Genomic DNA, 54,010 nt, shown 5'->3' with positions numbered 1-54,010 from the left:
ATTTTCAAATGTGAATAAATTGATCTATATTTCAGTAGACCCATGTTGGTTTCTGGATATGTTACAGCTAACACTAAGGGCTGAGCCCTTAGTCTTTAAATGTGAAACTTGCACCAACGACAAGAGATCCAAAATTCTTATTTATTCGGATGCCAGCCAAGTCGTTTGTGTCAAGAACTTTTTTTATGGTCTCACTCACTTCTCTATTATATCAAAAGAAGCGGGATTTCTTTGGACTAAGGCCATGATTATGTGTATTATGGACTGTTGTTAACCACATCTTCCCCTCAACTTTTAATGCATTAATGTTTGCCTTACAGTCCGTCTTTCCGGTCGGAAGTGGGTTGGCAACATTTAAACTCCTATTTCGAGCCTTCCCTCCGCAGGCACATCCAAGGGTGATATATCTGATACTTTGATCCTCTCCCCTCTCACTCCTTTGTGTCATCACGCCAAACCCACATTTCTTAGCATAATCCTTATAATAGCTTTGTAAATCTTCAAATGATTTGAATTCCATCCCCGACTTTGGCTCCTCTATTATATCACCACCATCCAGTTGCACTAACTGTGGTGACCCAGTTGTGCCATCGTTGGTTTCCCGGCAATTTGGTATATCCTCTTTACTTCCTTCATCAATTCTAGAGGAAGGACTTGGTGTTTCAATTTCCTTACGATTTTGTGTAGTTTCTTCACTAACTCTTGCACTCGTTACAGAGCTTGTAGAGCCGATGGGAGTCGACGGTCTCATCCCATATTGAAATGGGTAACCAGCATTCTACATAAAAAAATTAGAGCAATTAAACTCCACAAAAACCAAACTTATACATTAAAAGACAAGAACTAAGTTAACCACCTGCTCAATGTTGCTTGTATATTAGTTGCCATCTGCATATGGCAAAAAGGTTGGTGTCCATGAAAACTGTGGTCCATAATAGCCGTGCATGTAATTTGGCAAGTTCATTGTACTAGTTTGAGGGATGTCCTAAATTTGTATAATAATGATAATTAGGATGATAAACATTGAGCAGACCCATTTCAATAAGTTTAATAAATTTTACAATAGCATACTGAGGTTGGGAGATTTGAGGTAGATGCTGGTAGCGGAGATGGGTGTTCTTCCCCGTTTCCAATGCCCTGTAGTAATTGTTCAATATCCAAGGTAAATCTTTGGGAATAATATCAATGACCATGGATTCATGCACATGCAAATGTCCATGGGATTGTCTACACATTTAACAAATGTTATAAACATCATCTATTATTTGATCTTTTGCCTCAAACATGCTTATAAATTGTGAAATGAATGCAGCATCGATATATTGCCAAAAAAATCCATGTTATAAAAGGAAATTAGGACTCTAATTCTAGGTCTTCAAAACTTTTGGCCGGGAAGGGTTTACATGTTGCTTATAATATCATATCCTTCTCTATATAATATTCTGTTTTTTATCTGATACCATTGTGACATCACAAGCTATTGATTATGATTGAAATAGATAGAATTGAATACAATTAATTGTCCAATCAAGTCATTTTACCTGGTAAAACTATTTTGTTAGCTACAAAGAGCTTTGGAGTAGAACTTGGCACTACTTGATTAGTAGTACTCCTTAGACTTCTATAAATTTAGCCTAGTAGGCTTACAGCAAAGGAATTAGTGCTCTGAAAATTCCATAGTGGAAGCCCACTTCAAATATCCATGCACACGGAAACATCTCTCAAAGAAATTATCTGGACCATTGATTTCTTTTAATTGAATCTTCTTTCGTGGTGTGACTTCAATAAAATCTGCTGGGGGACATGTTATTAAAATCACCAGAGCCACAAAGTTTTGGTAAAGTTAAAATCTTCATAAACATCCTCATTTGTTGGTCACTTTCAGCCTAATACCATCACTATAACTAATAATGAGTTTCCGTTTATCAGAAGCACAAAATCTTTATATTTCTGAGCAATTAACTCTACCTGAAAGCAATTTTGTTCCAAACCAACAGATTTGGTCAATATTGTTCCTAGCAAAACCACAACCAAGAAATCAATAAACATGAGCAACGCAAAATACGTTCTTTACCATTGTATAGTTGCTGAACTGTTTTACAGTTCAGTGACGACTAGCTCGATGGTAGTGGCTACGGCCTCTTGAAGATGACCCACAAGAGGAAGATAACCCACATGACGACGATGAGCCACACGAGGGAGAAGACCCACACAAATATCCACACATATCACTTCAAAATTTGAAGACCACGAAGCCGCATAACCCAACTCACCAACTCCACGGTCTGAAACTTCTCTAGAAGCATGTATGAAAATAACCGAGCTGCTAGTTTCTAATACTTCTACACCTGGACACTGTTGCTCTAATGAAGACGAGCTTGGAAGAGGATCTTCAAAAGAGGAGCTTGAAGACGACCTTGAGAAATGGAGCTGAAGACCACACCTGTGCAACGCAAGAAGGGGGAAAACACATTTCATTCCGAAAATGGTAACCCTATTTCGGCTCTATACTAACCTTTTTTTTTTTTAATTTTTAATTGCCACGTCAGCCGACTCTACGCCGACTGTATGCGGCGACTGTACATAGCACTTCTGATCGGATTATATCAGTGATACAACAAATCATGATTATCTTTTTCTTTAAAATAAAAAAATTATTGCTAGAAGCTCTATCGCAAGTTGGGACGACCCAATCTGGAATGGACTAAAAAGCAAGTCGTGTACTGCCTCCGGCCCAGATCCAAAATAATATGCTTAAACGATTCAATGTACATCCCTTAGTCCTAAGATGTGAAAATTTTACTCTTTTTTATTTTTATTTTTAAAAAAGGGTAAATTTAGGTCACATATGAAAAATTATTTTTTAATAAAAAAATGATATACACCATATTACCATCCTACTTGCATTCTACTAAGTAAAATGTGATAATTTATTAAATGCTTATTTATCATCAAATGGTAATAAATGCATCACATCATATATAATGAGACAATGATGTGGTGTATAGATTTCTCTTATTTTTAATAAGAGTGTACCAAACTTACACACCTTAAAACTATATCAATATTAGTCTAATTATAAAAATAATTAAAAAAAAAAACAATTTGTTTTCTACAACATTTAACCTGAAATGAGTTCTATGACTATTACATTGACTTGCATGTTGTCAAGTAAGGAGTTTGACTACGTTTGGATACTAATATGATTTCAGATGATTTGAATTGATTTATAAATAGTAGTATTTTATAGGTCCTATTGAGATATATTTAAATTTAAATATTTTGAGATATGCGTTTAAATATATGGTGTATATTCAGAATGATTTAATTTATTTTTTAAAAAAATTAAAAATAATAAGTCCCATCAATAATTAGTTTGATACGAATTGAGGCCGTGAGTCTGCCTTAAATAGAACTCATGATACAGAAGAGAGTAGAAAATGTTAATCCTGGCGTGAGATCTGATCATAAGAACTGAAATTCATGTCATCGGGATCTCAAAACCTGGTTGCCATGAAGGTTGATGTTAACCTTGAATTATGGTTTTCCTTTTAGTTATTATAAGTAGTAAAAAATATAATATAATAAAAATAAAATTATAAAAGATGGATTCGTAATTTCCTAACCCCACCAATAATATTGTCTTCTTCCCATTTCTTTTATCTCTCTTGTTTGGAAAGTAAAATAGCAAAAACTATTAATAATGGTGTTACAACACGTGGTTATAATTTATATTATAAGGTGATTATTTAATCTTTCACTATTAATTGAATATGGCATTCTATCTCCAAAAGTCATGACTTTAGGCAGAAGCTTTTAATACATTCCAATTAGCTATTGATAAATGGGAAAATTCAGTTCACAGGGTGGCCACAGCAATGCTAAAGTAGTAATTGGATGTGTCATTTCAAGTAATATGAAGTGCATTAAGCTAAAAACAAAAGAGAGGGAATCGAATCACGTTGACAATACCTAGAAAAAAAAAATCAGAAATAAATACGGATTTTAATGATAATGTGGGTGTGGTGTAAAATTCTTCATATAGAATTATTCATTTTAAAGTGACGAGTGTTCATCCAATAAAGAGTTTGCTATTAGCTACGCTATAGATAATTTACCTCCAAATTAAAAAAAAAAGTATATCACCAATTTCATACCACAATTCTAAAGTTTATTATTCAAAATGAAAAATGATTTATATTTGAGGATCTGTAAATTTTGTACTCACTGTTTTTTTTTTTTTGATAAAATATATAAGTTTGAGATGTAAATGAAAAAAAATTATTTTTTATGATAGGCTTTATTTTATTTTTAAAAAACTATACGCAATAATTGCATATCTCAAAATTGTATATACTCATTTAAAATTCATCTTTCGACCGTTTTACAAAAGGAAGATGATAGGAATCCCGCTGGGGGATCCCACTAACTTGTCCCGCTCCCCCTTTTTTTTTGAATTTTTTTTACAGAAAGATTAAGAAAATTATATTTAATTATATTGTGAATTTTATTTATTTTTTTAAAATATTTAAAAGTGTTAAAAAAATGATATTTAAAAATGTTTTTTTTTTTACTTTTTTCATATCATTTTTTTAACACTTTTAAATATTTTTAAAAAATGAATAAAATTCACAATATAATTAAATATAATTTTCTTAATCTTTCTATAAAAAAAAATTCAAAAAAAAAAAAGAGGTTAACGGGACAAGTCAGCGGGATCCCTAGCATTGTCTTTTACAAAAATGGGTCCAGAATGAAGGTTGATGGTGGATGGTGATTTTGTAATTAGCATTAGTACCAAAGGGCATTTTTGTAGTTGAGTGATTTTGAAACTCAAAGTCCCGGTTTTTCAAAATTTTACCTACTCCACAACTACCACTTTGGTACTGTACAATATTGACGTTTCAGAGAGATTTTAAATGGAAATTCCAAATAAAAAAGGCAACCGATTCTCTCTCTCTTTAACTTAATGAATAAGAAAGTATTTTTAAATAATAATAATAATAATAATAATAATAACCCATTCAATGGCCACTATTAGTAACTTTTGCATGCGGTTGTAGCAAGATTCATTTTAAATTTTTACCTATGTACAACTCCCATCTTAGTATTTTAAGTATACGATGTTGACTTTTCAAGAGATCTCACTACTCCATATGCGAAAAGAAAATGCTATAGCCACCGCTTTTCTTGCTTGACGCGGGAATGCATTGTGGCTTCTCTTTACTTACTTTTCTCCTGAGATACCCCCATTTCAGATTCCCTCCAAACTCTCAACCTGCATCTTGACACCTTCCTCTTTTCTCCCCAGCAGACAAGTGTGGCATTAGCATGGGAAAGGAATGTTAAAAAAAAAAAAAAATCGAAACTGGAAACACATGCTAGAGAGAAGAATCTTAATAAACAAAAGATTATAAAATATAGATATCATACCTGCGGAAGCCATCTTGAAAGCAAAATTGGAATCCCACGAAAAATATTAGTGGTCAACTCTTCCCCTCCTTCTCCTCACAAAAGTATTAGCTATCAATGGGGCAAGCCAAAAAACACAAAACCTGGAGAGGAGAGGGGACCTAGCCATATATATAGAAGTCTTATGTGGAGTTATCCCATTAAAAACTCCAAAACCCAATGGGTCTAGAAAAACAGAATAAGACTCTTGAATTTCTAGGCCTACATACAATTAACCACATTTTAAATAGGATATAATCCTATTTTACTAAGGTGCAATAAACCCCAAAATGATCGCATAACTTATTGGGTTTAACCAAAATACTATTATGAGCTATTTATATCTAACACGTTTTTATAAAGCAGCAATCAATAGCAGCCCACATTTAAAATATTCTAACATTCTCCCACTTGGGCAATTTTGATTGCTGTAAAATAAAACTTATTTTGAAAAAGACTCACGGGTTAGACAACATAGGTGGCCACATAAAACAGCTCAAATGATAGCACCTTATAAAACACGATCCGGTCCAACAAGAATATCAACATCGAACATGGAAGTCGTTACACCACTTAAAAGATGTAAGACCACTCCACAATTACAAATGCTAATATCCCCATCGACATGGATCCCCATCCTCCGACCAAATGTGGTAGAATGTAGTATGATCTTAGCACCAATGTGATCAAAAGCTGTGCTAATTCATATCAGTCCTCATAATGCTTCAAAATGAAGCCACATGTCTCTAAAAGAGACTCATCTTATGTCTTTATCCATAGTATCTCGAGATTTTAATAAAATCATAATAAAAGACATAAGCCATATGCATGCTCAAAACATAGTTTATGGATATGGGAGATATATATTATTATTGAAAGAAGCTGTACCCAAATAACATATGGGTTGCCTACGTACCCTGTAAAGGGATCAAGCCAAAACGTAGTTCTTTTTACATAAGTAACTCCCACTAACCAAAAACATCAAATGTTTCCACAATACCCATATTAGCAACATGAGTTTTAAAAACTTTAGGAGCAAGTCCCTTAGTCAAAGGATCTGCAAACATCGTCTCTGTATTTATATGCTCTATCTTTGTCTGTCCTTCCTTAACTCTGTCTCTGACCACCAAATACTTGATGTCAATGTGCTTGGACCCACTAGAGCTCTTATTATTCTTTGAGAAGAACACTGCTACACTGTTATCACAATAAATAGTAATAGGCTTCAAGATGGAATCAACAACATTCAGTCCAGAAATAAAATTTCTTAACCAAACAGCTTGGATAGTAGCTCCATAACATGCTACAAATTCAGCTTGCATAGTAGAAGACGCCACCAAAGTTTGCTTAACACTTTTCCAAAAAATAGCACCTCCAGCTAACATAAAAACATAACCAGAGGTTGATTTCAAATCATCTTGACATCCAGCAAAATCAGAATCTGAGTAGCCTACCACCTCAAGGTGATTTGAACGCTGGAAAGTGAGCATATAACATTCAGTCTTCTTCAAGTATCTCATAACTTTCTTAGCTGCTTTCCAATGCTCTTGCCCTGGATTTGATTGAAACCTACTAAGAACATTGACTGCATAGGCAATATCTGGTCTAGTGCAAACTTAAGCATACATCAAACTCCCTACAGTACTAGCATACAGAATATTCTTCATAGATTCCCTCTCGAACTCATTTCTAGGACATTGAGTTTTGTTAAACTTATCTCCTTTTATAATGGGTACATCACCAGGTGCACAGTTTTGCATTTCAAATCTCTGTAGTATACGCCGTATATAAGCTTTCTGAGAAAGTCCCAATAAACCACGAGCTCTATCACGACAAATTTCAATGCCAAGCACAAAAGAAACTTCTCCAAGATCTTTCATTTCAAAATTAGCAGATAACATTTTCTTTGTTTCATGAAGTAATCCCAAGTTACTGCTAGCAAGCAAAATATCATCAACATATAGAATGAGAAAAATAAAATTTCTCCCACTAGTCCTTCGATATATGCACTGGTCAACTTTAATTTCAACAAAACCGAGAGAAGTTACAATCTCATCAAATTTCAAATACCACTGTCGAGATGCTTGTTTCAGGCTATATAAGGACTTATTTAACTTACATACCAAGTTTTCTTTTCCCTTCTCAATAAAACCTTCAAGTTGTCTCATATAAACCTCTTCACCAAGATCTCCATTTAAAAACGCTGTCTTCACATCCATCTGATGAAGCTCCAAATTATAATGTGCTACAAGTGCCATGATAATTCTAAAAGAATCTTTTGATGAAACTGGTGAAAATGTTTCAGTATAGTCAACGCCCTCTCGCTGAGTAAATCCTTTTGCAACTAATCTTGCCTTCTTTCGTTCAACATTTCCTTTTGAGTCCAGTTTACTTTTGAAAATCCACTTGTTGTCTATAGCCTTAGCATTTTGAGGAATTTCAACAAGTTCCCAGACTCTATTCTTCTCCATAGAATTCATTTCATCTTCCATAGCACTTAACCATTTATCTGACTCAGGACATGTCAAGGCTTGCTTAAAAGTAATAGGATTAACTATGTGCCCAATATTAAAATCACTTTCTGACAAATATACAATGTAATCATTAGGCAATGCAGACCTTCTTTCCCTTTGTGATCTTCTCACTTGTGGCTCAGAAACTGATTCAATCACTGTTGGAAGTTCTTCTTGTTGCCCAGATTCTTCACTAATAATTTCAATTGGTTGAGAAACAACTCTTTCTTGTATAACAGGGATCGAAACAACAACTGGATCTGGTTCAACAAAAAATTCTTTCAATACAGAACTCCCACTGTCACCAACATCATTCTCCAAAAATTTAGTAGTAATGGACTCAACTATTCTGGTACCACGATTAGGACAATAGAATTTATATCCTTTTGATCTATCAGGATACCCAACAAAATAACCAAAGGTAGATTTTGGGTCTAATTTCTTTTCAAGAGGATTATAAATTCTAACCTCAGCTGGACATCCCAAAACTTTGAGATGAGCTAAACTTGGCTTACGGCCTGTCCACAATTCAAAAGGAGTTTTTGAAACAGCTTTACTAGGAACCCTGTTTAAAATGTACATGGCAGTTTTCAAATCTTCACCCCATAGATATTCTGGTAAATTTGTTCTGCTCATCATACTCCTAACCATATCCTTCAGAGTCCGATTACGTCTTTCAGAAACACCATTTTGCTCGGGTGTTCTAGGCATAGTGTATTGAGGCACTATTCCACATCCTTGTAAAAATTTTGCAAAATCACCCATATTTTGACCAGATTCATCATACTTCCCATAATATTCACCACCACGGTCAGATCTTACAACTTTAATGCTTTTTCCACATTGTTTCTCTACTTCTATTTTGAAAATCTTAAATTTCTCAAGAGCAATAGATTTATCATTAATCAGATAAACATATCCATATCGAGAGAAATCATCAATAAAAGTTATGAAGTACTTATTTCCACATATGGTAGAAGGTAAAGGTCCACTGATATCAGTATGTATTAAGTCCAAAATACTGTCACTCCTAGTAGAACCCTTCCTTGTGGATTTAGTCAACTTTCCTCTTATACAGTCCACACAAGTGTTAAAATCTGAAAAATCTAGAGAGGGAAGTATCTCAGCTTTTATCAATCTCTCCATTCTATCATTTGAAATGTGCCCTAATCTCTTGTGCCAGAACATAGAAGATGATTCACGGATTAAAGGCCTTTTCTTCGCTACATTGGTAACGCAAGAGACTTCACCAAAAGAATTCAAAGACATTCTATATAAACCATCACATAAGAGATCATTTCCAACCAGACGATAATCATAAAACAATTCAACTTTTCCATTACCAAACTTAAATGAAAAACCAGAATTATCAAGTTTTGATATAGAAATCAAATTCCGTCTCATTGTGGGTACAAAAACTGTGTTCTCCAAAACAAGAGAAAAACCAGAATCCAAATATAACTTTACTACTCCTATAAACTCGACATTCACATGAACTCCATTCCCAACACACAAGCTCACTTCATTCTCACTTGGCCTCCTTTTGCTTACGAACCCCTGCAACGAATTCGCAATATGAATACTTGCACCAGAGTCTATCCACCAAGAATTTAAAGGTACATCAACCAAAGAAGACTCAAAACAAACTAAGGCCAAGGAGATACCTGTCGAGTTCTTCTTCTTCTTTTTCTCTAGCCATGTCTTAAACTTAAAACAATCTTTTTGCCAATGACCTTTCTTTTTACAAAACTTACACTGATCACTATTCATTATAATTTCTTTAAAACCACCAGAAGTCTGACCTCCAAATCTTTTATTGTGCTCATTTTGGTGTGACTTATTACCTTTTTGAAACTTCGGCTTATGATTATGAGAAGACCCCTTGTTTTGTTGTGGCTGAAAAGCTAATTGCACAGTTTCAACAGTCTCACGACGCATCCTATACTCCTCTTGGGCACATACCACAATTAAATCATTTAGATCCCATTTATCCCGCTGAGCATTGTAAGCAACATTTAACTGATTAAACTGGCTAGGAAGGCTATTGAGAACATGATATACCAGAAAAGGCTCTGCAATGGGAATTTTAAGGGCTTCTAGTTTAGAGGATATATGAATCATCTTCATAATGTATTCCCTAACTCCATTTGAACCATCATATTTCATACTCATCAGTCTATCCATCAGGTCTCCAGTTTCAGCTTTATCAGATTCAATAAACATTTGTCCTATGGCACCCAAAAAGTTCTTAGCATTGTCATTGTCCGGAATAGCTCCCATAATGGAATCAGATATAGAACGTTTGATGATTTTTAAACAAAGCCTGTTAGCTCTTTCCCACTTTTGATACTCAACCACATATTCAGCAGTGCTCTTATCAGTAGGTTTTGAAGACTGCTCTTCCAAGGCAAAATCCAAACCCAAAAGACCAAGTGCAATTTCTACATCTCTTTTCCATCTCACATAATTATTTCCAGTCAAAGTTTCAATAGCAGATAATTGACTTGAAATAGAGGAGGCACTCAAAACTGTGGAAACATGAAATAATACATATTATTCAAATATCATCCAAAACTAAAGCATGCAATCAATGGATGATAACAAATCTGTCTAATTAATATGGGCTATTAATTAGACAGCTCGGAAATAATCTCGGAACCATATGAGCTTCTTTACGATAAGAGCCTTGGTGTATCATTGTAAAGTCACCTTTGGGCTGACTAAACAACATACTATAATGTACTCTTAAAACATATCAGTAAGAGCCTCGGTGCATCATTGTAAAGTTACCTTTGGACTAACTGAACAACATGCTATAAGGTACTCTTAAAACATATAAAGAAACAAATTAATAAACTCAAATCAGTTTTCAAAATACCATCACCTTTAGGCAGAAGGAAATTTCTAAACTAATGCAATCTTATTAACTACTTCTCACAATTTTCTAAAATATCACACACAATAACACCTTTGGGCAAGATATTATGTGCAATTTTTTTTTTTTTTAATTCAATCACAAAAAAAGATAATCATAATCATCAACTTGACATAATCAAAGTCAGAATACAAATGTGATTGATAGACAAAAATAATATAAACAGATCAAGCATGTATTTACAAAAGAATGTTTATAATAAGTTACAAAAAAAAAAAAAAAAAAAAAAACATGCATCCACATTCATGCTTAGAGAGAGTACACATATCCATACATCTTATAAGGCATTGAACATTCACAAGAAAATGTATCACAATTTTCAGTATACTGTAACTCCAAAAAAAAAATGTAAATAATGCTCTAAATTATAAAACAGTGTCTTATGGTCGTACAAAATTTTTTCAAATAATATAGAAAAAATTAATAGGGCGAGTGAATGAATACTGGAAAAAGAAACGAGCAAAAAACACTCTCTATATGTCGTCACGCGCCGCACGCGCCACTTGGTGCAAGTGGGCATTGACAAGGCTGGAGGAGAATTCATCTTCTACCTCCAGCCGGGTCATAATCGGGTCGCGGGTCTGAAATTCGGGTCAAAGGGTTTTCAAACGGATTTTTCTCAATTTCTTGCAATTCTTGGATCAAAAAATAAAATTAATTTAGGGAAAACAATATAAAATACCCGAAAAACACATATACAGTGTTTTAAAATAATGGGTATCAACTTAAAAGAAAATTACAAATTAAATGTAATCCGTATAATCTTTAACAAGGAAAAACAACAATAACGACAGGAGTAATAAGAAAAAGAAGAATATGAAGATATCATCTGACTTTTCAACCAAATATGGAATTAGAAAACCCACGGAGAAGCAAAGAAATATACAAATAACATTGCTTTCGGAACAAACGAAACAACAAATGATACCAAGTTATATGAAAGATTCTAATCCTAGCATGACCGGCTCTGATACCAAGTGTTAAAAAAAAAAATCGAAACTGGAAACACATGCTAGAGAGAAGAATCTTAATAAACAAAAGATTATAAAATATAGATATCATACCTGCGGAAGCCACCTTGAAAGCAAAATTGGAATCCCACGAAAAATATTAGTGGCCAACTCTTCCCCTCCTTCTCCTCACAAAAGTATTAGCTATCAATGGGGCAAGCCAAAAGACACAAAACCTGGAGAGGAGAGGGGACCTAGCCATATATATAGAAGTCTTATGTGGAGTCCTCCCATTAAAAACTCCAAAACCCAATGGGTCTAGAAAAACAGAATAAGACCCTTGAACTTCTAGGCCTACATACAATTAACCACATTTTAAATAAGATATAATCCTATTTTACTAAGGTGCAATAAACCCCAAAATGATCGCATAACTTATTGGGTTTAACCAAAATATCATTATGAGCTATTTATATCTAACACGTTTTTATAAAGCAGCAATCAATAGCAGCCCACATTTAAAATATTCTAACAGGGAAGGGAAGGTCTAACTCATTGACCAGTCAGATTCAAAGATGTAAATGAATTGGAAATTTCCATATTCCAAACTTCCAAATTTGAAATTTTTTGTTTTAAATTCAGCTTTTAAACTCGTCAAAAGAAAGGCCCTTGGGAACTCCCAATTTTGTTTTCACAGCGGGAAGGATTGTATTCTCTTCTTCCCTCAAATGCAACCCCTTTTCTTTTCTCTGGAAATACATTCCCACTTTTTCTCTTTGTTTTTTTAAGGAAAGTTGTGAAATTGTTAGGCAAATATAAATAATTTGTAAGTAGGCTACTCGTGTTATATTCAAAACTATCATGTAAATTAGCGATGTTAATGCATCTTTCATATTTCTTTCTATCTCCAATTCTTCAGTAGAATTTCTAAGTCGGGAAAATATTTATAATCGCAAATGTTACAGATATGCTACCTGACGTGAGATAGAAGACTCATAACTCAGTAAATGGAGAATGGCCATTTAACAATGGTTACCTACTGGGCCTGCATGCCCCGTTGTTATGGGTTACTGTACTTGCACTCTCGATCAAGAGTCTTCGGTCCAATGCAACCATGGCGTTACTTGTTTCCCCTTTTAATTTTTTTCCCACATATGCTTTGCCGACTCTACTTAACAAGGGACAACGTGATAAGGCTGAACAAATGGAGTAAAAATCACAACAGAAAATGCTACAACCACCGTTATGGAGATCGGGGGAGAGGGAATCTGTTGAGGAGAAGAAGGCAGCATGTCGAGAAGCAAGTCGGGGGTTTGGAGGGAATCTAAAATAGGGACATCCCAAGAAAGAAGTAAATAAATGAGTTTAAAAAAAGAATAAAAAAATCTAAATGCCACAGTAGCATTTCCACGTCAAGCAGGAAGCAAAAATAGGACAATATAACGGTGGCTGTATCATTACTCTACGTGAGAACATGGGATTTATATTTTTGTTGTTTAGTTATCTTCAATCTTGACGATTATGTTGTCTATTTTTATTGTAAATATTTATGCAGTGCTGTAAATATATTTAAGACTTGTATTATTGTTATTTTGAAATATAGATTATATATATAATTAATTTATCTATATATAAATTATTTAAAACTATATTAATATTAAAACCTCGACTAAAACCGTCACTATAACAGTTTTCAAAACTTTGTACATGACATTGGAAGGATATAAACATTTATTACCGAAAGGATAACTGCCCAATAACCTCGAAAGAGATGTTTTTACTTTATTTTTAATAAATAAAGTTTGTATATCTCCTAACTTGAATTTAAAATATGCGATTACGAAGTTATCACATCAAACAAAAGATATTAAGGACTATTTATATCACTCAGTATGACAGACCCAATCTCAAAAATAGTCTTGAGTTCGATCCCTTCCCAATTTCCAATATCAATAAAAAGAGAAAAAAAAAAAGTGTGACAGCAGGGTCCATCTTCTTTTATGATTAGTGAAATCTTTATTATTTTCACTGACAAGATGCCTAAGATGTTTTCACAAACCTCCAAATCTCATTTATTTTTTAGTTGCTAAGTGATTGGGTGTGTGTGGTGACGTGAAACACGCTCAAAACAAACTGAGTCAAGAGATGTGACCCGCTAATTTCCTCATCAATAATTCATTTCACAGGGGGCCACAGGCCCACAGCAATGCTAAAGTATTTATTCGATGTCACTTCGAAGCGCATTTCCAAGCTAAAAACAAAACGGTAAAAAGAAGAGAGGAAACGAATCATGTTGACAATACTGACAAAAAAAAGTAAGAATTTTGAGGCATGTTTCGAACACTATTTTGAAGTGACGAGTGCTCATACCATAAAGAGTTTGCTGTTAGGTACGCTACAAATAATTGACCTTCAAAATATAATAAATTAAATTACCAATTTCATACCACAATTTTAAAGTTCTATTTATATAATTTTTAAGATGTAAAAGTTTCACATATTTATTTTTAAAAAATTGATATCTGAGATTTATTTTTGTCAACGTAGCAATACTTTTTGTAACATGGTAGTTATTACTTCTTTCCTCTAAATGAGAGTTAAGTGCAGCTGAGGATTTGAATATATAAAGCTGATGTCTCATGACCACGCACCCAAAAGCAACGTATATAAGGGAGTACATGAATCTTGAATCACGTATGCCCAAATCAAAATGGAAAAAAGGAAAGCTAAAAGATAGGGGATAAAGTTGATGTTGACCATTACTTTTTATTGCAATTCAGTCTTGATGTTGAATGCTCGAACGTACAGTAATCTCCACTAATCGTGCACTTTTATAAGTTGCGTGGAATATGACTTTCAGCACGATGCTATCATTCCACTTTAAAATTATTTTTTTATTAATTATTATTTTTTATTCTATTTTATTTTTATTAAAATAATTATCTTATTTATTATTCATATACTACATATTTATTATAAAAAATAAAATAAAATAAAATAAATATAGTGTATAAGAACGATAAATAAATTATTAAAAAATATAAGAAATATAAAAAATTAAGTATAATTTGTGACGTAAGAAGAATGAGTAGGACTCTATATATATACATATATACTTCCGAGTTAATCCCCGTACGTCAATAATTGATTTCAAATGGAGGGCCACACCAATGCTGAAATATTGGACGGGTTCCAGCTTTATGAAAAAGTAATATGAAAAAAATGAAGAAAAGGAAAAGTAAGATGAGCATTCCAGTCAAAATAAATTAAAATAAAAAAATAAAAATAAAAGAAGATCAGACGCGGAAGTCTCTCTTCATATAACCTTTTTTTTTTCATATATGATAATCATAAGATAAATATGCAATTTTATAAAAATAAATTTAGTTAGATGTGATACATTAGATTATAGAATGATGATATCTATAGTTTCAATCTTCTTCTTTTTGTGTTTCAAGACGTCATATTGTGGCATCTATCTAGAATTTAAACACAAAACTGCAAATTAAAGCGTATTACAAAATTCATGGCAATAAAAATTTAAGTAATGCAAGGAACACTAGATTTGATAACTATTAATAAAAGTCTATTCTTAAAACGATAATTAAATATTACAATTAATTCAGGTGCTAATACAAACCAGACAGTACTTACCCAAACAAGTGGTTAGACTTCACTTATCTCTATATCAGAACTATCATCCCCTCCAATGGGTGCACCATCGTCTTCATGAACAGGAAAGTTCAAAACGACTGGAAGCTGCAACTCCAATGAAGTTATGGTAGTCGTCGTGCTATCCTCAAATGGCTCTCTAGGCATTCCAGTTTGTTGAAGCCGCAGTGCATAATTTAGGTCATACAACACATCGTGCATAGTCGGCCTCTCAATACTAAATGCCTTCAAACACTTTTCTACAATAACACCAAATATTCTCAATGAACTAGGTTTAATTTTACCAACAAGTATTGGATCGATAATGTTCTCGAGTTGGTCTTTCTTTTGCCACAGCATCCCCCACTCTGCTAAGTTCACCTCATCCAACTGAGATGACTGTATAATAGCCGGTCTGGCACAGAGAACTTCAAGAAGTACAACTCCAAATGAGTATACATCAGATTTCTCTGTCAATTGTAGGGTTGTAAGGTATTCTGGATCAAGATAACCAAAGCTACCTTTTACACCCATGGTGAAGTTGTCTGGATCGGGAAGGCCGGATTTCGAAAGGCCAAAGTCAGCAACTTTAGCCACATAATGTTCATCGAGCAGGATGTTTGTTGACTTCACGTCACGGTGAATGATTCCTCCAGCCTGACCAGTGTGTAGATAGTGTAGACCTTTTGCCGCACCGATGCAGATTTCTAGTCTTTGCTCCCAAGATAATTCAGACACTGAAGTTGATCTCTCATAATTGTCATCTGAATGATAGAGGTGATCTCTCAGAGTCCCCTTTTCCATAAACTCGTAAACCAATATCATCTCATGCCATTCATCGCAATATCCAATCAAAGAAACAAGATGGCGGTAACGAATCTGAGACAACACCATGATCTCCGTTTGGAATTCCTCCCAACCCTGCCCATGTCCTGGATCACTTCGTTTCACAGCCACTTTGGTACCATTTTTAAAAGTACCATTTTTAAGAGTTCCTTCATAGACTTTTCCGAATCCACCCTCACCAATCAATAGCTTTGCATTGAAGTTCTTCGTTGCACTCAGTATATCAGAAAAGGGTATCCTTAAACTAAGGTTTAGACTAGGAGCAAGGGAAGCATTAGGACCTCTTTGAGTCAACCTGTTGTGCGAACTAAACCCTCCATACAGAGGCACTTCCAAAATATGATCATGCCCTGATTTCCTCAATTTCAAACCCAACACCACCAATATTACCAAAATGAAAAAAGCCCCACTACATGCAGGACCAATTATAGCAGGGGAGAGTTTCTTTTTCCCTACTTCAATTTCCCTAGGAGGAGTGAAACCTGATTGGTTCACTACCTCCAGAATCTCCAACCCATTCAAAAAGGCATTATGTATCCGAGAGTCTTCCACTCGGCTGATACTAGCATTCACAAATCCCAAACCATCGGAATCAACCACAAAATCGATGTAAAATGGAACAACGCCCATCCTCTCTGTTATATTGTAAGGATTGATCTCCAAACTGAAATTTCTATTGATAGAGAGATTGAACCACAAGTCATTAGGTGTTGCACTTACTATGTCAGAGAAATGGACCCGAAGAAAGTTCTTAGAATTCTTATTGACAGGAAAACTCCAAGTTATCTTTGGAAAACTAGAGTTGCTGCTACTATCTTTAAATTGTTTCGCCGTCTGATACACAAAAGTTGGGGCAATATACTTGGTGATCCTTTCTGGTAAGTAATTAGGCGTTTCATCTTTGTACTTATCAGATGTTTCATTTTTTGGGCTCTGTAAGTAATCATTGTCTGGATCCCAATTCCTCCATAACTCATCGGGCTGGGACGTAGAGTCGGCGCCAACATCGATCCTATGGACTTTATGCAGAACCTTGGAGCTCAAACGACTGTAATTACTCTTAGCTCCTTGAGAAGTAATGTAAGGGGCCTCATCAGGGATGAAGCTCTCGGGGCCAAGAAAAACTTCTATGGCATTCACAAAAGCCGAAGATGTCTCGTAGGGTATGAAGTAGATTTTAAATTCACCTTTTGGGATGGTGAGCAAGAATTCCTCAATCTTTGGAGAACTAGCAACGTTTCGGAAGCTATAGTTCATCAAAAGTGAAAGCCCAGAAACCGAAACATTGAACCGAGCAAGCCCAGAAACCGAAACATTGAACCGAGCAACAGACATATCAGTATGTGACAAGAAAACAAAGAAATGGAGGCGTACAATGTATGTGCCATCCTGGTTGATGTCAAACCTATATAAAGACGGGTGTTTGAAAATTATTGCCGTTTGATAAAGAGGTGAGCTGCTTGTTGATGAGTTGCTGTTTTTGACAGTTTCTCCCTTTCCGAGTAAGAAATCCCGGTCGTCAACGAAGACTCGGCTATCGACGGTGGTGTTGGAATGTGCTCCACAGTTGATGAAGTAATTATCAGGAGGAGAGTAAGCTGAGGAGAGAACCAGAAGTGAGGAGATACGAAGAGATATGAAGAGACAGAGTCGGAAAAGAAGCTTATGGGAGGGAAGAACTTCCATAAATTTTCTGGTAAGGATTGCTACTTTTCAGTGGTTATGAATATCTGAAAATGGAATAAAGCTGGCGATCATCATGAAATTCATGGATGGACATGTATAGTAGTGGAAATCTTAAAGAAAGACTATGACTTGGAAATATGTCATCATTCCACTAATTTCATAAAGAAGGGCAAAAAGAAAGAAAGAAAGAAAAAGAGGTGGGAAACCGAGAAGCCACCACAAGAGAGTAAAGAAAGGGGTAAAAGAGATATTGGTGCTATAGCATGGGAAAACAATAATTGATATCTAATCTAGAAAAAAGCTGCACGTTCTATTCCTGAGTAATAATTGAACCGAGCCATCGGCGGGTACTAAGCGGTTAGCCGAACGAGCCATGGGAGGGTGAGAGTTGGTGATTTGTTGGTTGTCGGTTTGTGCGTCTACCGTGGGCTGTGACAGTGGGGAAGACGGGGGGTTGTTGGGTTCGACAATGGTGGTGATGGGTGCGACAGTGGTTGGCTTGGCTTAGAGCAGAGGGTTGGGGCTGGATGTGTTGCAGGACAGAGCACGGAGGCCTCGGCAGCATGAGGTGGTGTCTAGCATGACCATAACAGGGTCCTCCATGGCCTGACCGTGCGTGGGCTGGGAGGTGCGACACTGGGGAAAACTTGCGCGTGGGACTTCAACGTGGCTGGATTGCGGGGTGGTGAAAACTTACGAAGAGAGAGAGAGAGAGAGAGAGAGAGATTGTGAGGAAATAAACTGTAGAGACGTGGGGAAAGTAGAGACTGGAAGGAGTGAAAATCGGGAGTGAGCGAGCAACCGACGGGGGAGGGGAGAAAGGAAAAAGAAAAAGTACTTTATGACGTCAAAACGAAGTCGTTTCTGGCGGGTGGGCTCTCGTCCTGGGCCGGTTCTGAGTATGGGCCTAGTATTACATTCTCTCTCTCATTTTAACTCTTAAAAGATCTAAATGAAAAACGCACTAAATGTTTTAAATAACATTACAAGAATGGCATTGAATTGTTTGTTGTGAATTAAATTTTAGATAATTATATATATATATATATATATGAACTCCAATTCAAGAAAATCACCACAAAATTGACAAAATTGAGGTGTATATTAGATACTTTTCTCATAGTTATCTATGAACTTGTATCTTTAAGATCAAATTCTAATTTTTATAAAAAGTTATTTTATTTTTAAATCGGTATATAAAGTACACAATAGACATCATTATAATTCTCAAACTATTTTTTGGTTAAAAATATTTCCTCTCCAAAAAAATAGTACTGAGTAATAAAATTGGAGTGGAGTTATCTTTAAAAAATAAAAAAAATGCAACCTTCTAACAACTTTAACGGTTAAGATCAATGGTTTCTTTGCATCAGTCCCAAAAACGAAAATTGCTAGAGAGAGGTCGGTGCTCTAATATATAACTAAAACGTTGATTTTCCTGCATATGTGATGGTTAAAAAATTTCACAAATGATAGTATAAATCCTATTTATATTTTTTCTTTACAAGATTCATTCTATTAGTATTTTTTTTTTAAATTAAAATTTTGAATTTTAAATTTTAAATTTAATAATTTTTAGCTAAATAAATCAAATGTAGGAAAGTAAATATTTTGTAAATTTCTCTTAAATACATTTAACAATTTTCTTCCTTTAATGATCATAGTCTTTCTCCTCCTTTAAATTGCTCAAACTTTAAGGTCGTGCCGAACCAATTTTGGCATTTGTAAGAGGTTGGGGATAATTAAGAACATGAAATCAAAGTGATTGACAGGTCACTTATATCAAGATTTAATTTTAGCGGTTGTTGAAATGAACCTTAACGAGGGTGTTGTCGAAATGCAAGATCTGAACAACTTCCTGTCTAATTTCTCCGTCAATAATTGATGGTTTCAAATGGAGGGCCACACCAATGCTATTTGAGGGCCACACCAATGCTAAATCATTGGACGGATAATATTTTAGTGAAAAGTAAGCATCCCATTCCAAAAGCGAAAAATTAATAAGAAGAGATATGGCCCCCATTGCATTGAGGTGAGACCCAACTCTTAAATCTTTTCATATTACTTTTTCCATAAGATATATTTTTAAAAGGCTTCAGAAACTTTCAATAACATCTTACATCCACAACTTCCCAAACTATAATTTTCCAAACAAGCCAGAAATGTAATACAAATCGGCATGACTAATAATTGGATTTAGACTTCACTTACCTCTATATCAGAACTATCATCCTCTCCAATGAGTCCATTATCATCTTTATTGGCAGGAAAATTCAAAACAACTGGAAGCTGCAACTCCAATGAAGTTATGGTAGTCGTCGTGCTTTCCTCAAATGGCTCTCTAGGCATCCTAGTTTCCTGAAGCCGTAGTGCATAATTTAAGTAATATAGCACATCCTCCATAGTTGGCCTCTCAGTACTATTTGCCCTCAAACACTTCTCTGCAATATCACCAAATATTCTCAGCGAACTTGGCTTGATTTTACCAATAAGCACCGGATCGATAATTCTCTCCAGTTGGCCTTTGCTTTGCCATTGCATCCCCCATTCAGCTAAGTTCACCTCTTCCTGTTGATTAGGTGACTTTATAATGACTGGTCTAGCACAAAGAACTTCAAGAAGTACAACTCCAAAAGAGTATACATCAGACTTCTTTGTCAACTGTAAAGTAGTGAGGTATTCTGGATCAAGATAACCAAAGCTACCCTTTACACCCGTGGGGACGTTGTCCAGATCGGGAAGGCCGGATTTCGAAAGGCCGAAGTCGGCAACTTTAGCCACATAACGTTCATCGAGAAGAATGTTTGTTGACTTAACGTCACGGTGAATGATTCCTCCAACCGGACCAGTGTGTAGATAGTGTAGGCCCTTTGCAGCACCAATGCAAATTTCTAGTCTTTGCTTCCAAGACAATTCAGACCGTGAAGTTGATTTCTCAGAGTTGTTATCTGAATGATAGAGGTGATCTCTGAGAGTCCCATTTTTCATGAATTCATAAACCAGTATCATCTCACGCCGTTCATCACAATATCCAATCAAAGAAACAAGATGGCGGTGGCGGATTTGAGATAACACCATGATCTCTGTTTGGAACTCCTCCAGACCCTGCCCATGTCCTGGTTCGCTTCGTTTCACAGCCACTTTCCTGCCATCTTTAAGTGTTCCTTCGTAGACTTTCCCAAATCCACCCTCCCCAATCAATAGCTTTGCACTGAAGTTCTTAGTTGCATGCTGTAATTTAGCAAAAGGTACCCGTAAACTGAGGTTTAGACTAGGAGAAAGAGAAGCATTAGGACCTCTTTGAGTCAACCTGCCATGCGAGCTAAACCCTCCGTACAGAGGCACTTTCAAAATCTGATCATGCCCTGGTTTCTTGAATTTCAAACCCAACACCACTAATATTACCAAGATGAAAAAAGCCCCACTACATGCAGGACCAATTATAGCAGGGGAGAGTTTCTTTTTCCCTACTTCAATTTCCCTAGGAGGAGTGAAACCTGATTGGTTCACTACCTCCAGAATCTCCAGCCCATTCAAAAAGGCATTTTGTATCCGAGAGTCCTCCACTCGGCTGATACTAGCATTCACAAATCCTAAACCATCAGAATCAACCACAAAATCGATGTAAAATGGAACAACGCCCATCCTCTCTGTTATTTTGTAAGGATTAATCTCCAAACTGAAATTTCTATTGATAGAGAGATTGAACCACAAGTCATTAGGTGTTGCACTTACTACGTCAGAGAAATGGACCCGAAGAAAGTTCTTAGAATTCTTATTGACAGGAAAACTCCAAGTTATCTTCGGAAAACTAGAGTTGCTGCTACTATCTGTAAATACTCTGGCTGTTCGATACACAAAAGCTGGGGCAATATACTTGGTGATCCGTTCTGGTACGTAATTAGGCGTGACACCTTTGTATAGCTTAGACGCTTCATTTTTTGGGCTCTGTAAGTAATCATAATCTGGATCCCAACTCCTCCATAACTCATCCTGCTAGGATATAGAGTCTTCGCCAACGTCGATCCTATGGACTTTATGCAGAACCTTGGAGCTCAAATGACTGTAGTTATTCTTAGCTCCTTGAGAAGTAATGTAAGGGGCCTCATCAGGGATGAAGCTCTCGGGGCCGAGAAAGACTTCTATGGCATTCACAAAAGCCGAAGAATTCTGGTAAGGTACGAAGAAAATTTTAAATTTACCTTTTGGAATGGTGAGCAAGAATTCCTCAATCTTTGGAGAACTAGTCATGTTTTGGAAGCTATAGTTTGTCAAAAGTGAATGCCCAAAAACCGAAACATTGAATCGAGGAATAGGCCGATCAGTATACAGTGACATGAAAACAAAGAAATGGAGGCGTACAATGTATGTACCAGTCTGGTAGATGTTGAACTTATATAAAGCCTGGTGTCGGAAAATTCTTGCCGCTTGATATAGATCAAGTGAAGTGCTTGCTGTTGGGTTGTTGTTTTTGACAGTTTCTGCCTTTCCGACTAAGAAACCCCGATCACCAATGAAAACTCGGGTTCTGGTACCCGAGGTAGTGACGTTGGTTTTGGAGTTTGCTCCACAATTAATGAAGTAATTATCAGGAGGAGAGTAAGCTGAAGAGATGAGCATAAGTGAGGTGATATGAATAGGTAAGAGAAGACTGAGTCGGAATAAAAGCTTATGGGAGGGAAGAACTTCCATAGATATTTTGGTAAGGATTGCTACTTTTTCAGTGGTTATGGGTATATGAGAATAGAATAAAAGTGGTGACAATCATGAAATTCAGGGATATGCATGTATAGCAAAGAAAATCTTAAAGAAAGACTATGACTTGGACATTAATTATTCTACCTATTTCGTAAAGAAAGACAGTGTTAGTATAAAGGCAGAGTCAAGAGGCCCACAAAAGTATGGTTTTCCTTTTTTATGTTTTTGTTCTTTTTTGTGATACAGGGATGGGTTTCAAACTCTAATTTTTTATTTGGAGAATCAAATTATATGGGACATTAGACTCGTAATTGGCATGGTTTTCCTTTTAGTTATTATATGTAGTAAAGAATATAATATAATAAAATAAAATTTTTGCTACTGGAAAGTTAGTGTCGGCAATGTACTATACTACTTACAAATCGAGTAATACTACTTACAAGTAAGTGTATAGACTCGCCTTTTATACTATTGGACAACATCAATCATAACAAATTAAATAAAAATATTTTTTATATTAATAATTGATTTGATAGATTTTCATTTGTTATGGTTGGATAATGTGTTGAGATGAGATAAGACGAAATGAATTGAGATAAAAGTTGAAAGTTAAAAAAATATTATTAGAATATTATTTTTTTATATTATTATTTGTTTTATGTTTTTAAAAAAATTGAATTGTTTATTATAATTTATGTAAAAATTTATAAAAATTATAATTATGAGATGAGATGAGAAACTGAACCTTAATTGAGATACGCATATTTTATATCAATAAGCATGCTATATAATATTTTAAGAAAATTACTAAAATGTTAGATTGGTTTAAGAAGGATTCTTAATTTCTCTTGTTTGGAAAGAGAAATAGCAAAATCTATTAATAATGGTGTTACAACACGAGGTTATAATTTATATTATAAGGTGATTATTTAATCTTTCATTATTAATTGAATATGCCATTTTATCTCCAAGTGACTTTAGGCATAAGCTTTTAATACATTCCAAATAGCTATTGATAAATGGGAAGGACTTAAAATTGTCTTTTAGCTGAGTCAAGATGTGACATGACTAAGTTCACAGGGGGGCCACAGCAATGCTACATTTATTGGACGTGTCATTTCAAGTAATATGAAGTGCATTTTCCAAGCTAAAAACAAAAAAGAGGGAATCGAATCATGTTGACAATACCGAGAAAAAAAAAATCAGAACTAAATACGGATTTTAACGATAATGTGGGTGTGGTGTAAAATTCTTCTTATAGAATTATTCATTTTAAAGTGACGAGTGTTCATCCAATAAAGAGTTTGCTATTAGCTACGCTATAGGTAATTTACCTCCAAATTATAAAAAAAAGCAAATCACCAATTTCATACCACAATTCTAAAGTTTATTATTCAAAATAAAAAATGATTTATATTTTAAGATATATAAGTTTTACGCACACATTATTCTTAACAAGTGAAGATTATATATCTCATAACTTGAATTTCAAATAAGCAATCAGGTAATTATCATATCAAATAAAAGACATCAGGAGCTCTGTTTATATCACTTAGATATGACAGCAGGGGCCATCTTCTTCTATGTTTAGAAAAATCTTCATTATTTTCACTGATTTAGCTATTAAAGACGTTTCCACGAATCTCCAAATCCCATTTTTCTTTGATTGCGAGTGATTGCGTGTGTGGTCATGTGAAACACGTTCATAACAAACTGAGTCAAGATCTGACCCGATCATTTCCTCATCAATAATTCATCTCACAGGGGGCCACAGCAATGCTATATTTATTCGATGTGTCACTTGGAAGTAAATATGAAGCGCATTTTCCAAGCTAAAAACAAAACGGTAAAAACAAGAGAGGAAACGAATCATGTTGACAATACTGGAAAAAAAAAAGGTAAGAATTTTGAGGGATGTTTCGAACACTATTTTGAAGTGACGAGTGTTCATACCATAAAGAGTTTGCTGTTAGATACGCTACAAATAATTTACTTCCAAAATATAATAAATTAAATCAACAATTTCATACCATAATTTTAAAGTTCTATTTATATAATTTTAGAATATGCAAGTTTTACATATTTATTTTTAAAAAATTTTGATTTTTGAGATTTATATTAAAAAAATTATTTTTTATAATAGATCCTATTTCTTTTCCTATCTTAAACTTGTATCTAATATTACTCATTTAAAATTTTTCTTTTACAAAATTGCATTTTTGCAAACTTAGTAAGAGTTTCACGCCTTCTTTTAGGGAAGATAACATCTTGAAGCTTTTATATTAGTCTTAGGTCTGGTTTTGATGATGAGTTAAGTTGAAATCATTTGTGAATAACAGTAAAATAATTTGTGAATAGTAATAAAATTATTTGTGAGTAATAGTAACACGGTTTAAGTTAAAATATTTTATGAGATTTTGAAAAATTATAGAGAAAAAGTTAAGCAAAAATATTATAAAATTAAAATATTATTAGAATATAATTTTTTAATATTATTTTTATTTTGAATTTTGAAAAAAGTTGAATTATTTTATATGTTTTGTTTTAAAGTTGAGAAAAGTTGTACTAATTAGGTAGTGATTTATACAAACTAATATAATTTTATATGATACGTTTGATTTACTTTATAATAAAAAATAATTAACAGTATAACGTATCACATGCAACCACATCAATAAGTTTAATTTTGTAAAATTACTTTGTAACTAAAATATTTATCTACCAAATATAGAAAAAAATTATTTTTTATTTTTATTCATACCCGTAACATGATCTGGTGCACAAGGAATGAGGCACGTGCAAGCTCCAACTAGTAGTAAGGAACAAGTATACATTGTAACTGAAATCCTTAAAGCTTTCAAGATCGCATACTTAGAGCTGGGTTAATCCTGCAACTAGCTGAGATTTTTAAATAGATCAAAGGAGATCCAATCATGAGTAAAAAATGTTCAAGTGTGACCCAAAAGGTCGCTGAAGTGCTTTTGAGGGGTGAGCTAAAGAGGAAGGCAGAATTGAAGACAATTTGGAGAGAAGAGTACATGTGTAAAGAATCTTAGCAGGGTGAAGTGTGCATTTTTTTTTTAGAGTAGATCTAACGAATCAGATTAAATCACGTCAGTTTATTAAATTATTTTTATATATATATTTTTTTTGTAAATATAGCAACACTTTTTCTAACACGGTAGTTATTACTTTGTTTACTCTAAATGAGAGTCACGTCTAGCTGAGGATTTGAATATATAAAGTTGATGTCTCGTGACCACGCACCCAAAAGCAACGTATACGAGGGATTACATGAATCCTGAATCACGTTTGCCCAAATCAATATGGAAAAAAGGAAAGCTAAAGGCGGGATAAAGTTGACGTTGATCATTACTTTTTATTTCAATTCAGTCTTGATGTTGAATGCTCGACGTACAGTAATCTCCACTAATCGTGCACTTTTTGTAAGTTGCGTGGAACATGACTTTCAGCACGATGCTGCTGATCATCCCACTTTAAAATTTTTCTTTTATTAATTATTATTTTTTATTCTATTTTATTTTTGTTAAAATAATTGTCTTACTTATTATCCATACACTACATACTTATTATAAAAAAATAAAATAAATTAAAATAAATATAATGTGTAAGGACTATAAATAAAATTATTAAAAAATATAATATATATAAAAAATTAAGTATAATTTGTGACGTAAGAAGAATATATATACATATATACTTCCGAGTTAATCCCCCGTATGTCAATAATTGATTTCAAATGGAGGGCCACACCAATGCTGAAATATTGGACGGGTTCCAGTTTTATGAAAAAGTAATATGAAAAAAATGAAGAAAAGAAAGAGTAAGATGAGCATTCCAGTCAAAATAAATTAAAACAAAAGAAGATCAGATGACCCATGACGCGGAAGTCTCACTTCATATAACTTTTTTTTTTTTCATATATGATAATCATAAGATAAATATGTAATTTTATAAAATTAAATTTAGTTAAATGTGATACGTTTGATTGTAAAATAATAATATCTATAATTTCAATCTTCTTCTTTCTATGTTTCTAGACATCATATTGTGGTATCTATCCAGAATTTAAACACAAAACTATAAATTAAAGCGTATTACAAAATTCATGGCAATAAAAATTTAAGTAATGCAAGGAACACTACATTTGATAACCATTAATAAAAGTTTATTCTTAAAACGATAATTAAATATTACAATTAATTCAGGTGCTAATACAAACCAGACAGTACTTACCCAAACAAGTGGTTAGACTTCACTTATCTCTATATCAGAATTATCATCCCCTCCAATGGGTGCACCATCGTCTTCATGAACAGGAAAGTTCAAAACGACTGGAAGCTGCAACTCCAATGAAGTTATGGTAGTCGTTGTGCTTTCCTCAAATGGCTCTTTAGGCATTCCAGTTTGTTGAAGCCGCAGTGCATAATTTAGGTAATACAACGCATCGTGCATAGTCGGCCTCTCAATACTAAATGCCTTCAAACACTTTTCTACAATAACACCAAATATTCTCAATGAACTAGGTTTAATGTTACCAACAAGTATTGGATCGATAATGTTCTTGAGTTGGCCTTTCTTTTGCCACAGCATCCCCCATTCTGCTAAGTTCACCTCATCCAGCTGAGATGACTGTATAATAGCCGGTCTAGCACAGAGAACTTCAAGAAGTACAACTCCAAATGAGTATACATCAGATTTCTCTGTGGATCACTTCGTTTCACAGTTGCTTTGATAGTATTTTTAAGAGTTCATTTGTAGACTTTCCAAATCCACCCTCACCAATTAATAGCTTTGCATTGAAGTTCTTCGTTGCACTCAGTATTTTAAAAAAAGGTACTCTAAAACTAAGGTTTAGATTAGGAGCAAGGGAAGCACTAGGACCCCTTTGAGTCAACCTACTACTAAACCCTCCATACAGAGGCACTCCCAAAATCTAATCATGCCCTGGTTTCTTGAATCTCAAACCCACTGCCACCGACATTACCAAAATGAAAAATGCCCCACTACATGTAGGACCAATTATAGCAAGGGAGAGTTTCTTTTTCCCTACTTCAATTTCCTTGGGAGGAGTGAAACCCGACTCCTTCACTACCTCTAGAATTTCCAGCCCATTCAAAAAGGCATCATGTATCCGAGAGTCCTCCACTTGGCTGATACTAGCATTCACAAATCCCAAACCATTGGAGTCAACCACAAAATTGATGTAAAATGAAACAACGCCCATCCTCTGATCAGTTATATTGTAAGGATTGATCTTCATACTGAAATTTCTATTGATATAGAGATTGAACCACAAGTCATTAGGTGTTGCAGTTAATTTGTCAGTGAAATGGACTCGAAGAAAGTTGATAGAATTCTTATTGATAGGAAAACTCCAAGTTATCTTTGGAAATTTGTCATCAGGAGTAGCTGATACTATTTGAAAATTGTTTGGCTGTATGATACACAAAAGCTGGGGCAATATACTTGGTGGTCCTGGTGCTATAGCATCTGGGAAAACAATAATTGATACCTAATCAAGAAAACTAAAAGTGTTGTACATTTTACTCCTGAGTAATAATTGAATCGAGCCGTGGGTGGGTATTAAGCGGTTAGCCGAATGAGTGATGTTGGCAAATTGGATTCAAGGATTTAGCATAAAGAGATGGAGCCTCACTAACTCTGAGATCGATCAAATATATATACACGGACTCAAAAAGTATCTGCAATTAATTATATGAATTCCCTTTACAGCTAAAATCAATCATGTCAGTCTTTAGTTTTGCACAAAATCTTATCAGTGCAAAATGAAGACAAATTACTTCAATGTTTTGAGTAGATAAGCATGACAGTTTCGATTTTTCTTAAACTTTCTTTTTACCCAAAAAGGGTTCCACATTCTCTAGCAGACAAACACGACAGTAATCATCGTTTTCCTCTTAACGTTTATTGTCTCTGAGCTACAATTTGCTCTCTACCCACATTGATAGTAACCGAATTGAAGCATAAACATAAGTTTAACTGTACGGCATCCTTTACACTAATATTAAACAAAGCAACACATCAAAATACAGTTGAAAAGGGCTGCTGAAAAAACGAATAAAAAAGATAGGACCAAACCCTCAAAGCAGTGGATGAGGATTATCTAGCAGCATCAACCCTTAGTTGAGAGAACACTCCACTATCGGTTGTATCCGAACCATCGACCTCTCCTCCTATCAACAAATCAGTATCCTCCCAGTCAGGGATGCTATTAGGCAAAGACAGCTCGACAAAAAAAGCATTTGTTGTTGTGTCCTCGTGCGGTTCTCTGTGCACAGCAGTTTGGTGAAGCTGTAATGCATACTCCAGGTCCCATATCACATCAAGCATCGTAGGCCTATTAGCTCCATCATCCTTCAAACACTTCTCAGTTGTTTCACCGAACTTTCTCAATGAATCAGGGTTAATGTCTCCCACTAACAATGGATCAATAATATTTTCGAGTTGCCCTTTCTTTTGCCAGTGCATCCCCCATTCAGCTAGGTTCATTTCCTCCCTCTTGGTTGAGTTAATAATAGCTGGTCTAGCACAAAGGGCTTCAAGCAGTACTACACCAAAGGAGTAGACATCAGATTTATCTGTGAACTGAAGGGATCTAAAATATTCAGGATCCATATAACCAAAGCTACCTTTTATGCCAACACTAAAATGGTCTGGATCATTGGGGCCTGATCTTGAAAGACCAAAATCAGCAACTTTAGCCACATAATTTTTATTCAGAAGAATGTTTGTTGACTTGACATCACGATGAATTATTCCCCCATTCGAACAGGTGTGAAGATAATGAAGACCTTTTGCTGAATCAATACAAATTTCGAGACGTTGCTTCCAAGACAATTTAGTCCTTTCAGATGATCTCTTAGACTTCTCATTCTGATCATAAAGATGATCTCTCAGTGTCCCATTTTCCATGAATTCATACACCAATATCATCTCAGACCTTTCTTCGCAGTATCCAATCAAGGAAACAAGATGGCGATGGCGAATTTTGGATAAGACCAAGACTTCTGTTTCGAATTCCGGAAGGCCCTGGCCATGTTTCGGATCACTTCGTTTCACCGCCACTGTCATTCCATTCTGAAGAGTCCCCTTGTAGACTTTCCCAAACCCACCCTCACCTATCAATAGTTTGGGGTCAAAGTTATGAGTGGCATCTTGTATTTGAAGAAGAGGCATCTTTAACTCCAAGTTTAAACTACGAATAGAAGATGCATTCGCTCTTCCTTTACGAGCAGTATCTTTTCCATGAAAAACTGGCCATGAACCCACACCATCATCACCTTGCTTTGCTTTCTTATATTTTATACCCAAAAGGAACAGCACTATTACAATGAAGACAAAGGCCACACCACATACGGTACCAACTATAACATAAACATGACTCCTATTTTCATTACCGGGAACATTGACCAAACTAGACTCCTTCATAAACTCCATAATCTCCACTCCATTCAGATAGGCAGTTTTATTTTTAGAATCCTGCCTCGGCCCTACACTAATATCCATGGATCCCGAGTCATCTGATTTAACTACCAAATCGTAGTAAAGTGGAGCAGCCAACAGATCAGTGTTATTATTTGTAGAGATCATGTGAGTGAAATTACCATAAAAATAGATATTGAAGAAGACATCACCAGCATTTTTACTGACAATATCGCAAAAGTGCAGCCGAACCAGATGCGTAGTGCTCCTACTCACGTTAAAACGCCACGTTATTTTCGAAGAATTTGATGACCCTTCGCTGCTATCTAAGCTCAATTCTCGGCATGTCTTGTAGACAAGATCCGATGCAGAATAATTATTTGCTCCATTAACATCATAGTTAAGCGTACCTTCATAAGGAACACAGGTTTTCCCAGATTCTCCTGGGAGTAGATATTTATCATCCGGCATCCAATTCCTCCAGAGTGAGTCGTTATTCTGTGGACCTCCAACATCGACCCTGTGGGTTGTAAGTAAAACCTGAGATCGTACACCATAGTATTTATCATTGCTCAGGCCACTGGGAGTAATTAGATCCAAGTGATCCTTGACGAACTCTTGATCTGGGACAAGAAAGACTTCGATGGCGCTTATGAAAGCAAAAGATTTTCTCCGAGGAGTAAAGTGGATGCTGAATTTGGTTGAATTGATAGTGAGCAAATATTCTTTAATCAAAGGTGAGTTTCTATTGTCTTCAATTCGAAAGTTTGACAACAGCGAGAAATTGAAGGCTGAAACATCGAAGTAGGCATCGGCCAGATTGGTCCTCCCGGAAGACAACGGAAAGAAATGGACACGAACATAATAAATGCCAAAATCAGTGATGTCAAAATCAAATGAAGATTGTTTTTTGAAAATTCTGGCAGTTTGATAGAGAGACGTATCTGTTGATGAGTTAGTGGTGACAATACTGATTGCAGAACTTGGTCCAACAGAGAAGGAGCCAAAATTCAGGTCACCCACGAATTCCCGACCACTCAATGATATGTTGGATACGGATCCACAATTGATAAAGTACTTGGTGGGAAGAGTAGAAGCTGATGAGAGAGGTAGAAAAGAAGGAAATTGGAGATTCAGGAGAGGGAAGAGAACCATGAAAAAATGAAGATTTTCCATGGACAATGGTTAGGAATTGCTACCCTTTTTCATTTGATCCCCTTTTCAGTGGGAGACGGAAGTGAACCTTAGCTGCATACGAGGAAGAAACAATGGTTGACAATAATCAAAATTTTGGACGGGATTTAGAAGTAAGTTTCTTGTTGACTTTGATGTCTGCAGTGTATAGGTTCCGTTCAGCTAAGTGTCTAGCATATAACGCCAAATGTGATGGCTGGCAGCTCAGGAAAAAAGAAGTAATATATGTCTGCATCAACCTTTCGTGGGATTGGGGTCAGAGATATTTCAACGTAAGAAAAGTCTTCCTATTTTCTTTCGAGAAATGCCTTTTGCAAGCACCGGATACAAGCGGCACGCAATCGGCCATTTAATAATATTTTTTTTTAAATTCTCTCTCCTCTCTCTTTTGTTATCCCACCTGCCCAACTTTTCTCTCTCCCTTCCCCCCAACTTTTCTCTCTTCCTTTCCGCCCAACTTTTGGAAGTAATAGGCCATCTGGTTTTGCTTTTAAAAGTGATTGGTAATCGGACTTGTGCTCAAAACTAAGGGTGAATTCGGTCCGGTCCGATGAGGTTTTACGGACCGGACCGGACCTATTCGGTCCAGGGTTTTCCCACCCTGGACCGGACCGAACTTCATACGGTCCGGTCCGGTCCTTTTCGGTCCGGTCCGGCCCGGTCGGTCCATTCGGTCCACCCTATGAGTTTTTTTTTTTTTTTTTTCAATGACATTTTGTTTAATACTTATGTAATTATATTGTGACATATTTAATATATATACATATAGTATACTATTATATATATTAGTAATACACTACTACTATTAGTAATAGTGATAATTATATATGTAACTATATCATGTAATAATAATAGTAATAATAGTAATATATGTAACTATATGTAATATTAATAACTAATACTATTAGTCTATTAGTACTAATAACTATACTAGTACTAATACTATAACTAATAAATATATGTAATGATAGTGATAATATATGTAATATTATATTAAATAATAGTAATACTCTTATTACTAATATTCTATGTAATTATAGTGATTTAATGCTAACATATTACATATTAAGTTAACTATACTAATACTATTATAAATTTACAAATATATGATATATTATAATTAATACTATAACTTTTATAATATGTTAATATATTAATATATATACTAGTACTATATTTTTTTTTGATTGGTTATACTAGTACTATATATTATAGTTAATAGTTATATATTAAAGAATATAGTAATACATTGATACTAAATATATATATATATATAATATAGTTATAGACTTACAATGATTTAGTTATTATGAATTTATAATTAGTATAACTATATAATTGTATTAGTATTAGACTATTAGTAATTCAACTATTATATAAATAATAATTTTTTTTTTAATCTATTCGGTCCGGTCCGGGGTGAAAAACCCCCGGACCGGGACCGGACCGAATACCTTCGGTCCCTTAAAAATTGGACCGGGACCGGACAGGACTCATTCGGTCCGGTCCGGTCCGGTCCAAAAATGACCGATCCGGTCGGTTTTTCCGGTCCGGACCGTTCGACTTTCAGCCCTACTCAAAACCTAGGCAGACATGTTGGTTTTGCAGTGGACGAGGTTTATGAGCTGAGAGTGGAGAGTGCGTGGTCTTTGGGGTCTGGTTGGTAAAAGTTCGGTGATTTGAAAATTTCTTCAAGTTATGAAACTCGGGTTTGGCGTAAGATTGGAAATTAATCGCTGAGGTTGGATTACAGTTTAGCTTTTGAGTGAGAATTAAGTGGATTTTGTGAATTCATGAACGATTTCGAAATACGAGAGATTTAGATGGCAAGCACAGCGCCATCTCCAGATTCATCTCCCTCTACCGTGCCACCACCTTCTACCATTATATCTCCTTCCACCAGTTCCTATGGCTTTTTATGCTCTGTTTCAAGTTAGCTTTCCACTTCCACGTGTTTCAGGTTAGCAACTGTTTTTTATTTTATGTGTGAAAGATCTGGAGAAGGATCAAAGTGGTAGAGGCCAGCTTCCTGTTCCTCCCTATCTCTCTCATCAGCTGAGCAACTTTAACGTGGCCTTCACAGCTTGGGAATGGGTTTTCTAAGAAGGTTGAGGAAGGTTGAAGAGGACAAGGAGGTCAAGAATCTTCGTCGGTCGGTCATCATCGAAGATTGGATGGAGAGGTAGAGCATTCACAGCTCTGTGCTATTCAATTCAACCTCAAGCTCCTCTGAGTCTAGCTCCGCGCAGGCTTCTCATCGTCTTCTGAGTTGTTGCCCAGATGACTAACACAAGAGGGGGGGTGAATTGAGTTGTATTAAAAAATAACAATTACAAATCAAATATATAATATAAAATATAAACAAAATATGAAATAACAATAAATATAAAGAGTAAGGGTAAGAGAGAAGCAAACTCAGTATGTTAACGAGGTTCGGCCCCACTGCCTACGTCCTCGCCTCAAGCTACCCCTTGAGGATTCCCAAATTCACTATTCAACCTCTTTCAGGTGGAGATAGAAACCTATTACACCTTTGAACAACACCGCTACAAAGGATCCGTGTAGAACACCCTCTACACTTGCAATCACCTTACACGTGGTGATTCAACTATTCCCCGTGTAGAATACTTTCTACACACACAAGGGTTATACACACCCTTTTTCTGATACAAAAGCTGATAGTGGGTAGGTTATCAGAAAACACTCCTCAACGAGTGAAATAAGAACAATACAGCGCAAACTATATCTCTCAAAATGAACAAGGATTAAGGCTCAATGTTTAGAGAAGAGAGAATGAAAGCTTTGAATGAATGTTGTATGCTCTTGGTATTGTGAATGTGAAGATCTCAAATGATCTATTTATAGGCATATGAGACTTCATATTCAAATTTAAAAAGATTCACATGTCAAAGACAACATCATTCACTTTTTCAAAAAATTCAAATAAAAGGTTCTTCTTTTTCAATTGTCAAAGACAACATCATTCACTTTTTCAAAGAATTCAAATAAAAGGTTCTTCTTTTTCAATTGTCAAAGACAACATCATTCACTTTTTCAAAAAAATCAAACCTAATCTTTTACTTTTGGCATATGACAAAATGAGCACACTTTCATTTTCAAAAAATTCAAACCTAATCTTTTACTTTTTGTATAAGTCTAAAAAAGCATCAATCACTTTTGAAAATATTCAAATAAAACATGCACATGTGAAAGATGACAATCAATCATCTTTAATATTTTCAAAGTTTAACCCTTTAATCAAGGCATGCACATGCAAAAGATGACAATCAATCATCTTTCAAAATTTTCAAATTTAATTTTCAAAAATATTCATGCACATGTGGAAAATGTATTTTAATGCTTTATGATAAAATATTAATTTTGAGCATTAATCCTAATTTCGAATTTTGAAGAGATTTACAACATTACTCTATAATTTTAATGTGAACTTGTTCCCTTCTTGCTCATGCTTGTTTCCTTGATGTGCTTGACTCCATTGTGTAGACAACTTGAGTTTGAGACTTCTTTATTCTTTGAATTCATTTGTTATCATCAAAATCCATGTGTAAATATATAATTACACAAAACTTGAAATCTTGGGTTCAACAATCTCCCCCTTTTTGATGATGACAAATACTTGATAGAACCTGAAACCTGTATTAATACTTAAGCTCCCCCTGAGAATGTGCGTTAGTTTTTCAAGCAAAAGTATAAATATAATTCCAAATATATATAATAAGTTTAGCAATTCAAACAATGTTAATGTTCTAGTATAACACTTCTCCCCCTTTTGGCATCATTAAACGAGATTGAAAACTCCGAGTTTCTAAAAAATGTCATTTTCACCGATCGGGAAAAAATACATTGCTCTTTGACTTGGATGATAGCTTGTCTTATTCTTTATGCTATCTCTATAAAATCAGTCCTGAAGTTCATCCAATCCGCATCAAGTTTTCATCTCATTTCTATAACTCATCTGCATTCCTTTAGCATTCTCATTTTAAGCCTTCTATTCTTTTCTCAATGGCTCATTCTTCTAACATTTCTCTAGATCCATCCATGAGGCATTCTGCATCTCAACCTCCTGTCCTTTCTGCAGCTGCCATTGGTGCCATGTTGCAGCAAGAAAATAATAATCTGACTGATAAGTCAGATTCTGATGCTATTTATGACTTGGTGAGTCTTGGGACTCGCTACTCTTCCTCTATTGTTGCTTTTTCTCAGCGGCTACAAGCCAAAAATCATGAAGTTGAAAGGCTCGAAGAACAAATTGTTGTACTTCAACGAATTGTTCAAGAGTCTCATACAAGGGAAGGAATCATTCGGCAGAAGAATAAACAGTTGAAATCTTTATTAGATTCTTCATTCCGCTTGCCGGTTCCCATGAATAAGAATGACATGATATTGTATGAAGAGAATGAGCGTCTCAAACATGAGGCTAAGAATCTCAAGTTTATGTAAAAGTATTTAAAAAAATCTATCTCTATTTTTATTGACTCTGGTCTATCTTTTAAGAGATATTCATAGCATGCATCATACCTATTTCTCTTCTGATCATACATAATCTATCTTCTGGTAAAGGTTTTGTGAAAATATCTGCTAACTGATCGTGTGTGTTTGTGAATTCTAGTACTATATCGCCTTTCTGCACATGATCTCGAAGAAAATGATATCTTATTTCAATATGCTTAGTTCTAGAATGTTGTATTGGGTTCTTTGAAAGATTTATAGCACTTGTATTATCACATTTGATTGGAATGTGATTATACTTGAGTTTAAAATCTTCAAGTTGTTGTTTCATGTAGAGAACTTGAGCACAACAACTACCCGCAGCAACATATTCTGCCTCAGCAGTAGATAGTGCAACAGAATTTTATTTTTTACTAAACCAGGAAATTAATGCATGACCTAAGAAATGGCATGCTCCACTAGTGCTTTTTCGATCTATCTTACAGCTAGCATAATCTGCATCTGTGTAGCTGATTAGATCGAAAGATGTGTGCTTAGGGTACCATAACCCTAGGTTAATTGTACCACTAAGATATCTAAGAATGCGCTTAACTGCAATTAAATGTGATTCTTTTGGAGATGATTGAAAACGTGCACATAAGCACACATTAAACATAATATCTGGTCTACTGGCTGTTAAATATAATAAGCTACCAATCATACCTCGATATATCTTCGAGTCAATTGGCTTACCGGATTCATCTTTATCAAGTTTAGTTGATGGGCTCATTGGTGTTCCAATTTCCTTAGCATTTTCCATCCCAAACTTCTTCAGTAATTCCTTAATATATTTTGATTGATTGATGAATGTCCCACTTTTTGCTTGCTTAATTTGCAATCCGAGAAAGAATGTAAGTTCACCCATCATGCTCATCTCAAATTCTTCCTGCATAGTCTTAGCAAAAACTTGACACATATTTTCATTAGTAGCACCGAATATTATATCATCAACATAAATCTGAATCAAAAGAATATCATCATTTTCATATTTAATGAAAAGAGTTGTGTCGATTTTTCCTCTTGAAAAACTTTTTTCAATCAAGAAACCACTGAGTCTCTCGTACCAAGCTCTAGGAGCTTGTTTAAGTCCATATAGTGCTTTTGTGAGTTTGAAAACATGATTTGGGGAAATATGATTTTCAAAACCTGGAGGTTGCTCAACATATACCTCTTCATTTATAAAACCATTTAAGAAAGCACTTTTAACATCCATTTGAAAAAGTTTGAAATCTTTATAATAAGCATATGCAAGTAGCATTCGAATAGCTTCTAATCTTGCGACAGGTGCATATGTCTCATCATAATCGATTCCTTCTTCTTGATTAAAACCTTGGGCTACAAGTCGAGCCTTATTTCTAGTAATGACTCCAAACTCATTTTTCTTGTTTCTAAAAACCCATTTTGTTCCAATAATAGTATGATTTTTGGGTCTAGGAACAAGTGTCCAAACATCATTTCTTTCAAATTAATTCAACTCTTCTTGCATAGCTAGAATCCAAGATTCATCAAGAAGTGCGTCATCAATATTTTTGGGTTCAATTTGAGATAGAAAAGCAGTATGATTGCAAATATTTCTAAGAGATGATCGAGTACTTACACCTTGTGAAGGTTCTCCCAAAATTTGTTCCACTGGATGATCTTTCACAAATTTCCACTGTTTAGTTGCATCTTGTATTAAATTTTGATGATCTTTCCTGATGGCTCCATGTTGAACTTCCTCTATTGTTTTCTCTTTGTTGAGATTGAGACTTTCCGTATTATTTATACCTTCTGTTTCTTCATCAATAGATTTCTTGGAGAGTGGAGAATTAGATTCATCAAATACTACATGCATAGATTCTTGTACAGTTAAAGTCTTTTTGTTGAATACTCTATAAGCTTTACTATTAGTAGAATACCCGAGAAAGATACCTTCATCAGATTTTGCATCAAATTTGCCTAAATTATCCCTGTCATTCAAAATAAAACATTTGCATCCAAATACATGAAAGTAACCAATGTTGGGCTTTTTCTCATTCCAAAGCTCATAGGGGGTTTTATCTAACTTAGACCTTAGCATAACTCTATTTATAACATAACATGCAGTACTTACCGCTTCGGCCCAAAAATAACTAGGCAAGTTGTTCTCATTGAGCATTGTTCTTGTCATCTCTTGAAGAGATCTATTTTTCCTCTCTACTACCCCATTTTGTTGAGGAGTTCGAGGAGCAGAAAAATTATGCACAAAACCGTTTTCATCACAAAATGTTTCAATATTTTTATTAACAAACTCTTTTCCCCTATCACTTCGGATACTTGAAATAGTATAACCCTTTTCATTTTGAATTCTCTTGCATAACTTGGTAAATGCATTATGTGCCTCATCTTTATGAGCAAGAAAGATGACCCAAGTATATCTAGAGAAATCATCAACAATAACAAATGTATAATATTTTCCTCCTAGACTTGCAACTCTATTTGGTCCAAAAAGATCCATGTGTATCAGTTGCAATGGTCTAGTAGTGGAAATATGTTTCTTAGTTTTAAAAGAAGTTTTTGTTTGTTTACCAAATTGACATGCATCACAAATTTTGTCTTTAAGAAAATATGTTTTTGGTAAACCTCTCACAAGATCATTTTTTGAAAGTTTGGAAATAAGTTCCATGTTGGCATGACCTAATCTTCTATGCCATAACCAACTAGTTTCATTTTGAGCTGACAGGCAAATAGCATCTTGTGAGGTAATTTCTTCAAAATCAATTGTATAAACATTATTGTTTCTAAAAGCAATAAAACAAATATTACAATCATGATCATTCAAAATAATGCATTTATCCATTTTAAAAGTAACTGTAAATCCTTTATCACATAATTGACTTATGCTCAAAAGATTATGTTTTAAACCTTCAACAAGTAGAACATCTTCAATTATGAGAGAAGATTCATTACCAATTTTACCTATTCCCACGATCTTCCCTTTCGAGTTGTCTCCAAATGTCACGTGTCCTTCTTCTTTAGATCTAAGATCAAAGAACTTAGTCTTGTCTCCCGTCATGTGTCTTGAACATCCACTATCTAAAAACCATTTATTTTTGCTTGTGGAAGACTTCATGCATACCTATAAAAACAATTAAAATGATTTTTCTTGGTACCCAAGTTCTTTGGGTCCTTTATTTATTAGTATTATAAGAAACAAAATTTTTAGGTACCCATATGGCCCTAATAGTCATTGTATGATTTCTTCTAATAGGACAAGTGTGATAATTATGACCATTTCTATTACAAAAATTGCAAATAGCATGTGACATATATGAAAAACTTGAATGATTATAATAATATCCTTTTTTGACAAAATTATTTTTATGAAAAGAATTTTGAATATTAGTCTTTGATGTAGAATGATTATCAAAGAAATTTTTATAAGGTTTGTATTTTTGTTTTGGCATATATCCCAAACCTGCCTTGTCAAAAACACATCTTTGACTACCAATAAGTTTTTCAAAATTTCTTTTTCCATTCGTAAAGTTTTCAACAATATTTTCTAAATCGGTTTTCTTCTTATTCAATTCAAGATTTTCATCTTTCAAAATGATATTTTCTTTTTTTAAAATTTCAATTTCGTTTGTTAAAGAAGAATTTTTCTTTTTCAAAGCAGTATACTTGATACCCAATTTTTCAAATTCCTCATATACCTCTTCTAAAACATTTTGCAATTCTTCATATGAAGGATTTTCAATATTATCAAGATTTGTTACCTCAATGTCATCTTTAGCCATAAGACAAAGATTTGCTGATTCTTCATTGCTTGCTTCACTATCTGAGCTACTTGAATCATCATCCCATGTAGCTTTCATTGCTTTCTTGCCCTTGTTTCGATCTTTCTTTAGCAGAGGACAATCTGGCTTGATATGACCAGGTTTATTGCATTTATAACAAATTAAAGTGTCATTTTTACCTGAATCTTTCTTGGAAAACTTTTTGAAGGATTTCCTCGGAGGAGTTCTTTTTTTCTTCAAGAACTTCTGAATTCTTCTTGTTATCATCGCAACTTCTTCATCTTTATCGTCATTTTCCTCATCTTCATCACTTTCACTTTCATGAGGAACAGCTTTAAGTGCTAAGCTCTTCTTCGGCTTTACTTCTTCTTCTCCTCTTTTCAATGTGTACTCATGGGTGATAAGTGACCATATGAGTTCATTGACTTCGAGCTTCTTGAGGTCTCTAGCTTCAAGAATCGCTGTAACTTTTGATTCCCAACGTTTTGGTAAAGAGTTGAGAATTTTTCTTACTATCTCCACCTTGGAATAAACTTTGCCAAGAGCTGTCAAGCTGTTTATGATGTTAGTAAAACGAGTGTGCATACTAGAAATAGATTCATCATCATTCATCTTAAACATTTCATATTCATGAGTAAGAATATAAATTTTTGATTCCTTGACTTGCGAAGTTCCTTCATAAGTTACTTCCAAGTTATCCCAAATTTCCTTTGCCGTAGCGCAATTCATTATTCTATTAAACTCATTTCCATTAAGAGCATTATATAATAAATTCATAGCAGTTAAATTTAAAGTATAAAGTCTATCGTCTTCACGATCAAACTCTTCTTCTTCCTTTTTGACCTTTACTCCACCAACCACTTTTGTTGGAATATAAGGTCCATTTACAATACATTTCCATATTTCTCTACCTTGAGCTTGAAGAAATATTCTCATTCTAACTTTCCAGAATGAGTAATTATCTCCACAAAAGAGTGGAGGCCGACTACTAGATTGACTTTCACCAAATGAAGCTGCAATGTTAGCCATAAGATCTTAACTCAAAAGATAGTTAATCTTATAATAGAGCTCTTAGCTCTGATACCAATTGTTGCCCAGATGACTAACACAAGAGGGGGGGTGAATTGAGTTATATTAAAAAATAACAATTACAAATCAAATATATAATATAAAATATAAACAAAATATGAAATAACAATAAATATAAAGAGTAAGGGTAAGAGAGAAGCAAACTCAGTATGTTAACGAGGTTCGGCCCCACTGCCTACGTCCTCGCCTCAAGCTACCCCTTGAGGATTCCCAAATTCACTATTCAACCTCTTTCAGGTGGAGATAGAAACCTATTACACCTTTGAACAACACCGCTACAAAGGATCCGTGTAGAACACCCTCTACACTTGCAATCACCTTACACGTGGTGATTCAACTATTCCCCGTGTAGAATACTTTCTACACACACAAGGGTTATACACACCCTTTTTCTGATACAAAAGCTGATAGTGGGTAGGTTATCAGAAAACACTCCTCAACGAGTGAAATAAGAACAATACAGCGCAAACTATATCTCTCAAAATGAACAAGGATTAAGGCTCAATGTTTAGAGAAGAGAGAATGAAAGCTTTGAATGAATGTTGTATGCTCTTGGTGTTGTGAATGTGAAGCTCTCAAATGATCTATTTATAGGCATATGAGACTTCATATTCAAATTTAAAAAGATTCACATGTCAAAGACAACATCATTCACTTTTTCAAAAAATTCAAATAAAAGGTTCTTCTTTTTCAATTGTCAAAGACAACATCATTCACTTTTTCAAAGAATTCAAATAAAAGGTTCTTCTTTTTCAATTGTCAAAGACAACATCATTCACTTTTTCAAAAAAATCAAACCTAATCTTTTACTTTTGGCATATGACAAAATGAGCACACTTTCATTTTCAAAAAATTCAAACCTAATCTTTTACTTTTTGTATAAGTCTAAAAAAGCATCAATCACTTTTGAAAATATTCAAATAAAACATGCACATGTGAAAGATGACAATCAATCATCTTTAATATTTTCAAAGTTTAACCCTTTAATCAAGGCATGCACATGCAAAAGATGACAATCAATCATCTTTCAAAATTTTCAAATTTAATTTTCAAAAATATTCATGCACATGTGGAAAATGTATTTTAATGCTTTATGATAAAATATTAATTTTGAGCATTAATCCTAATTTCGAATTTTGAAGAGATTTACAACATTACTCTATAATTTTAATGTGAACTTGTTCCCTTCTTGCTCATGCTTGTTTCCTTGATGTGCTTGACTCCATTGTGTAGACAACTTGAGCTTGAGACTTCTTTATTCTTTGAATTCATTTGTTATCATCAAAATCCATGTGTAAATATATAATTACACAAAACTTGAAATCTTGGGTTCAACATGAGTCTAGCCCCGCTTGTCTGTTTTTATTTATTTTTTATTCTTTTCGTACGGTCGTTTACACGCTAGTTGTATCTTGCGACTGTACCTAGCAGTTCTGTTTTTTTTCTCAGCTTTTGCATCCAGCAAGCAAAAGGAAAATGGTAGGAACTTGCGAATAGGACTTGACAGAAATGCCTTGAAGCGTGCAGACAAGGGTTGGCCACCGAAAGTAAAAGCATACGGGTATTTCTCACAAAACTTGAAGGATTGGAAAAGAGCATGGTTCCATGGTAAACCATCAAGTCAATTCTCACAACAAATGGTTTCCCGTGTTTTTTCCTTAAGCCTTTGAAACTTCCCTCAGCTTTCTTCTTGTACTGTTCAAGCCCTTGCATGTCGCCCAAAAGCACTTGGTCATGGTCTCTGTTCGCATCCTGGCATAAGGGAATAGTAGTAAAAAGTATTGAAAAGTAAGTGAAAAGTAATGACAAAATATTATATAGATCACTCCACTATCGAAACACAAAGTTCTTATTTGGATGTTGATGTTATCTTCTCATTTTATCTCATCTTATTTCCTTTCTAAACATCACTCAATTACAAATATTTTTCAAATTTAAATTTAACCTTTTCAGCTAATCATTATAATTTTCTTAAACTTTCAAACAAAACATTAAAACACTTTCATTTTTCAAAATCTAATAAAATATTTTAACTCAAACTATTTTATTACTATTAACAGATTTCTCATCTTATTTCAACATTCAAGCTCGGTTTTAGTGAGTGTTTCAAATTTATCTAAACAGTATAATGTTATATTTTCACTTCCCAATAACTAAAGAGAAATGATATTTATAATCATAGAGTGCACAAGCACTATATATATATATATATATATATATTTTTAAAAAGTGAGTAAATAGGAAATTTATATGAAAAAACTAATATTTTAATATGGACTCCACTCTTTTCTAAATAAATGTGTGGCATTTGCACAAGACATGCGTAACACCCCGATCACGGATGGGTAGGAGAGCTTTCAGAATGCAGATCGAATCAAAACATGTTATCAAAATATCAAAATAAAACTTTTAGAAACATTTTTATTCAAAAATTATTTGGCATATCAAAATATGAGACATTGTCTTTATATTATATTGGAGTTTCACATCGGGACATAAACCATTTTTAACCATTATGGTAGGGTTATAAACCACCATTATAATCGTGGTTGGGCTATATATCATGTTTAACTTCCGTGATAGGGTTATAAACCACCATTATACCCATGATGGGGCTGTATGCCACTATTATATACATGATGGGGTCGTATACTACTACTATACCAGTGACAGGGCTGTATACCACTATTATAAACCTAGCATGGCCATATACCACTATTATACTCGTGGAAGGGCCTTAACGGAAACAAAACACAAACAACATTGAAGCCAGATTATATTCAGATACAAAATTAGAAATTCATGCCAAGGTTTATAGATGACACATCGTCTCAAAAACATATTATTGAATAACTTTAGATCATTTCACATATTCAAAATAACAGAATCAAAGCATCTTCATTTAATCAAAGCAAAACTTTTTGGATCTCATATTCGCTCTTTTTGTAGTCCAGAAACATAATGCTACAATAAGCTCATGTCTACACTAGTTATGGCAAAAATATTTTTCTCTTTCATACAGATTTCATAAGTAATGCAGAACAAATAACTGAAGTTTTTTTTTTTTTTTAATCAAAACAAACCTGCATATTTTAAAATCAACTTCATTTTATTTTCTTTTTATGCCTAGTTTAGTATAAGTACCTCGCTTACCTGTATTTTTTAACTTTTCTGAATTTTATCACAATAATACTAAAAAAATATCAATCATCACCTATACATAATAAAGATGCCACTTGCTTAAATCTCCACATAAACACGTATTTTGATATTTAAGCCTGAAAATACTAAACCTATCCACCTTTTCTAAACTCTCAAATTCTCGTAATCCTAAAATGTCATGATTCCTCAAATTAATCGACATCCACTAAATAACATAATTTTACTTAAAGACATAATCTAATAACGTATTCATAGGCTCAAAGTGTTTAAAATAAATAAGAGATTGAACACTTACAAATTATTACCAAAAATCTAATTGTAAAATTAATACCAAATAATATAATTAAAGACTTTTAAATTTTTCTGTGAAATCAAGTTTATGGCTAATATATTTATTTAGGTAAAATACATGCCTAATTTAAAAATGCTAAACACAACTCAAAATAAAACTATACTTTAGTTTCTTATTACAATCAAATAAAGCCCGTTTAAAAATCGCTAACATAGTTTATGAAGCATAATAAAAACTAAGCCCAATATAAGATCTAAATCTAATTTAGTACTTCACTAAACATTAACCCAAAACGCTACTACCATGCACTAGGGATATGTAGGTAAATAAAAACTAAAGACTGCCCTTTTACTGATTTGCATACGGGGGCACCAGAATAAATTTATATTTGTTCTAGAGGAGCTGCTAGAGACATAAAGGGATCTCACACACTGGTATGACACAATATCAGTATGTCACGTGTCCATTTTCCTTAGCCCCTCTTTCTCCACTTTCCATCTCTCTCCTCTTTCCCTCGTGCAACCCCTCCCCTCAGTAGTGCCCACCACTACCGTAGCTCATTGACGGCCACCACTAGCAGCCGTTCCCCCCTCACCAGTGAAGCTTGACCGGACCCCACTCCCTCATAGTGTAGCCCTTCTCCCTCTCCCTCTCCCCTGCTCGAAATTGAGCCGCAAGTCCTCTTCTCTCGAAATCGAGCTGCAAGTCCCCTTCTCTCCACTGTCGCAGCCTAACTGTGCCATCGCCCCTAGCCCCTCGTCGATGCAAGCTTCTCCTTTGGCCACCAGAGCCCTCTCTCTCTCTCTCTCTCTCTCTCTCTCTCTCTCTCTCTCTCTCTCTCTCTCTCTCTCTCTCTCTCCCCCAAGTAGCGCATCCCTTGTATCTCGGTAACCTCTTTATCGACACTTCTCCTCGGCGGTGTCGCTTGGACCGTCGGCGTCTTCTGCCCACCATCAGGTGGTCTCTGACCACCATGGTTGGAGTGGTGAAGGTGTAACAGCCGCTAGAAATTCAATTGTAGAATTTTTATTGACTTTAGGAACCTCGTAAAAACTCCATAAGTTTACACGAATTGATTAATCGCATAGGTTTTAGCATGTCAACATAGTTAGTATTATCCCTCACTATGGTGCTAGAAATGCGATTTTAATTATTTGAGATACTTAGAAGTGTCAGAATACATTATAGTCTACACCACTAGGCTTAATTGAATATTGAGGATTTTTCAGTACTAAGTTTATTGCGTTTATTTTTGGAGTGAATAGTAAGCTCGGTAAACGTACTAAGCGCAGTGTTTTTCAAAATCACAGTGTGTAATGTCCAAATTAGGTTAGCAAAATTTTATTTAGACACATGGAAATATTTTAGCCACCTTACTCTTCCAAGTCTACTCCACATTTAGAAAATATATTGAGCTAATTTTTTGTAGACATTATTGGATAGAATATTTTGAGATAATCTTTTATAGATATTTTGGGTAGGAGAAAACCACACTCAACTCTCAACTCCAGCCTTATCACCTCCCTTATCTCGTCCATAAGTATGTCCAGCCAGCACCCATGAACTTATCTTCAATTACACCTTCCAATAAAAGATTATCAAACACTCTCTCTCGGACAGCTTTTAGGAGTTCTATTGCACGCCCATTTCGAAGCTGTTATAAGTGTTTTATCATAAAGTCTCCTTCATATAAGTTGTTCCTTTTTGAGTCTAGTTTACATGGATATCTTATTTTCCCCATTTGAAGATCATTTGATCAGTCAAATATTGTGTAAACTATAGAAAGGTCGTTATGGGAGATAAACTGGAGAATATGTTATAGTTTGGAGTTTTTGATCAAGCTAATGGATAGATATTGGTCTGAAATTTTTATGGAGTATTGTTAACATGTATATGTGACTATTGGTTGAGGATTTTTGCATGATTAAAGGTTTTGATGACAGATTTTCTTAGATTTAGAAACTTAGAAACTGGAAGAAGAAAAACAGTTTCTGTTTTGAGAAAGTTTAACTCTTTGGTGGTCTAAACCTATTCTAATGACTTTAATAATTTTATTGGAGGATCCTAAGTATCTTATATACATGTTATATTATTATTTTGAAGATATTTGATGTTAGTTTCAAATATATGAAATTTTATGCAAAGATATATTCAAATAAGCCAAAGTGTGGATATTCTTGGCTAAAATTATGTTTTGGTTAATTTCTAACAATGTGATCTTGAATTAGAAGCTTATATATGTTTTAGGACATCTTTTTAAACCATGTGATGGTTTGGTTTGAAGATCATATATTTATAAGTCATAGATCAAGAGATTTATCAAAACTAGTTGAGGAAAAAGTTTCTGTTTTTGGACTAAGTGTAAAACCAAAAACTCCAAATGTTATTTTGTGATTTTGGTGACTTTGGTTTGATGATTTAAAGCATGGTTGATGTTAGGATGATATTATGAATATGTTAGAAGTAAGATTTGATTTTTAAAATTCTTGGAGATGTTTTGTTTTAAGGTCAAAACTTGTGATTCAAGTGCTTGGATCTTTTTACAAAAAAGTTTGGTGTTGATTATTAGCTTTTTCTAAATGGATGTTTTAAGGATGGTTTTGAACTTAGGATTGGAAGATGTTTGTTGCAAAATTTTGGTTTAAGCATGAGTTTTGAAGTTGAAAGGAATTGCAACAAAAAATCAAGGGAAATGGCCTATGGATGTTTCGGCCATAGTGTGTTTTCTATAGTTGTGTTTTGTTTTAAATTTTTCTGAGTTGATATTTAAGTTTAGGACAAAATTTAAACGAGGAATGTAAATTTTGGAAACTTTTGGAATTAGTATGCAAAATCCTTAAGTTATGGGTAAAACGGTCATTTTCCCACATATAGAGAGTAAAATGAAAATTTTACTCTTTAAGTTAGTATTTTCCATATTTCAAATTATTAGTGATTTAGTTCTAACTTTTAGAATCACTAATTACAGTTCCTCGTGATCGCACTTGAAGTTTTATAAGAAACGCGGAGATCGAGGTAAGTTAGCTTTTAACTTACTAGCAGTCTACTGTGTATGTGTGCTAAGTAAAGGAACTACAGTGTATGTATGTATGTTATCATATATGTCATGCCATGCCAAGTTATCACGTAATTGTCTATTATACAGAATTTATTCTGTCATCAATTTTTATCTGTTACATAATATATTCTGTCATGTATTACTGTACATTACAAGTATGTCATGTTAAATATGTTGTCTATTATATGTTATATGCATGTTACGAAATGTTTCTATCTCAAGTTGGTCATGTATTTCAAGTTATGTTCAAATCACGTTATGTTACGTCAGGGCTCCAGTCCTTTCGTTTTCCAGTCACGTTTCATCTTGAGTACATTCAGTTTGTGTAGAATACATGGGGCTATAACAATTGTGGAGTATGTATTTAACTGCATTGTGATGTGTAGAATACATGGGGCCACAACAACTGTGGAGTATGTATTTTTCATGTTAAGTCAAGTTTGCGTAGAATACATGGGGCCACAACAACTGTAGAGTATGTATTTTTCATGTTAATTCAAGTTTCAGAGTAAGTTCATACTAAGTCAAGTTTCAGATCAAGTTCATGTCAAGTCAAGTTCAGTTCATGTTTCAATTTAAGTTATGTCAATTATGCTATGTTGTACGCTAAGTTATGCTTTAATTATTTATGAATTTGATTATGCATTTATACTTTTACTGTCATTCATGCATCATTAGCATGTGTGGAAATTTTTTGTTAACTTGCTGAGATTTGTAATCAAATCTCATTGTGGTAGTCCCAACTACCATTCCCCCCGAATGGTAGATCTTGTTACAGGACCTGAAGGAGGATCAGGAGCTGACCAACTAGAGACAGTCGATTGAACGACGGTGCGTCGTTAATGTTAATATAGTAGTTAAATTACTACTTGTACGATGGAGTTGCATCTCCAGTACTTTTGGATCATAACTATTTTGGACTAGTGTTGTAATTTTAGTTGTTCAATAGGTTTTTATGTATGAAGTATGTTTTAAGCATTTGAGATATTTTCAATTTGGTGCATAGTATTGTTAAAGAAAAAAAAAATTTATCCGCTGCGAATATTGCATATTGTTAGATGCATGTTAGGAACATTACATCTTATATGTCATGAACAGGGGCAGGTAACCTTGTGTTGCATGTCTCGACGCTTCAAATTTCCATTCGATCCCAAACGGAATTTGGGGGCGTCACAGAAGGAGCATGGGGAGAGGGCAGGGGTGGGCACGGGGCAGGGGAGGAAAAAAGAGAAAAAAAAAAAAGGGACACGTGGCACACTGCTACATCAGTGTGTAGGATCCTTTTGCTTTTATAGTGTTTTTTTTAAAAAAAAGAAGAAAAATAATATTTCAATGGGCCTAGGCTTGGGCTGGGCTTTACAACATGACTATATATATATATTACTTAAAAAATAATATTTCAATGGGCTTGGGCTGGGCTTTAGTCATAGTCAAATGATTAGATTAAAAGGAACCTAACATATTTACTACATTTACTGCTTGAAACCTTCTGTCTCTGCACTTTGCTAGACCTCGATGCACAAGATGCTCAAAGAAGATGACCAATAAAAGTAGAGCAATTTTTCTAACTTTGACGGCTATCTTGTATAGATGCATCAAAATAAAAATATATTTTGGCTGCTTGACTAGTAAACAAATTTTGAATGCATATTCTGTTGACTGCTCTGCAGTGAAGAATCAGTCAAAATTCAAGTGGACCCGCTGAAACTAATTATGTTAAGCTGGTCTGTTATTTTTGTCAAGAGCTTCAATTTATTTAAACAAATCTTTCTGTGCAAGTATACCTATTCTAGGTTTATCAACAAAAAATAATAAAATAAAATAAAATAAAGGAATTAAAATTTACTTCGAATATGCACCAAGCCCCCATTCAAGATATTCAATTTTGGCATGTCAGATTACTAGTATAAGATGATAATTTCATGTAAAAGTTCAAAGATCACAACCAAGAAATGGGGCCCGTAAAGCAAGAGAATTGGGCTCATTCGTATTGTTCTGAGCCCATACCAAGTTCAATTCAGTTGAACCATGTCCACATATATGTAGAGAGGAGATCTGGCCTTAACATTACAACCCTAGACTAAAGGTGGATCTTTTCCCTTGCCTCATAAAAATTGAGGTGACAAGTGAGAAGTTTGTCCAGGGGTATGATACCAAATTGGGGTTTGGTTGTTGCCTGTTGTGCCACAGAGTGAGCAATTTTGTTATGCTGCGAAGGCTACGAATAATAGCACGAAAGGCTTCATCTCAATGAGTGCTAAAGGGATGAGAGGCACCAGCCAGCAAGGAGCTTGAAGAGCTGTGGAAGTTTGGGACCCTAAAAGACACGCCAGTGAAGCCGTCAAGAAGCATGGTACCTTGGGCAGATGTGGTCGAAAAAGTATGAGGATTGGAGAAATTATGGGGAGGAGTGCTTGTGTTCACCTAAGTGGATGTCCTAGCCTCATGATCAGGAGGGATCACGATTTCTTCCCAGTTAGTCTAGTTGGGTGATGCTTGAGAAGGTTCAACGAAAGGGTGTTTGACTGGGAAAGTTGGATATGGCTCACCACCCCTAATAGGAGAAATGCCGAAAGGCGAGGAAGGGATTGACATTCTAATCCTACTTGCGTCAAGCCCCAAGGATCCCATGGGAGAAATCGTTAGAATGACAAAAGGCATCTCAAGAGTGATCCCGTTCGAGACAATCGAGGTGATTAGTGAGCCAAACACAATAGTAGTAGCCCCCATTGACGGGCCCTCAACATCTTCAACTCGTAGAGACACCCCAAAGACATTGAAAGAAGGAGGGAAGTAGCTTGCTGCAGTAGGTGGAGCACTCATGAAATCTGGGTTCAAGGTTGTGATGATATCACCCTCATCCAAGTTAATGTCATCTTTTGAAACCGCTGTGTGCAGGAAAGTCCATGGAGCAACCTCAGGAGGATCATTACGCGACAAGGTAGACTCGGCCTCGATCACCAACTCTAGATTAGCCTCAGCTTGGGCCATGATCTTGTCGAAGGAGTTGGTCGTGGGCACTTGGGGGCGACTTGAGGCCTCTCTACCACTTGCCAAGGGTGGTGGTGAGGGTCTACCCCCTGTGGAATTGGATCCATCTGAACGCTTCGCTCCCAAATCTTGTTCTTTTTACCGCCTATCGTTGGAGGTGGGCCCCTTTTCGAACCACCCGTGGAGTGCCCAGAATTTGACGACCGAAAACATGCACCGTGCTAAACATCATCACAAATCTATCAATATTGGAGGGGGTTCGAATTATGTCCAACTACGTGGAGCTATTGTTCTTATCTGCCCAGGCTTGTACCAACCAAGTATAAGCCTCCTCTTGGTCAGAAAGGATAATCTCCAAGCCACTCTCATCAGGAATTGGATTCCATGAAGCCCTAATGGAAAACTTTTGGTTCACCGATTTGTCTTCAGGAAATTCCCTACCATCGCCCGATACAAAGAAGAGTTTCTTTGGCATGGGAATACTTGGGTTAAAATTGGATCAATTTATTGTGTGAGCCCTAAAACTACAAAATTCCTCTCGAAGTGCTTGGAATCGTGCAAAGAAAGAAATTCACCAGCGGTAACATCAGGATACTCATCACGCATTGGACGAGCAAAGGGCAAATGGAGCCCCATCGAGAACATGGCCAAATACAGGGCAACAGAAATAGCCATTCCCCTCATATCGACGGCTTCGCGGCACCACTTAAGCAGACCCAAGGCCATGGAATCTGGGATGTTGTAGCTATCCCTCGCAGACTTCAACTCGCAATGGGAGATGGTCGAAGACCATCGATGGCCTACGAATATTGAACTCGGAGCAACCACCCTTTCAGAAGAAGGGTTAACAGCCACCTCCTCAGAGTAAGAAGGAGGGTCGCGAGTCATGAAGAACTATCTCCACAAGATGAAAAGGGAAGTTTGGTTTGGAGAAAGCCATTGATTCAAGAGGAACTTGGGAGGAAGCATAGGGAAGCAGAGTGTTTGGGAGAAGGAGGGAATAGTGTTCGAGAAGAAGAAGTAACAGAAATGGGTTATGTGAAGGGGCGCAAAAGGGAAACAATGTCCTGACAGGGCAGTATGAAAGGACAGAAAACTCGTGTAACGAAGCGTCACCGTTATTACAAGTCCCATAACATTGCGCATGACGAGACTTTGCAGGGCAACTGGAAGGGCTTTAAACTTTTCCTCTTCAGGGTCTGTTGGGCCATGTAATGGGCCCAGACAATAGCCTAACCCAGTAAGCCTTAAATCCAAGTTTATTGGCCCACTGGAAGGATATAAGTCTTTATCACCGAAATGATAACTACCCAAGAACCTAGGGAGAGAGGTTTTCAGTTTATCTTTAGCAAGTGAAGCTTGTATATCTCACAACTGGAATTTCAAATAAGCGACCAGGACATTATCACATCAAATAGAAGACATCAGAGACTATATTTATATCACTCAGGTATGATAGTAAGGGCTATCTTCTTCTATAATTAGATAAATCTTCATTATTTTCACTGACTTAGATATCGAAGACATTTTCATGAATCCCTAAACCCCATTTCTCCTTAGTTGCGGGTGATTGTGTATATGGTACTATGAAACACGCCCATAACAAACTGAGACAAGATGTGACCCGCTAGTTTCCTCATCAATAATTCATCTCACAGGGGGCCACAACAATGCTAAAGTATTAATTCGATGTGTCACTTCGAAGTAACATGAAGTGCATTTTCCAAGCTAAAAACAAAACGGTAAAAACAAGAGAGGAAACGAATCACGTTGACAATACTGACGTACAAAAAAAAAAGTAGGGGTTTCGAGGCATGTTTCGGACACCATTTTGAAGTGACAAGTGTTCATACCATAAAGAGTTTGCTGTTAGGTATGCTACAAATAATTTACTTCCAAAATATAATAAATTAAATCAACAATTTCATACCATAACTTAAAGTTCAATTTATATAATTTTAAAATGTGTAAGTTTTACATACTTATTTTTAAAAAATTGATATATGATATTTACATTAAAAAATTTATTTTTTATAATAGATCTCATTTGTTTCCCTATCTTAAGATTGTATCTAACATTACTCATTTAAAAATTTTCTTTTACAAAATTACATTTTTGTAAACTAATTAAGAGTTTCACGCCTTCGATCTTTATCATACTTAATTCATATGTTACCTTTGTCTTTCTGGGAAGATAACATCTTGTAGCTTTCACATTAGTCTCATGGTTTGGATGATGAGTTGAGATGAGATGAGTTGAGATAGTTTGTGAATAATAATGAAATATTTTGTGAATAGTAATGACATAGTTTAAGTTAAAATGTTTTATGGGATTTTGAAAAATGATAGAGAAAAAGCAAGCAAAAGTATTATAAATTTAAAACATTGTTAGAATATAATTTTTTTAATATAAATTTTGTTTTAAAATTTGAAAATTATGAATTTTTTTCTGTTTTGATTACTAATTTGAAAAAATTATAATAATTAGATAGTGATTAGAGAAATCATCTCTCTATCCAAATATGCCTTATACTTAACAGGATTTTGAAATTTGACCCGTTAACTTAATGGATCGTGTTCGAATTGACTTGTAGTTAACACAATTTGAAATCCCTAATTTTCCTCAAATTTCGTTTCTCTTTCCGTAGAATCATTATACTCATTCTTGATTAGCAAATTCGGCATTTTTTTATTCCTGCAACTTAGATATTCTCAGTCTCTTTTATTAATTTATGCCTACATGAGTCTACTTAATTACTGATCTTACAACAAAGTTACCAAAGTAGAAACTAGGGGTGCTACCCACACCATACGGTGCGGGGTAGCCCCCTCCCTGCACCTCGCCCCGCACCATGCGGGGGTGGGGTTTTCCTCCCCGCCACCCGCCCCCGCATCCCCGGGGCGGGGTACCCCGCCCCGCTAGGCGGGGTGCGGGGCGGATACCCAATCCGCCCCGCTTTATTTTCACTTCAAATATTAACTATATTTTATTATTTTAAAAAATTATTTCTAGATCTAAAAGTGATAAAAAATATATGTTTAGATCTAAATTGTAATTTAAATTTTGTAAATATGACTATAATTTAAAAATTATGTCATTTTTAAATTTACTAATGCATATTTTGTGTAAGTTGTAGTGTAGTAGTTTTTAAACTATATAGTTTTTAAATTTGCTAATGCATAATTTGTGAACAAGTCTAACAAATTATAATATATATATTGATATATACACAATTTGTAAAATATAAATATATATTTATATATATAAACATATATTTATATTTTTGTAAATATAAATATTTATGTTTATATATATATATAGAATATATATATAGGTGAGGGCGGGGCGGGGGAAATGCGGGGCGGGGTTGGGCTCTCCCCGCCCCCCGCCCCCGCTAGGGGGACTAGATGCGGGGCGGTGTACCCCGCCCCGTCGTGCGGGGGCGGGGCAAACGGGGGCGGGGTAGCGGGGTGCGGGGCCCCGTTGCCCACTTCTAGTAGAAACTAGAAAAACCGGACCATATATGTAGTTCTGAAATACGACATATAGAATAGCTAAAATTAATTAAATGCTTCGCTTCAGTGGCTTGAAGATGAGCAGTCTAGAAACCTTAATATGGACACTTGAATTGTCGCTTGGAGGTGGCCAGAGGCTCGGAAAGTAATAAATCAGTCCTTTTCAGTTCACCTACATACAAAAAAAATTTAGGGAAATGAAGACAATAAGCCTCTAGAAAAAGATAATTAAGAGAGTTAATATTCA

The 54,010-nt window shown here is 34.9% G+C and overlaps 4 protein-coding genes across 7 annotated transcripts; all 4 read right to left on the bottom strand.

Annotated features, from left to right (window-relative positions):
* Window positions 1-15,388: 15,388 nt before the first annotated feature.
* LOC122304977 (probable receptor-like protein kinase At2g23200) lies at window positions 15,389-18,807 on the bottom strand. Of its 2 annotated transcripts, XM_043117246.1 has the most exons (2): window positions 15,806-18,807; window positions 15,437-15,683 (listed from the first exon to the last, which is right to left on the bottom strand). In XM_043117246.1, exons 1-2 carry the CDS (start codon window positions 18,030-18,032, stop codon window positions 15,661-15,663), a joined length of 2,250 nt encoding a protein of 749 aa, XP_042973180.1. In that variant the 5' UTR covers window positions 18,033-18,807; the 3' UTR covers window positions 15,437-15,660. The 2 variants fall into 2 exon arrangements, with proteins under 2 accessions (XP_042973171.1, XP_042973180.1); XM_043117237.1 differs by having other exon boundaries at window positions 15,389-18,805.
* A 1,222-nt stretch (window positions 18,808-20,029) lies between these two features.
* On the bottom strand, window positions 20,030-21,677 carry LOC122304961 (probable receptor-like protein kinase At5g59700). The gene has a single exon (XM_043117226.1). It carries the CDS (start codon window positions 21,675-21,677, stop codon window positions 20,229-20,231), a length of 1,449 nt encoding a protein of 482 aa, XP_042973160.1. The 3' UTR covers window positions 20,030-20,228.
* A 346-nt stretch (window positions 21,678-22,023) lies between these two features.
* Window positions 22,024-22,857, bottom strand: LOC122304970 (probable receptor-like protein kinase At5g24010). Its single transcript, XM_043117229.1, has one exon. The coding sequence runs from the start codon at window positions 22,722-22,724 to the stop codon at window positions 22,029-22,031; it is 696 nt and encodes a 231-aa protein (XP_042973163.1). The 5' UTR covers window positions 22,725-22,857; the 3' UTR covers window positions 22,024-22,028.
* A 5,716-nt stretch (window positions 22,858-28,573) lies between these two features.
* Window positions 28,574-31,548, bottom strand: LOC122304947 (probable receptor-like protein kinase At5g24010). 3 transcript variants are annotated; one of them, XM_043117213.1, is made up of 2 exons: window positions 29,405-31,548; window positions 28,574-29,323 (listed from the first exon to the last, which is right to left on the bottom strand). In XM_043117213.1, the coding sequence occupies exons 1-2, from the start codon at window positions 31,371-31,373 to the stop codon at window positions 28,875-28,877; spliced, it is 2,418 nt and encodes an 805-aa protein (XP_042973147.1). In that variant the 5' UTR covers window positions 31,374-31,548; the 3' UTR covers window positions 28,574-28,874. The 3 variants fall into 3 exon arrangements, with proteins under 3 accessions (XP_042973147.1, XP_042973152.1, XP_042973144.1); XM_043117218.1 differs by having other exon boundaries at window positions 28,574-29,305; window positions 29,426-31,548; XM_043117210.1 differs by having other exon boundaries at window positions 28,574-31,548.
* Window positions 31,549-54,010: the final 22,462 nt, after the last annotated feature.

The sequence above is a fragment of the Carya illinoinensis genome, chromosome 1, assembly GCF_018687715.1.
Source record: "Carya illinoinensis cultivar Pawnee chromosome 1, C.illinoinensisPawnee_v1, whole genome shotgun sequence".
NCBI lineage: Eukaryota > Viridiplantae > Streptophyta > Magnoliopsida > Fagales > Juglandaceae > Carya > Carya illinoinensis.
The sequence above is the reverse complement of the archived record's forward strand: the minus strand, read 5'-3'. Positions and strand labels throughout refer to the sequence as shown.

Excerpts from the sequence above, each read along its gene's own strand:
- LOC122304977 (XM_043117237.1), bottom strand. The coding sequence starts at position 18,032 with ATGGAAGTTCTTCCCTCCCATAAGCTTCTTTTCCGACTCTGTCTCTTC.
- LOC122304961 (XM_043117226.1), bottom strand. The coding sequence starts at position 21,677 with ATGGGCGTTGTTCCATTTTACATCGATTTTGTGGTTGATTCTGATGGT.
- LOC122304970 (XM_043117229.1), bottom strand. The coding sequence starts at position 22,724 with ATGGAAGTTCTTCCCTCCCATAAGCTTTTATTCCGACTCAGTCTTCTC.
- LOC122304947 (XM_043117210.1), bottom strand. The coding sequence starts at position 31,373 with ATGGAAAATCTTCATTTTTTCATGGTTCTCTTCCCTCTCCTGAATCTC.